Raw genomic sequence first — 52,045 nt, forward strand, 5'->3', positions numbered from 1 at the left:
GTGGGCTCAGACAGATTAATCAATTTGTGCGACGTCATATTAATGTCTGAATAAAAGATATTGGCGTAAGCCACTTTAGTGTCTACGTACCCTTTTGTCGCAGCATCTTTTAAACTGGTGGGATCAGTAACTTTGAGCAGTTTGTGGGATTTTAAATCCAAATTATGTGGGAATTTAAATCCATCGTGCTCGATCCGTCCGTTTTGATGCGCATGCTCGAGCTGACGTCGACGTAATTTTTTGTGGCGGCGTCATGAAGACTTGTCGGTTCAAATTGGGAATGAAAAACAGATATAGAATGCCAATTCTTTAAAACTGAAGAAAACGTTCCTGAAACTGAATTCTTAGACTCTTCCAAAATCAATTTAATGGTCTTTGATGATTTGTAATTGACCAAACAAAACAAGTGTGAAAAATATTACATACGAGGAAGACACTAACGTTGACTGCTTTTATCTCGCTCAAAACTATTTTATGCTCCCTAGACAAACCATCAGAGAAAATGCTAACTTTATTTGTCTCTTTCCTCAAGACTCTAAAAACGTCGATCACATTTACAGAGACCATGCTGCTGTAGATATGATTAAGGAAGAATTTAAAATAATCTGCAAGTACTGCTGGTCTCAACCTCATGGGTTTGCTGTCATTGATTTATCTTCTAAAAAGAACCAGGGAAAATGCCGAAGCGGGTTTAGCGATTTTTATTTTCCAAACGTATAAAAAACATGTCTGGATTTTATTCTATCGTTAAATCGAAAAAAGAAACTTCAACGGTGGTTAGCAGCGTCATCAGAACCTACTTTGAAGTACCTATCGATCTTGGCATTGACAAAAAATACGAAATGGCCTTAGTCGGGCTGGAGACTTATCGCAGCTACCCCAACATCTCCTCAAAAAATAGCTTTTTCAGATATAGCCCTAATTTAGGATCAACCAGTTACACCATTTACATCGAAGAAGGAGCTTACAAAATCAATGAAATCAACGATTACTTGCAAAAAGAAATTAAAAAACAAGTTGGAACTTTATACAGAGCAGACGGAGTCATTCTTGGAACAAGTGATACTACTTCAAGGTCTACTCTTACTTTTGGAAAACCTGGAACGAACACTCAATATTGGGTCGACTTTAACGATGATAACACCATAGCCTCACTTCTTGGATTTGATAAAAAAGAATACACTTACATTGAGAAAAAAGAAGATCCTGTTGACCCTGATAAAGTCACTAGAGTTATTGACTACTACGAATCTGAAAGCATAGTAAGAATTGAAGAACTTGCAGTCATTAGAGTCACCAACGACATTATCGGCTCTTCCTATTTAGATGGAAAAACGACAAACGATATTTACTCTTTTTACCCTGACGCTCCTCCTGGATACAAAATCAGTGAAAAACCTTTTCATCTTATCTACTTGTCCATTGTCGTAAACAAAATATCAAGAATGGAAACGCAACTTATGGATCAATATGGAGATTTAATCGACTTTAGAGGAGAAGACATCATTATTCGATTTCATGTCAGAGAACGAATATCTTCTGTATTGCAAGATCTATATACAAGCAGCGCTGTCGATCGATAAATTTTACATGTGAAATTTTTTTTCTTTTCTTTTAAAAAATTAGCAGTTATCAAAATATCAAAATTAACATCTCACAGGGTCAAGCTGATAAAATTAAAAAAGCCGTTCAAGATAAAACTGACGCTAGCATTAAACTCAGTCATCAAGGCTTAAATGGAGATCATGTTCTCGCAGTCACAACGTCTCAACTCAACGAAATTAAAAAAGCATACAGCATACACTTAAACTTAGCAAAAGACAAATTGCATACAACTCTAAAGTGGAAGGAGGAATTATCGGTGCATTACTCCCCTTATTAGGAATGATTGGAAGCACCATCGCCACAAGGGTCGTTCCAGCTCTTGCCACTGGTCTGCTTGCAGGTATTGGCTCTTCTACCGGTTCAACTATGGTTGACAAAATTGCAGGACGAGGAATTGTATACATGAGCAAAAATGGAAAAGGAGTAAAACTCGCTACTGCTGGTTTTGGTTTATACTTAAGACCTTAGACTAAAAACAAACCCATTTACGGAGATGGGCTCTTTATTAAAAAAAGAAAAGGATATGAACCTATTGGCTCTGGTTTGCTGCTTGGACCTAATTCACCCTTCTCAAGCATTCCATTCTTAGGAGCAATTTTATAAACTTCTTTTAAAACGTTTTTAATGTTTTTAAAGAAAATACACTTTTACTGCTCCAATTTTACCAGTAGACAAAAACATAAGCGGATTATCCTTCTCCACAAAAACATCCAACCCGCTCGAAAATAAAACAATCTTTGAAATTCGATACAACTGCTCTAAACGATACACGCTGTAAACTTTCATCTCATCTAACAAATCCTCTACTCCAAATTTAAAACTCTCTGAAAAAATATCTTGAGTGTCCATTGAAAAAATAAACAACCCTTTTTCCCTTGTAACGCTAAATTCAGAAATAGGCTTAATCATCCTGCTCATGTCGCTAAATCTCGAAACTGAAATTCTTCTTTTAGACTCTTCGTCATACGAAAAACAATCAAGAAAAAACACATTTTGAACAGCGGCTCTGTTAACACCTTAATGCTGTACTTCAAAATTTTCCAGTTTTATCTAGTTCAACTATCTCACCACTGCACAGTGGGCCAGAATTCACTTCTACTGGAAAAAATTCGTTACTGATTTAATATTAGAGCTATATTCACTAAAATTAAAATGAGTACTAATATGATTTCTGCGCTTTTTATGAAGGTAATATTTTTTATTTCGTTGCTATGGATACCATTATTTTGCTTAGCAATATAATGGTATCCATAGCCTATTTTTGTTATCCGCAGATATTTTAGAAGTGCTACATTCACTAAATTTGGCATGAGTACCAATATGAGATCACACTTCTTACAAAAGTGACAATTTTTTAAATTTAGTTGCTATGGATACTTTTATTGCTTATTTACCGGATACTTTTCCTTTGGTACAAAGTGGTAAATTGATATTTGAATACTTTATCGGATTTTTGACCCACCAATATTGAATAACAATTGAGTATTTAGGTAAATAATTTTTTAGGAATAATAAAAGCAAAAAATAGTGCAAGAAAACATTGCAACTTTTAAATTACATCAAAAAATTTTAAAACAAAAGTATCGTTTGAACCTTTCGATCAATCATTGTAAGTTCAGTAATACAATTCACTTTAATAGAAGATCCGCAAACCTCTAATAAAATCATACCCCAGCTTTATATCTCACTTTTAATGTACTTTTAATCTTCTTCAATCACAGATTTCTTGGATTCCATTTTGTATGCAAATTTTATGGGTCTACAATAGGCTGTGGAGGACGACTTTTGATTTCTCCAAATAGGCACCTTTTCGTTGCTGTTGTTAAATCTAGTCAAATCCAATGGGACTAGACAGGTAATAAATAATGATTCTTCACGTTTTAAATCTCTGTAAATGTCAGGTTCTGATAAAACTTGTTTATAAATGCTTTGGGCAATAGCACCTTCAAAACCAGCCTTACACGTTAGTGTCATTGTTTTTATTGCTTTGTTGTTTAATATCAAGTAGGGTTTCTCAAACGGGATCCCAGGATCCCGTTTTCCCGGGATCCCGGAGGTAAAAAACCAAATTTCAATTACCAAAATCAAAATGTTTTAAAAAATTACCGGGATTCCCTGGATTTCAATGAAATTTCCCGGGAATCCCGGTAATTTTTTAAAACATTTTGAACATTTAAAAAGATATTAAAAATATTATTACTCAAAATTTGAGTACAAATTACTTCCTTTTCCTTTCCTATAAAAATTTGGAAGATATATTATAGAGGGCAATTAAATCGATATTTTATCTATCTTAGGCACAAACCAAAACTGCAAAAAATCGGTGACTAATCTAATAAATAATCACAATTGCAAGAAATTACAATGAATAAAGGGGGGTCCCTGATATGTTAAATATAAAATAACTACGGACAAGTTACAAATACTTGTACGTGCAAAAAAAGAAATTAGTCACGCATAAAGTTGAAAGTTAGAAAGTAAAGTAATTAGTTACGTTAAGAAAGTAGTTTATGTAAAAAGTGAAATAAGTGAAAAACCAAGTAGGTGAAGTTTAAAATATATGTTTAGTAACTACAACTAATTTAAAATAATTTATCTACAATCAGCACACTATTTCGGGATTTTTATTGTAGGTAATATAGTTTTATATTTTAGTATACTTTTGTCTATTTAATTGATAAGATAATAAATATACAGTATCATGTCAAGTGGATCTAAGGCATGGGAAAATTTTACCAAAGAAAAAAACACAGAATCTGCCACTTGTAATATATGTAAAACAACAATAATGCGTAAAGGATTTTCAACAAGTGGTCTTCTTCGTCATTTAAAAAATCTTCACAAGGAAGTCGAAATTGAAGTAAAGAAAAAAAGGCCAAACGAAGAAACAAATTTTGAAGTTAGAAATGTTCAACCTAAAATTACGTCATATATAAAAAAGGAATCTATAGAAGAAGTTGTTTCAAAATTGGCGGCTGTAGATGGCTTTGCTATTAATGCTATTGCAAAATCTGAATTTATAAGAAAATTTTTATCTGATAAAGGAATGATATTGCTAAAAAACCCTTCACATGTAATGAACTTGGTAAAAAGTCAATACCATCTAGCAAAACAAGGAGTGCTTAAGGAAATCACTATGCAAATTCAAGGTGGCTCTAGATTCTCTATTTCGATGGACGAATACACATCTTTAAAAAATCGTCGCTATTTGAATTTAAATGTGCATTCATTTACTAGGCTTTGGAACTTGGGCATGATTCAAATAGTTGGGTCGCTTCCAGCTGAAAAAACTATTGATATGGTTGAAAATAAGTTATCCGAATTTAATTTATCTACAAAGAAGCATATAATTTCTAGTGTAACTGACGATGCATCAGTTATGAAAAAATATGGAAGATTAAGCGGGATGGAACATCAACTTTGTTATGCACATGGGCTACATTTAGCAGTTTGTGATGTTCTATACAAAAAATCAGCGATTTCAAATTCATCGGGCAGTGAGTGTAATGCATCAGACAGTCAAAATTCTGATGAAAATAATAGTGAAGATGACGAGTCTGAAGAAATCGATTTTACAACTTCAGTGGATTTACAGTCAAGCCAAAACAACGATTTATTAAATTTGCGAGACGTTGAGATCACTGACGAATTATTAGGCCACATAAGTATTGCACAAACAATTCAAAAGGTCCGGAGAATTGTAAGAATGTTTCGTAAATCACCACTTAAAAATGAAATTTTACAAAAATACATAAAAGTTACATACAATATAGAACTCAAGTTAATACTGGATGTAAAGACAAGGTGGAATAGCCTTCTTGCAATGTTGGAGCGATTTAGGGGAGATGGGGGCGCATTGATCGCCGGGGCAGTATGATCTTTTGGCTTTTACTCGTTCATTTTTGCCTTACTAGAAGTGAGGTTGCAATTTAATTAACCATTATGCTTCCCTAATTGATTATTCGTAATATTTTTTCATAAGATTATCAGCGTCAAAAAAAATAAAGAAAATATTGTTTTTCGTCATAAAAAGTGATTTTTTTAAATCGTACTATAATTCAAATATGTTTTTATTTAGATGTCTGTATGGGTTAACAACAATTTTATTTTAAATTTGTAAGTGTTAGGTGTATAATATAATATATAATTTTTATTTGGCTGCAATTTATACAGTAGATGTTGCTATCAATATGTTACCTATACCTATTGGGGTACATTGATCTTTGACTATGCGGGGCCCATTGATCGGAGGATCAAAGTGCCCCATAGAAGACGAAGTGCCCCATGTTTTTGTTTATAAGCAATACAGTTAAACGAATGGAATTGTATTTATAATTTAAAAAAAAACTATATATAAACAAACAATAGCTTTTAGCATTTCATTTTTTAAATCTACTTATGTTATAAGCTAGTAATAATAATACTATTATTTTATAATATCAAAAGAATAATATTTAACATAATAATTAAAAAATATTTAACATAATATTATTATGTTAAATATTAGCATTTATTAAAAACATATGTTTTTATTGATATATTTTTTTACAGATCTTAAAATGGTTAGAAATAGAATTAAAAAAACAAATAAAGTTGCTATACCAAGTGAAACAATGAAAGTAGCTGTTAATAAAGTTTTAGAAGGAACACAACTGAATGTTGTAGCACGTCAGTTTAACATAGATAGAATGACTTTAAAAAGATATTGTCGTAAAAAGAGGCTTAATCCAAATGAAGCTTTCAAGCCTAACTACAACAATAGACAAGTTTTTACAGCAGAAGATGAAAAAAGTTTATCAAGTTATTTACTAATTGCATCAAAAATGAACTATGGCCTTTCAACTAGGTCAACGCGATTATTGGCATATGAATTTGCTTTAAAAAACAATAAGATATGCCCATCATCATGGATCAAAAATAAAATTGCTGGCATTGATTGGTTGCAAGGTTTTATGAAAAGACAACCAGAGTTGTCTCTACGAACACCTGAAGCAACGAGCTTCGCTCGATCAACAGCTTTTAACAAACACACTGTAAGAGAGTTTTTTCAAAATCTTAAAACGGTAAGAAATCGATATAAATATAATCCTAACTGTATATATAATGTTGATGAAACTGGTTTAACAACCGTTCAAAAGCCGGTAAAGGTTTTAGCTGGTAGAGGAAGCAAACAAGTTGGAAGAATCACATCTGCAGAACGAGGAACATTGGTAACTGCATGTTGTGCCTCTAATGCTATTGGAAATTCCATTCCTCCATTATTTGTTTTTCCTACGGTAAAGTTTCATGATTACATGATTAAGGAAGGACCTCCTGGATGTGTGGGATTTGCAAATCCTTCTGGTTGGAAGAACTCAGAAATTTTCATAGAATGGATTAAACAGTTTGTTAAATATTCAAACTGTTCTCAGGAATCTCCAGTTTTGTTACTTCTCGACAGTCATGAAAGTCATATTTCTGTTAAAGGCTTGGAGCTTGCAATTCAACACGGAATTACAATGATAAGTTTTCCTCCCCATTGCAGCCATAAATTGCAGCCATTAGATAGAACTGTTTTTGGACCATTGAAAAGGTTTTACAATTCTGCATGTGATAATTGGATGGTTTCAAACCCAAGACCAATGACCATTTATGATATTGTTTCAATAGTTCGAGAACCGTATACAAAAGCTTTCTCACCATCTAATATACAGACAGGATTTAGAGTAGCTGGCATTGAGCCATTCAATTCTGAAATTTTCAAAGATGACGAATATTTACCATCATCAGTTACAGATAGAGCTGCTCCAGATACAGTTACTATCACTCCTGTCAACAACATGGAATCTGAAATGATACCAGCACATGTTAATCACATAGAGTCTGAAATAACTATAGTAAATATTGAAACAAGTATTTTAAACAAAGTGTCAACAAGTGTTGCTTCTATAATCTCACCTGAGGTTTTAAAACCTTACCCAAAAGCATCTGCCAGAAAAAAAAATGTTAAAAGTAGGCAGTTAAAAACAAGGATCTTGACTGATACTCCTGTCAGAAATGAAATTCGTTTGTCAAAAGAAAAGAAAATTTTGAAGCAAACCAAAAATCAACAGTCTCCACAAAAGATAAGAAAGAAACTAAGAATTACTTGCTTAGGAATAAAAAACAATGTAAACCAAAAGCTGCTTCACAACTTGACTTTCACAAATGATGAAATATTCTTAATCAAAATATTGTACTTTTAACAAGTTTTGTAAACTTAAAAGTTGTATTCTTATTTCAGTCTTTATATTTCAGTTCTTATAAATTTCAAGTTGTTGTAAAGTTTTAAACGTATATAAAGCGGGTAGCTTATAGCTGCTGTGATTTATACATTTTTTAATTAAAAATTAGACTAGTGGGTTTAACTGCTATATTTAAAAAATAATTAAAAAATTTAGATGTATTATATGTTATACAATATTACCCTTTGACTAAATTATTTACAAGATTTAGTTATAGAAGTGTTAAACGTTTAGATAATATTACGCATATAAGATCAATGTGTCCCAAGTCGGAGATCATAGTACCCCATAGTTTGGGGTACATTGATCTTTTGAGAGGGTTGTTTAAAAGTTAAAATTATTCATGTTTATAATTTTTTTAAATCAAAATATTTATATATTCCAAAAGCCAGATAGTTCTACATGTGTTTCGTAGTTAATAAGTTTTTACATCTCTTTCAGGTTCTGCGCAATTTTCAAAACACTGCTACGGCGATCAATGCGCCCCCATCTCCCCTATAGCATTAAAAAATGTATATTAAAAGCATTGATAGATTTTAAACACAACGATGTTAACAATATTTCGGAAGAAGAGTATTTAGTCGTGCAGACTGTAGTAACAGCGTTACAACCAATTAAATTGGGAATTGAAAGACTTGGCCGACGTAAAGCATCCCTACTTGATGCAGAGGGTGTATTTGTTTATATTAGATGTTTTGCGCAAAAATAAAGATTGTTTTTCGGCTAAAATGCTGCATCATGTGCAACAGAGAATTGTTGAAAGACGGAATAAAAATTTAGTTGGCTTGCTGAAATATTTAAATAATCCATCAAATTATAAACACAAATCGGACATAGATTCTGTATTATTAATACCTTCCAAATCAGTCCTTCACGCTACGGCTAAAAAATTATTTTCGAAGCTATTTGTTGAGGGTATTGATGGTGGTGGAAATTCCGTTGAAATTGAGGAATTAGAATGCAGTAACGATGGGACTGAAATGTCGTTTATGGCAGAACCAAATTTGAAGACAACATCTGAATTAACACTTCATCAAAAATTGGATGCTGCAATTACGAAGGTTAGTCGAATTGAGAATCCAGAAGATGTATTATGTGACGTTAAAAATATTACAAAAGAAATGGATATTTTTGATGCAACGAAAAAGCGTACAAATAATTTAGAAAAATTATATAATGCTCTATTAACTATCCCACCGACATCAATCGATTCAGAAAGAGCATTTTCGGTGGCAGGTCTCTTTGTTACGAAAATTCGATCATTTTTAAGTGATAGCGCTATTGACAATTTATGTTTTTTAAAAAATTATTTTAAAAATCAATCAATATAAAAAATGTAATGTTATTGAAGTTGATATTTATTTTGTTTTAAGAGTCTTAGTTTCTAAGAATTATTTTGTATTTATTTTCTTGTTAAAAGTAATAGTATTAAAAAGGCGTGTTTTTTTTGTATTTGTTTTAATTTACACATTTCCCCCACCTAATTGGATAAATTCTTGCTTTTTACCTAATCCCGGGATTTCCCGGCAAATCAATCATTTTTGTCCCGGAATCAATCATTTTTGTCCGGGAATTATATTTTTACGGGAATTGAGAAGCCCTAAACCAGATGGCTTAAGAATATAACTTTGTATTACACACTTAAACGCAGACAGAGGATCACGAGATCTTTCTTTGCCATAATCTTTTGTTGAAACGTATCCAACAGGTCAGTGCTTTTTACAAACAACGGTGTCTTTCTTATCTTGTATATTATCTCTTGGTATAACAACGAGCCAATTTCTTCTTCCTTCTGGTGTTCGAGGAACGCGAAAAGTTTTTTCTTTGGAACTTTTATCATATTTCTATTGCAACATGTGAAAGCATTTACAAACCCTGTTTATTATAAATGAATCGATGTATACAAAAACGTTCTAAGTCATAAAAACTATTTTTTCGGGGAACAAGAAAAACGTGTTAAATCTAAAATTATTACTTTAATAAATTCAAAAAAATCTGGGTACTTTTTGACATCTTTAAATATTAGATTTGTTAAAATATATATCAAAATTTGTGATATATATATATGTGTTATACATAGTTAAAGTTGTCTGACTTAGAACCTTTTTGTTTACATGTGTTAAAGATAATAACAAAAAGCTTGTCTTTTATATATTTATTCATTTTTTGTATAAAAAACTATTAAAAATCAAAGGTCAAACTATAACACATATTAAATCACACAATGTATAAAAGGACCGATCAAAAAGCCTTTGTCAGACACCTCACTGGATATCGTGTTCCTCTTCCTCGTCATTTGCCTCGTCGGTTATTGGCCAGCTCATGAGTTCATCATAAAAACCACTGAACTCATTCGGAACATATTGCGTTAGCTTCCTAATATCCTGCAGTTTCACTCTTTTTATCGGAACATAACTGGGTAGCACACATTGTGCGGAAACTCGACGATGCAATCGACTACTTGAGACATCTTGTAAGTTTTGACCATCAGCCCATCAATGAGTGGCCTACAGACAATTACACCTGAAGAATTCCCTTAAGTGAAGTGCATTAGAGAACTTATTCCAAAACTTATCTTATCCTTAGCAGGAATTTTCTTTCCCCGTGTTTCTTACGAAATGCAAGATTTTTTGTAGAATGTTGGCCACCACTTTTGAAAATCTAGAATATCTTCTGTTGCGACTTCTTCAACAGTAAACTTACCAGTTAGGGTATATCATACTTTTGCATATTTTAATTTTCATTCAGTATGTCACTTTTCCTATGTATTCATAAACCCTGAGTTGAATGGTATAATTTATTTTGGTGAAAAAACAAGTCTAGCTACCGGGAAAACGTTTTTAATTTTCAAAAATATTGTGTTTTTTTACTAAATGATGACTGTTTATGTTATAAATGTACATAATAATTATTTAAAATATTGTTTAACCTTATGCTTAATTTTTATAATATGCTATGAGTTTTTAACAATATTATTTTGTGTATAAGTATCAGTTAATATTCAAATATACTTTGAAAATATTATAACTACCATTTTAGATTTTATTTCAAATTAATTGCTATACTTGCTGTATTATATTTTCCAGATTCATAATATATTAAAAAAAGAAAAATGGCTTATTTCCAACACAGAATTTAATGAACCCATAGTTTGTGGAACTAAAGCAATAGCACTAAGAATTAATAGAAGTTGGTCTGCATTCTCTAAGATAGCTCGACACAAATCTCAAAAGCCAAACAAAAAATGCTGGGAACCTAAACTTGATAAACTTTTAGACATTGCTTTTTGCAAATGCAGAATCGTTTACTGCAGTGATAATGATGCCCCTTGCAACGAATCTTGTGATGACGGTGCTCGTTGCTTTTGCAAATGTGACTTAAATTTAAGAATTCCTAAAAAAGAACTTATTTGGATAAAAACCCAGCGAGAAAAACAAGGCAGTGTTTCATGTATGCAAGAATTTGGTCTTGATCTTAAAGAGACTGCCAAACTTAGGCTAAAATGCTTACGCAAGTCAACTGAACAAGCAAGACTCACGCGACAACGTGAAGAAGCTTCAAAGTATAAGTTAGAATCATCAGTCTCTATTTATCCAACCGATGTTAGATTTGATGATGAAAGTACGGGTGTTACAATAGAAAATAATAATAATTCCAATGATGTGATAGTCAGTGATAGCGATAAAGTCAGTGATAGCGAAGAGGACTCGACAATTGAAAATCAAGAGAGTTATGTTAAACGAAACTACCTTAATATTAGTAATGCTGCCGTTGCCTCTATCAGATTTGGTGTATCATCGACTGCTACTGCTGCTATCATTAATGGTCTACTGAAAGATATTATAAAGGCAGGAAAACTTGTTGAAGATAAAAAAAATCTCATATGTGATAGTATGAAAGTTTTTCGTGCCAAAGAGTATGCTATGAAGTATTCCAGAGTAGAAGAAAATTTCGACTGTGAAAGAAATATAATTACTGGAATTTTTGTTGATGGTAGAAAAGATAAAACTTTAGTTCTTATCCATGATAAAACCACAGGCACCTTCAGAAAACAAGTTATCAAAGAAAATCATATAACTGTGACAGAAGAGCCTAGAGGTCGCTACCTTACTCATTATACACCAAAACCAAAGTCAGAAATATTTAAACCAGCTAAGCAATGTGCTATTGGATTATTCGACTGGTTAATGGAAAGAGGTAAAGATCTTAATCTCCAACTAATTGGCAGTGATACTACAAATGAAATGTCTGGATGGAAAGGTGGAATGCTTCATTTTGTGGAAGAACTTCTCAATCGAAAACTTTTTAGATCTTCTTGCTGGCTTCACATTAATGAGCTTCCATTCCGTCATATTATGGAAAAACTTGATGGACCAACTTCTTCAGATAAAGGATGGAGTGGAGCAGTAGGTAAACTGCTTTCCAAAGTAGAAAATCTTGAAAGAATTACTAAATTTATGCCAATTCCGCTTCTGGAGCCTCTTGTTACTATAAGTGAAGATTTCTTAAAGCAAAAGAGCACTGACAGTCTAGTCGCATGGAAGTATTTAAATGCAATATTGAAAGGAAAGCTCGATCCTGAAGTAGCAGCTCTTAAATGTGGTAGATTGTCTCACAGTCGATGGCTTACTTGTGGCATGAGATGCCTGCTTCTCTATATGAGTAATCATGATCTTGAACCTGATAATGCAGAGATCTTAAGACTGCTTGCAACTTGGGTGATTCAGGTTTATTTTCGAATGTTCTTTGAGATTAAAGTTAAGCATGACATTTAATTAAGCATGTTAAGTTAAGCATGAAATTAAATATGGTTCTTGTCATCTTTTAAAACTGTTTCAACTTTGGCAGAAGCAAGATGATAGGATTAAAGAAGCATCTAAACTTTATCTCAAAAGTGAATCTTGGTGGGCTCATCCTGAGAATATACTTGTCTCACTTCTCTGTTCTGATAACTCAGAACAAAGGTTATTTGCCGTCGACATAATATTGGCAGTTAGGGCCGGAAGTGAACTTGGCTCAACAGATGTTTGACCATTTAAAGTTCCGCAAACAATAAACCTTGATGCTTGTGACATCAAAGAACTTATCGACTGGGAAAAAGAGGTCATCACTGAACCAATTTTCACTGCAAATATGTCGTTAGTCCAACTCAATGCATTGATAGTTTCTCCCCTGCAGCTACCTCTATACTCATTACATACCCAAAGTTGCGAGAGAGCAGTCAAATTAGTCACAGAAGCAGCTCAGTCAGTCTGTGGTTGGGATAAAATAGATGGTTTTATAAGAACTCAATTGCGAAATCGTGAACTAATGCTTTTGTTTAAATCAAGAAAAGACTTTAAGTAATTTATGTAATTACTAATTTAGTATTTTTGATTTTTATTTATACTTTGTTGTGCATAACATTAAATGTTAAATAAATACTTGGTTTTAATGTTGATTTTATAAGTATTTTGGGGAGCTAAAACAAAAATTAAGGCAGCCAGATTTATAATTTGAATTAATATTTTGAATAAGTGTAAGGGGAGGGGGCTTTTGCAACTAAGCCCCTTGCTCCTACTCTACCTACTCTATCTCCTACCAGTGCGTGTATAAATATATATATACTAATTGTAATATATCTTGATCTTATAATCATAATAAAACTAATATTGATAGAAGGGAGCGGGGGGGGGGGGGGGGGGGCGGAAGCCCTAGCCGTGCATTCTGGCTCAAGAATCCTGGAAGCTAAATGATAATTTTGTGTTTTATAACAAATGGTTTATTTTTTACCTAATATTATTTTAATTTTTATTATTAATTGGCTAAAAACATTTAAAAATTAAGCTTTAGTTATAAAAGACTATTTTTTTTTAAAAAAAGCTATATCAATATTTTGCAAAAACTATTTTTTTTTAAAAAAAGCTATATCAATATTTTGCAAAAATATTATTATATTTGAATTCCCCGTACCGAAATACATAGGAATCCAAGCGTGCTAGTCAAAATTCTGAAAAATTAATTTTTGGCTCAAGTATGATATACCCTATTACCAGTAGTACTAGAAGTAATGATAAGTTCAGTTATCTGGTAAACAGTGTACACTCTGTCATACCTTTTCAGTTTTCTCTTTATTACCGCGAAGTCCCTTCGCGGTTATAAAGAGAATAAAGAGAAAAATTGTAGCTACGAGTGAACTCCTATCGGGTAGTACTGCTCAATTCGATGAAATTGGCCATTATCTGTGAGAGCCAAAAAGACTCTGTTTAGTGCATGGTTTTTATTTTTTCCTCCATAATTATCTGAGTAGACATGGACTTCAGTAAACTGTGGAGGAGCAGAAATTAGGTAATTGTACACAAAAGAGCACACCTTATCAGGGCTTTTTCTGGCTGTGCCTTCATGGTACACTTAAGCATGACCATTATTGCATTTCACATCGTGAATAGAGAAGAGGTTAACAGAGAGCTGCCTGAGGTAAAAGGTTTCCTGGACTGGTATCATCGGTAAAGGGATATTCTACATGTAGTCAAATGCGATCGCTAAGACATGCGGTTCATTTTGTTTTGTTTCCGCGTTGCTTTTATTTTAGAGTTTGTTGTAAAACTTTTTCGATCGACGTTTGTGCAGCATCAGTTCAGCAGCAGCATTTTTCTTTGCTGCATCACTGAGATGAGGGCTTTGCAATTTTAAATTAAGCTCCTCACAGGTGCAACAAGAGTCTATCAGGGGACGGCCAAATCTTAACGTAAAGTTGTCCTTAAGTAGTCTAGAAAAAATTTATAGCTACATTTTGCTTCAGGATATTTTTCTTTAAACATTCAGTACAAAATTTTGACATTTAGCCTAGCATCTAGAAAATTGATAGTTTTACCAGCATATTTGCTCTGTTTCACCGGATAACTTTCGATAAGTTCTCTTATCAGAAGTCTTACATTGCCTCTGATTGCATTTGTTCCTATTTTTTTCCCTCGAAGGCCCGTTGGTGATTTTCCTAATACCAACAGGGAGCGCAATCGTCGAATACGACTAATTTTAATACAATAAAGGCTTTTAAAGGCATCCACACATACCTTTTCTTTGGCATCCCCCACCAAAACCTCGTATGTGAATGAAAAGTCATGACCTACTCTTTCTACAGCAACTTCCTTTCTGGGTCGGTGAGTTTTCACTTTCATGCTTGTAATCAACAGTTGTAGAAACACATCTTGCTCGTTCTTTGTCTTTAACGATCTCATGCGTGCGAAGATCTCGTCGCTCTGGTTTTTTAAACGTTTCGTACATTTCTTTGAGCATCTGAAAGCAAAATATCTTATTAGATTTTGTTGATATAAATGTTCGAGGTAGGCCTAAATGCCGTAGCCAAACTCTAAAAAATGATATTTAAGAAATTCGGCTATAACATTTGGCTACTGTTTAAGGTCAATTCACTAGCCTAAATGGAACGATTTGGAAAGTGTTGCATTAGTTTTGTCTGAGGCGTTTTTATGAAAACATGTTGCATGATATGCTATGATAGGCCTAAACAAATTATTAAAAGGCTAATTGGGTATCGAAATTGCAATAAAAGTCTCACCTGCAATCAGTTCCAACAGTAATAGCAGGTACAGTTCTTCCTTTTTAGTCAATGTACTCTTTACCTTTCTCTCTAGCTTCTTTAATAACATTCCTTTTCCACAGAGCCTCATTTTCAACCTTTCTTCCACTGCTAGTACTAGGTTCTTTATCCATTATAAGTCTTTTTCATTAAAACAACGAGATGAATAATAAAATAAGACCAAATAATCTCAAACTTGTAACCAAAACAAAACAAAAATTGGATTAAAAGCATCTGATTGCTACCAGCAGAACACAGCTGGTTTTCTCAGTACTGCCAACAAAAACCTTCTAAGTCACTGACCTAGAACCTTTTAGTTTATAGACAATATTTCAGCTCTCTATTCAAAGTGTACGGAGAAGTCTGACTTAGAATGTTTTACTATACAATGATGGAACTGTCTTCAAAGAACAAATTTTCATCAAAAAGTCAAATATTAAGAAAAAATGGCTTGAAACGTTTTTGTATACATTGATTCAAATATTGTTGAATACTTAAATATTGACTAAATAATATAGCGAGATCTTTAAGGCTTCACAAGTATCAGAATTTTGAAATACAATATGTTCGCCTCCAGTTTTTGACATCATTCGCACGGTGAGTAAACCTGTTATAAAGTTCGCCATGGGTAAATTGCATCTCCTAAATGGAAAATATTTCCAGATTGAGTGTTAATGACAATTCAGTGATACCTTTTGTTGAATTGGCGTGTTACAGAAAAATCTTTTAAGTTAACAGCTGCAATTTCTAAGCTTAGGGCAGATTTGATTAATTTACAATATAAATTGGTATCTTTCGGCAAATATCATAAAAGGTTCATAAAAATAATAAAAAAGTCCCTGGAAGTAGGTATAAAACTTAACCTTATTTTGTGAGATTGGTCAAGCTAATGGTGAAGAAATATGTCGATAAGAGATGTTAACCTTGGTTGCAAGAAACGACCAGTTTTTCAACCAGAGAGAAATATTTGGGCTAACTTAATGTCAAACAAAGTGGATGTGCAAGCGATAAAAAGATTCGCTGTAGTCAATTCTGCACCATTTAGCTCACATAACATCTCAATGTTCAACTTATAACTGAAGCTGCAGGGCTATTAAATAGCCAGATATTAAGAGGCTAGAAAAAATAGAATGAAGAAATAAAAAAAATATTAAAAAAAAAAAGAACACTAATATAAGGGACACTTAAGACCAAGATGAAAGTTATAAAGAAAGAATGAATGGACAAGAACTTTTTATTTTGAAAAGATAAGTTAGGAAATGGATTTTGAATGGGCTTGTTCGCAATTTGCCAAACAATACAACGAATCACTCGAATTATAAGCTACCTCATCTGTACCAACATCAGTTTAATATGGATTTCAGAATTCTAATGATAACGTAAAAGCTTTACTTTTGTTTTGCAGAAACCTGGGTTTCTGCAAAACAAAAGTAAAACTTTTACGTTGGCTTCAGAAGATTTATAGTGGCAAAGCTTTAGCCGTCGACCAAATGCCAAGACTTTTTTTGTAAATTGAGAATATTCAAGATTCTCCAGACACTGAAGTCACTAAAATCAAAAATACAGGCACTGGTGCTCAAAGCTTCAAATCATGTCGTTAGTGGAAGTAAAAAAGTTGACATGTGCTTGACCCTCAGACAGGGGAATTTGAGCAAGTTCAAAAGAAGAAGTTTTCAATCCTGTCTGAACTTTCCCGAAAAAGGTTATGCATGTCTGCAGCATTGATATCCTCGGAGAGAGCGTTTCTGCATCAGGCAATTTTATTGTCAACTGTGAACACTTGACGTTGAAACAAGGTGCATTGCCAGCATAATTATGCCAAAATCATTGCAAAGATTAATAGATTGAACGTAATAATAATGATTCTTTTTCTGTTAAATAGTACAATAAAATTAAATTTAACTTTATTTAAATTTTTTGAGGCACTTTGTTGACCGATGTTAGTCACAAAAATAACTGGATTAACGTTACCACACTGACAAAGTCATTTCCGAGTCGAATTCCACTGACGAAATTTTTTCACCATTCTCCATATTAATGTGGTGTGCAGATACAGCTAATAAAATATAATTTAAAAGTTAGATTTGTATATTAAACAGAAAGTTGTTAAGGGCGAGGGGGATAGAAACTTTATTACGAACTTTTAGAGGGGGTCGGTAAGAAATGTATGACTTACAATACGAAGGAGGGGAGGAGATTATAAATGGTCAAAGATTGCTTGAGGTGTAATATAGACAATCTCCTAACTTTAAAAGCTTTATTTTGATTGAGATTATGGAGTTTCTAATTACTTCCGATGTTTTGCTGCGAATTTAATAACGAAAAAGCTTCGGTAACCATATTTGGTTTTTGTATCATTTTTGTGCTTAGTTTCACAGTTATTAATATTATTTAAGTTATGATTATGACTAGTTGAGGTGAGTAATTGATTGCATAAAGCCTTCAGATGCCTTGTCAAAGAATACGGAATGTAAGGGAAGTAACTTATTTTGTGCGGTGATAACTTAAACTGTGGGGAGTGTGTTTGGCAACGTTAGGGTGTTTAACAGTGGTTAAAATGCACAAAAAAATGTGCCGAAACTCCAAGAAACTCAAATTTTGTATTGCTTTTAAACTGATATAAATTTATTCATTATAGTTTGAAAATTCAATAAAAACTTTTCTTTTAAAAAAAATGTCCGAAGAATTTTGTTAAACAATGCTACGAAAATGTTTAGCTTCAAGATTGCTATCAGAGCTCACAAAATGACTAAAACTCACAAAATATTAGCAATCATATAATTCAAAAAACCAAAAAATTTACAATGAAAACTGCTCATGTAAATTTAAAGGATAAAGTAAAATGGGGTCAAATGAAATGTTAAGGAGTTATGATTAATTTCTTTTGTTCAGGAAAAAAGTTTTTATTTTATTTTATTTTTTTTTATGCTGTAGAAAACTTTGAGCTTTATTTAAATATATTTAAATCAAATGAAAAAGCGTTAAGAAACTTTAATTCAAAAATAAAGTTATTTCATACTACCATCGCAGTCGGGGAGAATGAAATACGCAAAATTATGTGTAACTAAAACAGCACTTAAATAAAAAAAACAACAAAAAAATCCTAATAAAAGCCAATCAGAAAATAACCAAATAAAAAAAACTTTTTATTCTTGCGACTATTTTGAATCGTTGAGGGTTACTAGAGGCTAAGTAGAGTTTTCACTTAGGGGGCACATTTTAGTGCAATAAAACTCAGCACCTTTTACATATCGCTTTGGTATGCATGTTTTACACAGCCAAACCTTGCATTTTGAATTTTCACACTGGTACCGTTCCATACTTTGACTTGTTGAAGCTTCGTCTAACGTCAATTTAATTGTTGTGGATGGAAACAAGCCAGTATTCTGACATCCATTGACAATTTGGGTGGGTGTAAAAACTTCATCAAAGCTGTAAGGTTTTGCTTGCAGTTGACTAAAACACTCTTATGATTAGTTGCTGAATTTTGTCTCTGCGTAAAACTGTTGTAGTAACTTGCGCCAAACTCTTTTGACATGGCAATAAACACCCAAATCTAGAGGCTGAAGAATGTGTAACGAATGAGCTGGTACGCAAATTAACAAGCTACCGTTTTCGATACAAATAAGCACAACCCGATAAGTAACATGTGTCAGATATCCATCTTCGACTGAAATATGAATGCCTACTACTATAACTTCATTTATATAATTAAACAATTAATTCATTAAAGTACAACTTTAACTAATTATCTGGAACTTTCTTAATAGCGGGAACATACACGCCAGTGAGCCACATCATAGTTTGCTATCTTCCATCCATCAGGATGAAGATATGGCGTATACGTCATCGTCTGGACTACTTAAGCACCAATCGCCTTCATAAAGATTTTTAAAATTAAAAATGAGATATGGAGCAAGACGATTACAAGCAGCATTGACGCAATTTCCAACTTTATAACGTTTTTTATTCATAGTTGCCAAATAATTTAAACGGTCGTTTCGCATCATGCCGGTGTCACGAAATAATTATTTCCCATTATAAAACTTCCCGTGATATACTTTCCGGGGGAAAATTTATTTCGAATTAATATTTCCCCCCTGGTATAATTTTTTCCCCCATCTGCAAAATAAAATTTCCTCCGTAACATTAGTTCCCCCGAAATATTTTCTTAAATATACAAACTGATATGATTGCGCAAAAAAATGTTAAAGAATGATCTAATCAAATGCTAAATCTGATTAAAAAACAACGTTTCAATTGAATCAAACGCATCATTAAAGAAAAAACTGAATGTCAGATAAGTTTAAATTCGGATTCTCTAAACATATTTTTAACAAAAATTATGCTTGATTATTAACAAAGTAACTTCGGGCAAGTTTAGAACGTTTTTGAATGTTTTAAAAGCAAAAGCTCGTTAGATTTCGATTTTTCTTGACTAATTATGAACTACTAAATCAAATCTGTATGAGTAATTTGTTATGTTTAGTAAAAAAAATTAATAAAATTGCGGATCATTTTTATGAAATAACTTACAATTTTTACTTGTTATAGTTATTTGCTTTCAGTGAAGAACAAGAATATTTTCGAACGTTTATTATTCAACTAGTTACATAAAAGTATAAAACTTGCAAATATAAGTTGTTTTTGTTTTATTTAACTGTTTGAAACAAGAATATGAAAAAAGAAGAAAGCGAGATTCTGGTTATATATCTCGGGAAAAAGAAATATCCATCGAAGTATAAGAAAGACGATAAGAGGTAACTTCGAAAGAAAGTAGAATGCTTCCAGTTAGTAAATGGAGAATTATTTCATATCGGAAATGAAAAACGATTTGCTGTTAGTTGTAATTGGAGAAGAAGAGCGAAACCGTATAATACGAACTCTCTATAGCAACATAGTTAAAGGATGTCACTTTGGGCAAAACGCCATGCTCAAAAAAGCAACTGAGAGATATTGGTGGAAGTCGATTTCAAAAGACATACGCGAATTTGTTGGATCCTGCCCTGAATGTCGACGTGCGAATCCTAACAACAAACCATTAATTGCGAGCCCCATCCAATCCTAGTTCATGACATTCTTCACTGTTGGGGAATAGATCGAATTGGTCCGTTGAAAGAAACTAAGAACGGAAAGAAGTATATTTTAGTAGCAACAAAATACCTGACTAGATGAGCTGAAGTTGATTCCATTACGGACAAGGATGCGGATTCTATTCATCGTTTCATTCTTCGTCTGGTATTCAGATTTGGGGCTTCCCACATTCTTCTTCACGACCAAGGACGCAAGTTTTGTAACAGGCTCGTGGAAGATCTTTTATTGAAATTAGACATAGAATCCGCAAAATCGTCTGATAGTATCCCCAGACTAATAGACTGACAGAAAGATGATAAATGGTTATGCTCTTTTTTATTTTTGTATAGTTTTTATAAGAACTTTTAAATTTGTTTTTTGTATAAAAAAGGGGCATTATTTAATAGTTTTAAATACAACAGTTACTAACTATAACTTATTCATTTATTTTGCACAACAGGTTCAACCAAACATTGATTACACATATAATGAAGCTTGTCAACAACGAAGCAAACGACTGGGATGAACTTCTGGGCCCGGTGGCGAATAAATAAACAAGTTTCTACAAAATACTCTCCGTTTGAGATTATGTATGGAGTTAAAGCTCAGATTCTAATCAATTAGGAAAACCGGGCAAGAGAGATTTTTTCTGTGGGATACTAAAATTGAAGAAGCCAAACAAGGATTACGAATGGCTGAGTTCGCCGAAGAAAAAAAAACAACCAAAAAGAGCATCTCATTTGTACAAAATAAACAGAAGAAACGTTACAATATTAAAGATTTAGCTCAATCATTTGCTGTTGGCTGCCTTTGCATTTAAGTTGGCATTTTATGGCAAAGATGGTATGGCGCAAATATTTGAAAACAAAATGATGCGCTCTCATCTCATTTTCTTTTTGGAAACATCAATCATCACACCTTTTCCAAAAACTGTCTCGCATAAACATGAATGCAAGAAGGCGATGCAAATTATCAACATTTAGAACATGTTATTTAGTATTTTTAAACGGTATTTTAACTGCTAAAATACGTTTTTATCTTATTTTGATCTTTTTTTTTAAAAAATAAAACACTGGGGGCCATGTGAAAATTCTGCATCAAGGTCCGCCATGCATATTAACGTTTCTTGGTATCGGTCATAATTAACGTTCAGGCATGTCATTAAAAAAATAAATAGCGTAACAATAGCTACTAATGGTATATCAAAAAAACAAAAGTTTTAGTAAAAATTTTATCGGGGGAATACTTATTACGGGTGGGGAAGAAATAATGCATCACCCCGGAATGTTTATACTAGAATATACTTTAAAGGGAAAAAGTTTGTCCCGGTACATACTTCCCGGGAGGACAAAAATTTAGGGGGGACATTTGTCACGCAACACCGGCAATCTATGTGTTGCTTGTCTTGATCAATAAAGAAGCCAATTTCAACAATTCCAAAATTACGTGAAGTATTTTTGTTGATACCTGTTTCGTTTTATTCACTTTGCTGTGTGTTGGAATATTTTACTACTATTTCTTTCGTACAAGAAGCGGCTCTGAGTGTTTAAATATTCCCTATTGCTCTGAGGCTCAACTTATGACTCCACCGGTTTATGAAAAGCTTATACCAATCTCTCCCTGGTGTACCGTAAGGATATAAATTAAGTTGACTTCGGTGTTGTAAACAGTCATTAACTTGTATGATGACGTCATTGCATGTTTTACCAAAGTCGTAATCGGAAAATTTGACGAGCGGATATACCAGAATTATTTTAAGTTGTTGCGGTTGATGAAGCCTGTTTGGCTTCCCGATAATAAACTACCGGTTTTATAATAATTCCCATAATACATTACATGCTAGCCATGCTTTCTTTCGTCTATTAATTTGATCTAATGCTTAGCTATGTACTTGTAACCAATCAAGTTGTTTTAGCGATCTCGTACTTAAAACCACTTCCAATTGTTTCTACTATATCGTGGACAGGCTTGTTAAGGGTTGCAACTGTTATGCTGAATTGTTGAGCAGTTTTGTTAAGTGATACTACACCACCTAGTAATTTCGCCACTGGAAGCGCAACTTGCTCTTTGGGTGGGTGTGGTTTTTCTTTTTTCTTTGAGAGCAAGCTATTTCAACTCATATTTTATATGAGAATAGATTTGAAAATAATCGATTAAAAGTTTATACAAAAACTTTTCAGAGATTAATTGATCACTAAGGATTTAATAAGTAAATGTTGCATTTATCTGCTGAGCTATTAGCTCACTTTTAAAACAGATCCTGGAGCGGCAAAAAATTTCTTACCACTGTACTTATTAAGTTAATAATATCAAATTATATATATATATATATATATATATATATATATATATATATATATATATATATATATATATATATATATATATATATATATAATACCTTACGCATCGGAAGGGCAAAAAATAAAATACATAAATGTAAAATCTGTTTATACCCATTAACTACAAAACAGATATAAAGTATAAAATTAGATGATGATGATGGTGATGATGATTATGATGATGATGATGATGATGATGATGATGATGATGATGATGATGATGATGATGATGATGATGATGATGATGATTTATGATGATATTAAGAGGACGATGATTATTACAGAAAGAATTTTTTCTAAATGAAAATATTAAATAAACTACAATAATTACAATAATTGACTTACAATAATTCAAATAGTTTTAATTCTATACTTGCCCTATCCTCAATTTTTTTTATTTAACGTCAAACAAAGTTGTTGTAGGTTTTCATTTAATTTACACTGTTGGAGATGGCGGGATTAAAATATAACTAATTTAACGTTTTAAAACGGCTGCATTTACAATTAGAAAAACAAAAGGTTTGTGCAATAGTTAATACTATAAATTAATATTATAAAATTCTTTCATGATGTGAAAACTTTTAACATAGCGCAAAAATCTACACAGTTTGGGCTTGTAGTGGTAAAAGACTTGGATAATCAAGTGTCAATTCTTCGTCAGGTGTTATTTCTTTTGCAGTGTAGACACTTTTGTCAATCAGATAGCAGGTTGGATTGGCATTCGAGCGAAGGTAATGGGACTCAGACTTCACATCGTTAAAAAAGGTAGCCACTAAAGAGTCCTTTTCTATACTCTGTAAAGCCACCAATCCCTTTTGTGATGGTTCAAAACGTTTAATGTAGCATTTTGATGAGAACCATTTTGTTTTAAGACTATCGATTTGATCTTTAACATAATCGGTGCAGTACTTATAAAATATGGCTTGCCATTCCGGTTTCCTATATTGTTCGAATGACAATATACCGCGGCAGTTAATTGAACCGCACTTGCAGTTCAAGCCGTTGTATAAGCTTGCCTCGGTGTCCAGAAATTGATAATCAAAGGTTAACTCTTCACCAGCTGATATATCTTTCAGCTAGACATAACAAGAATTTCCTTTGAAACCGCAGTTTGGTTCACAGCTATGGTTAAAAAAAGCGCAAGTACAAAGTAACTTTAGCTCTTTCCATTTCTTCGGCAACGTGTAAGTATCATGATCAATCATACACTGATATCTAAGTATAAATTCTTTGCATTCTGGATATTCATCGCAACATTTAAAGAAATCAACTTTGGTCTTTAGCGTGTCTCTATTTTCACCAAAAATATAGTCACAGTTGGACGGATCGCACATGAAGAAGATATCACCCTGTTGAATATTTTGTGAAGCAAACACTCCCCGATTACCAGAACCATACTTTCCACCTGCATTACTAACTACAACTTTAGAGACAAATTTGTTTGTTTCTTCGAGATTAGGAGCCATCTATTTCAAGTTCGAAAACTGTAATGCAATAAGCTAAACTCAATCGTAGTAAATATGCAAGAAAACTATTCTTCAAGTATTTTATGAAACTGGGAGTTTGTGGACTAAGTTGTTATCGTTTCTAATATGGAATCGAAAAAGGCACCAACTTAATCAACAACTTAACTTCACGGACTTTGTGAAATCACTGATACTACAGTTGTAAAAGTTGATAAAATCATTTGTCTAAAAACATATATTTACATGTTTGAAAATGTTTTTCCCCATTAAAAATATTGACGGATGTCAGAAATAAAACTTTATCTCAGTATAAGTTTTTATATGTGTATATAAATACATATAGAAACATCAAAATAAACTAATACGGAAAATTTTGAATTAAATTTCGTAAATATAGTTAAAAATTAAAAAAAAAGTAATAAAAAAACAACAAGAATAACAACAACTAATAATTCAAAAAGATGAAACAAAAGTTATTATCAGCAAGGCGTAAGAGTTAAATTCCAAATGATATCAAAAGTGCCACAAATAAAGTTTGAAATAATAACTGCGGCTTTAAATAGCATTTTTACAAATAACATCGTTGATAGCCATTCCAGACGATTTTTTTATAATTCAAATAAACATATATAATTTATATAATTGTATAGAGCTTTACTTGACTTAAAAAATGAGGGGTCATTCTGCCGTTGAAGTTAAACGGATCTAAAGTTATTGAGTTTTTTGTAGTGCAAAAATTGATGATTTTTTGACGAAAGGTATAGGGCTTAAGTATAGAAAATTTGCATTGTTATGGCACCGAAAAAGAGAGTATTTTGGATCATATTGACTTTTGAATAACTTTTGAACCGTTATAACATTTGACTTGATGTTTTCCATATTGATTCAACAACTATAAAACAACAAAATACCAAAAAAAAAAAATTTAATTCTGAAGGGATTGCCCAGAATCGCCTATTTTACAGACTGTGGGTTTTAACTTATTTACTTAGTTTTGGTGTCATATTGACTCTTGAATAACTCTTGAAGCGTAATTACATTTGACTTGAAATTTTCCATATTGATTTACCAACAATAAAAAAATAAATTGCCAAAATATCTTTATTCAATTCTGTCTGGATTGTCCAGAATCGTCTATTTTACAGACTGAGGATTTTTACATATTTACTTAGTTTTGGAAAATAAAATTTAGGGTTATATTACAATTACACCATGCAAATATGCATAATCAAATCATGGAATCCAAATAATACATCATTTTGAAATTATTGTTTAATTTACAGACTGGTCAGTAAATTACTGCAAAAAGGCTGCACAAACCAATTGGCATATCGACTGTTAATGTATTTGATATTTTTGAACTGTTGTTACATTACACTTGAAATTTTCCATAATGATCCAATTTTTTTTAAATTGGAAGGGATTGACCAGAATCTTCTATTTTACATGCTGAGGGTTTTTACTTATTCACTTGGTTTTGGATATTAAAATTTGGGGTTAAGTTATAATTACACTATGCAAATATGCATAATCAATTCATGGAATCCAAATAATACATTTTAAAACTATTGCTTAATTTACCGACTGATCAGTAACTTCTTGTGTAAGGAAATTTCTTGTGCATTGAAACAGAAACTTCTTGTGCATTGAAAACTGTCAAAATTACTCAGAACGGCCTATTTAACAGACAGAAGGTTCTTTAATAAAGTTAAAATTTAATTTTTAATGAAAGAAACTTACTTTTTGAAAGTTGGAGTTCTTACAACAGCAATAAGCAGGTATAACAGCAGAAATGTAAAAATATTATTATTAAATGTAAAAATATCAATATTAAAAATGTAAAAATATTATTATTAGAAACACAGATAAACAATAACGTGTTAAAAATATTTTAATTCATTTTAAAAATGTATAAATTAAAAACATTTGAAACCAAAATAATTACAAAATAAGAAACTTACTCTTTAAGATTGTTTATGTGAACTTATGAAAATGCCTAAGATAAAAAAAAATGAAAATGACATAAAAAAATGTTTTTATTCTAAAACTTATTTCTTGGCTTTTAGTGAATGATTAGAGGTAGCAAGTTTCAGTAACGAAACAACCTAATAATCATTTTTAACAATAGACACCACGAGAAGGTAAGCCAAGTTGTCTATCAATACAAAACATCACAACAATAACATCACAATACAAGACTATGTGGCACGGAACGCTCCTAATTCACACTAGTGTAACTAAGTAATGGGTTAACTTTTAGCCAAAACTATTGATCATCCTGAAAAGCTTTAAGGTGGCTCTATTTGCAGATAAAATAAAAAACACATGGATTTCAACCATCTTGTCTTAGAGCTGACTTGCTAATTGTTGTTTCAGAACAGTACTACATAGCATTAGATAGAAGTGGTTAAGCAAATTCTACTTCTCTGGATATCAAAGGCTTTCGATAAAGTCTGGCATGACGAAATTACCCATCTTTTTGCAATCTTTTAAGTCGTCTGTTAATTGTTATATAGCTATATAAACTTTGCCTTGGCTCTTCCATTAACTTCCAACTCTAAAAGTGGTTGCTTGCAGTGGTTGCCTTGTTAAAATAAAGATGTTTAAAAAATATATATGTAGATTTAACAGAACACAAACATACATATAATGACTTACAGGTACATAAAAAGAAACTTACATATATTGACCAGTATTATCACATGAAACTCCGGCCACAGTTCCAACAGAAGTCAAGTGTATATATATAATGACTCACAGGTACATAAACACAACAATTTGCAGGACTTACCTGTACCTAAATAGTGCTCCAGAGGTCCAAAAGAACACAAGCATACACATAATGACTGACAGGCACATAAACACAAACATACATATAGTGACTTATGGGTGGGTACACACAAACATACAAATAATTACTTACCGGTAAATCAACGTTGCTGCAGAGGTGAACAGAAGACAGGTATTCATATCATGACTTGTGGGTGCACCTACACAACTCTAGATGATCAAACAGATTACAAACATAAAGACATTAAATTGAATAATAATAATAATAACAAACAGAAATAAAATAAATTGAAGTTGAATTGACATTGCGTCAAAAACAATATTAACAACATTTATGCTTTTTTCGAACTTCACCCTCCACATAACCATCAGCCTTTCCCTCTATCACAACACATTTCATCCTCCACTCTTTGACTAACTCAATATTGTATTTATCCTCAAATCCGTCATATAGTATCTCAAACTCGCATTCCTCATTAAATTCATTGTCATCTAAAACACTTACTACAAACCCTGAATACCATACATGCTTGCCACCTTTATCTACCATTTTATGTTTAATTCTTTTTCCTAAAAACTTTGGAACCCTTCCCTTTGATGTGCCTGCTCTTTTTTTTTTTTCCAGTTTCCATTAATAATCTAGCCTCACCTTCTAACATGACCTTTTGTTTTAATGTTAACAACATTTCTTGTCTTTCATTATTTTGTCTGATTACTGAACATTTTATTGTTTTTGCTTGTTGTTCTGGAGCATTTTTTAAAAATTCAAAAATTGATAGTAGGTTTGTTTTTAATGCCACTATACCAAATTTTTTGTAATTTTCACCTTTTCCATTTTCTCCTAACTGTAACCACTTTTCTGGAAATTTTTGCTGAAGTACTTTTTTTTCGAAATTTAATTTGTCTTTGCAACTTCATTAGAATTTCATTTTCAGTGCCTAGGATTTGCTCCAAATCCTCTTTACACAAAATTAAACCACCATCCTTTCCAATTTCTGTTGTCAAAAACTCTTTTTCTTTGCTTGTCTTTTGTTCCTTTATTTCCTTTTCTAAGTTGCGCTTGTCCATCTCATTGATTTTGTACTGCAATATATTTGCTTTTTTTTCTCTGTACTTTCTGATATATCCTTTTCTATTTCGCCTTGCTAGTAAAACTAGCCTTGCAATTTCTTCCTGTGATTTCCCATTTAGCCAATCAGCTGTTTTGTTATTGTTAAACATGATGACACCAGCTGCAGCTACTGTTGTCATGTTAGGTTTCATTTTTAACCTGCGGTCATAAGAAGCAAAGTCATGTTCAGACACAACGTTAGTACGTGGGCAGTTTTGAGTTTCCTCAAGAACATCAGCATCTGGATTGTGATATTTTCCTCCAGGCAATTGGTCTCTTAACTGACTCTGGATCATAACCGAACACAAACAACATATAACTTCAAGACATTCTTGTGTTAAGGCATCCAAAAGTGGGTCATTACAATAAGAAAATAAACAATCAAACACTTCATCCTTGGTGAGATATTTGACATCAAAGAATGTAGAACCACTTAACATTATTGATGCATCAGAAGAACAACAAACAAAATAATTAAACATTTGCGACCAAACAGTATTCAAAGAAAAAATATGATCCTCCTCTTCAATAATACGAAAAAGAGGTCCTGATATCAGTTTATTAAAAATTCCCAGAGCTCTGGTTGAAGCATGAAAAATTATGTTGTCAATATCATACCTAATTGATTCATGAAGGAAATTTGAACCATTAAGATTAAAAACAAATTCTTTAAGATGATCTTTGTGAAAATACGTTGCTCCACCAAGTAAAAATATAATGTTAAATCAATGATGCAGAAATGAAACCATAAAATTTTTTGAAAATTTTTTATGCAAAAATGCTTTCCATTCATCAGCTTTCCCATTCCGTTGATTGCCATGTCTATAACTTGTAAGTTTTGAAAGTTCATATAAAATATCAAAGGTACGTGAGTTTTGAGAATTTTTAAAACCACCATGAATACTACCTTCCTGCTCAACCACTTTTTCCCATTCCATGATTGCTTATTCTGCATATATTCCTAAATTATGGAAAACGTGTAAGCCACAAAAAACATGATGCATTTGAGAAATTTTTAATTTTTCATTTAAAGGAAGCCGATCATAGTTTTCAACAACAAAAGGCAAAATTGCTTCTCTCCAATGTTTAAATTGGCTAAAAAAACTTGAATTAACTATACTGCGATCTGTCATCAAAGATTTGAATGAAAAAATAAGCTTTCGAAGATCATCCTCATAGTTTTCCTTTTCAGGAGAAAATATCTGAGACATATCAGTGAGTAAATTTTTTAGCTCTCCAAAATAAGATTGTGCCTCGCCTGAAAACATATCATCTATCCCAAATGTGTAGCTTCCAGATGATGTTGTGACTTGAAAACTACCAACCTCTCTAAAATTATACTTTGTGCCATCTGTATGAAGAACATTGTGTGTGCTATTCAACATAGCCTCTCTAACTTGAGCTTTTGATAAAAGGTTCATTTCACTAAAAAATTCAGCAGCCAAAGACTTTTTTGGAAGTGCGCCACATGAAATACCAGCCATTTTTTGTAGTACAGTTCTGATAACAGATTCAACATTATTAACTGAAGCATTTTTACTTAAAAGGTCATAATATACAGAGCGAATTTTATCATTATATCTACCTCCTTCAAAAACATCAACTCTTTCCTTCAGTTCTTCTGAAAGATTTTCAAAGTAATTTAAACTCTCCATTAAGATTGAATAATTCATTTCATCAGATGTTTTCAAAACAGTGTTTTCAATTTTTTTCTTTAAATACCATGCCTTTTGTCAATCTGATTGTGAACGCTTTCTAGCCAAATCAATTTCTTTTTCCAATTCAAAATTTTTCTGCAACAATTGGTTAATCCTACAATCCTTTCTAACTTCTCTTTTGTTGACATTTCTGACATATTTTGACAAGATTGCTTGATATTTTCTTTTATATTCATTACATCTCCTATTAATTTGTCTATTTTTTAATTTGAGATGATTAATTCTCCGTTTGTATTTTTTTATTTGATAGGTCAAATCACCAGATAATATAGGTAGTGTTTTATCTAAATTGGAAACTGAGAGATTCTCTTCATTAACTTGCGTTTTAAAAAAAAATTTTTCAGAGCCATTTCCTAAAGGAGTGTATACAATAGAATTCGGGGTAACAGAGCACGAAAAATCATCATTAGCAATTTGCAGGTTTAAGTCAGAAGATACAAAAACAGTAGCATGATTTGGTACAATTTCACTATTGTAGATAGAAGTAGAACAAGCATCAGAAGGTGACAAACCAACAACATCAGAAAAAGCATTATTAAAAGATAAAACAGAGCTTAAAAAAGCTTTTGTTAAGTCCAAACTTTTTTCTCTATTTAATTTTGCAACATAATCTTTAAACTTTTTCAAGTACTTTATTAGCATCACTCTAGAGTATTATATTTACAGTAGGTTGTAAAAAATAATGAAAGATTTTGCCAAGCCAAGTTATATTTTCCTTTTTCTTTGCAAATTTTTAAAAAGTGGTTATTAGTTAATAAAAAATCAGGATATTTGACAGAAATAATGCCATCATTTATATTTAGAAAATCCAAAATGATCTTGTAGGTTGGTGTTACTGACAACAATTTGGTAGCTAAAATTAATATTAAACTTAATTTAAGCAATTATAACAAAAGGGAATTTAAATTATCACTAGAGTTTATAGGTTCTTTTACTAAACCAATATAAAAAATAGAAAAATAACTGAAAAAAAAACTGATAACTTTCTTACACATTTCCATTTTGTGAACGTCAGTTAATTACTATTTCCGGGTTTTGTTTTGAAAAAAAACAGTTTAAAGAATCTGTAGTACAGACTTGAGTAAAAATTGTAAGAATCAAGCTTGTAGTTGAACAATCCAGACAAAATACCTTAATAAATTCATTTTTATTGCCTTGAAAACTGGAGTCTTAAATCAAGAAGTATACTTTCAGTTTCAATTTTATTTGAAGTTAAAATTTCGGAAATGCAAAATCAAAACAAAAAACGTCATAAAATATGCGAAGGAATATAGATACATATATATACATAGTTTCTATCTACAAATCCTTAGAACCGATTCTTCAAGAAAACATAAATAAATACTTAATATAAAAAGAGGAAAGACTAAACTTGCATTTTCCACCTGGACACTTTTAAAAAAACTTTTTTTTTCTATAAAAATTAACTTTGAAGTTTTGAAACGCTAAGAACTAAAAATTTATGTATAAAAGTTAAAAAGTGTCCACATTGCATTAGATTCCTCATCCCTTTTTTAATATATACGGAAAGTTTTGTAAAAATTGGATGTGTTTTGGTACTAAGGAATCCTTACCTCCAAAAGCTTCGTTTTAAAAAAACGTTCCCGCTTCAAGCTTTTTTCTTCAAAGTGGTCTTAAGATATGGGTAAAATTTAAATAAACCATATTACTTTCTATATATGGTTTATTTAAATTTTACCCATATCTTAATATAAAAGTGGTCTTAAGATATGGGTAAAAGTCGAATAAACCATATTACTTTCTATATATGGCTGAAAAGAGGTTGAGTATCACTAATTGATGCAAAAAACCTCAAGGTGTTTGCTTAAGCATACAAAAAGATATAAGAGAGTAAAGTTCATGAAAATTACGTGTTTTTTGTCAAACGTCAAATGTTTTTCGTTGAGCATTGGAATCGCTGTCGTTGAGCAATAACAATACATGATGTTGAACTATGGAACTCATGCCACACCCAATTATAGCATGCGTAAATATTATCAAGTAAAAACGAGTTTGGTGAGAAAAACTTTGTAAAACTTTCATATTGCAAAGTAAAATAAACAATAAATAAACTTCTCAAATCGGAGAAACTGTGAAAGATCTTTTTAAATTGTAGAAAAAACTGTTTCTTCATATTTTACTTTTCTAATTTAACTAATTTAACGTTTTAAAACGGCTGCATTTACAATTAGAAAAACAAAAGATTTTTGCAATAGTTAATATTATAAATTAATATTATAAAATTCTTTCATGATGTGAAAAATTTTAATATAACGTAAAAATCTACACAGTTTGGGCTTGTAGAGGTAAAAGGCTTGGATAATCAAGTGTCAATTCTTCGTCAAGAGTTATTTCTTTTGCAGTGTAGACACTTTTGTCAATCAGATAGCAGGTTGGATTGGCATTCGAGCGAAGGTAATGCGACTCAGGCTTCACGTCGTTAAAAAAGGTAGCCACTAAAGAGTCCTTTTCTATACTCTGTAAAGCGACCAATCCCTTATGTGATGGTTCAAAACGTTTAACGTAGCATTTTGATGAGAACCATTTTGTTTTAAGACTATCGATTTGATCTTTTACATAATCGGTGCAGTACTTATAAAATATGGCTTGCCATTCCGGTTTTCTGTAGTGTTCGAATGACAATATACCGCGGCAGTTAATTGAACCGCACTTGCAGTTCAAACCGTTGTATAAGCTTGCCTCGGTGTCAAGAGTTTGATAATCATAAGTTAACTCTTCACCAGCTGATATATCTTTCAGTGAGACAAAAGAGAAATTTCCTATCAAGCCGCAGTTTGGTTCACAGCTATGGTTAAAAAGACCGCAGATACTCAGTAACTTTAGCTCTTTCCATTTCTTCGGCAACGAGTAAGTATCATGATCAACCATATACTGATATCTAAGTATAAATTCTTTGCATTCTGGATATTCATCGCAACATTTAAAGAAATCAACTTTTGTCTTTAGCGAGTCTGTATTTTCACCAAAAATATAGTCACAGTTGGACGGATCGCACTTAAAGATGACTTCACCTTGTTGAATATTTTGTGAAGCAAACACTCCTTGATTACCAAAACCATACTTTCCATCTGCATTATTAACTGCAACTTTAGAAAAAGTTTTGTTTGTTTCTTCGAGATTAGGAGCCATGTGTTTTAAGCTGGAGAACTGTAATGCAATAAGCAAAACTCAATCGAAATAAATAAGCAAGAAAACTATTCTTTAAGTATTTTATGAAAAAGAGAAACTGGGAGTTTGTTGACTAAGTTGTTATCGCTTCTAATATGCAATCAAAAACAGTACCAACTTAATCAACAACTTAACTTAACCGACATAGTGAAACCATAGATACTGCAGTTGTAAAAGTTAATAAAATCATTTGTGTAAGAATATGTATTTGCATATTTTTTGAAAACGATTTTTCCCATGAAATTGATTGATAAATATCAGAAATAAAACTTTTCTTAGTATTAATTTTTATTTGTGTATGCAAATGCATATATGTAAACATTATAATAAAACAATACGGAAAATTTTGAACTAAATTCAGTAAATATAGGGCGCTACTGCAGTTTCTCCCCCCCCCCCTTTTTTTTTTTTATGATTGATTCTGATAGAGAATTTTATGCTAATTCAGAAAAATATAAAAACATAGACCTGAATAAGTATTCGTTAAAAATGAAAGCCTTTTGAAAAAAAATTGCGAATATTTGGGTTTTTAGTGGGACTTTTTAAAACTTTGACTTCGAAATAGAGCATTTTCCGTTGATTTTCAGGTCTGTTTTTATATTTTTCTGAATCAGTATAAAATTCTCTATCAGAATCAATCATAAAAAAAAAAAAGGGGGGGGGGGGGGGGGAGAAACTGCAGTAGCGCCTAAATATAGTTAAAAACTAAAAAAAAGACAAAAGAAAAAACAACAACCAATATTTCAAAAAGATGATACAAAAATTATTACCAGCAAGGCAAGAGAATTAAATTCCAAATGTTAAAAAAAGAGCCACGAGTAAAATTTGAAAATATAACTGCGACTTTAAATAGCATTTTTACAAACAACATCGTTAAGCAATAACAAGTCATGAAGTTGAACTTTGGAATCCAAACCACACCCAATTATTACATACGCAAATATTAGCAAGTAAAAACGAGTTTGGTGGATAAAATTTTTATGTCGGAAGGTAAAATTAACTATAAATTAATTTCGTATATCAGAGATCAGGTAAAAGATCATTTTAAATTGCAGAAAAAAGTGTTTCTTCATATTTTACTTTTTGATAAATATTTTTAACTAAAATTTCGTAAAATTTTAAGCTGTAGCATGGCATTAAGTGTTTACGCTTATTGATTTTATCTGCATATAAAAGGTCTTAAACAAAGGTCTTTGTACGAACTTATTCTCTTAAACAAGGATTGTTTTTTTCTTTAGTCGTCTATTTTGTTCACATCGTGTTCTTCGGTAGAGAAATATATCTTAAATGTTTAATAAATATTTCAGAAATGTTTATGAGTGTGAAAAAGAACTCAGCAATCTAGAAAACATTTCAGCGATTACGGAAAACATCTCAGAAATAAGAAAATCCACTAAGCAATAGTAAGAGCATCTCAACAATATAAATGTGACTTGTTACAACACACGTTGCAAAGTTTCTGTTATTGACTTTGGATTTAAAAAACGGTCAATAGATTACAAGCACATAGGGAAATACATCATCAAATCTAATCTTTATAACTCATAACCAAAAAATACGCGAAAAAATTTATTACCAACTTGTTGTCGCCGCAGCTTGATATATTAATGTTTACAATAATCCTTTATCTCATTTTCAGATTTCATGACAACCGTGTGCATAGAGCCTAAATCTAGAGATTTTGCTTCAGGAATTGAACCAAGTACGAACAACTAAGTACGTTTTTTTCTAAAGAAAAACGCCTTAAGTAGTTTCTAAAGAAAAAAGTCATAAATTGTGTGTTTATAATAAAATGTTAGTGTGTTTAAAAGTGCGTGAAATGTCGCCAGAATAAATCCAATGAGAATTTTAGTTTTTCACTGATGTTATTTACACTTTACTAAAAAGAAGACGGATTGAGTTTATTTTTACACGAGCAACGGTGCTATTAAAGATTTATATTTAAATGTGAGCCGACGAAATGTTCCTTTAACAAATTTTTTCAAAATTCATTCCCGGAAGACCTTTGATTTTTTTGTGTAAAAAAATTTTCAATTCTTCAGATTTGGATGTAATAAGATGTGTTTTCTGAATAAAAGAGATATTGTGTTATATAATAAGGTAAGTATGGGTATTAAGGCCCACCTTTGTCGAATGCGCGGTAAAGAAATGCTGATTTCTTTTTGCTGCCAGTGATAAAACCAGATAACTCTAATATTTTAATGTCGAAAAAAAGTTTCACAATTTATTTTTTCCCTAACTTTGGATTAGTGGGCCTTATTACCCGCCGGGCCTTAATACCCATACTTACCTTATATTTTGAATGCAGGGTTTTGAAATAGGGGTGCTCAGTTTCGGCTATTTTAACGTTCAGATAATATTGATGGTTTTTATATCTCTGTCTTATTTCAACAAGTTTTAAATATAGAAAAAAGAGTGCCACGTAAAAAAATAATGGCTACAAAATTTTAAAAGTATTAAATAATGTACGATTCTAGACAGCTATGTTAAAAGTTATAATGTATCAATAACCAATGCTTATTTAAAAGCATTTTTTTGTGGAAAAGTCTTTAAATCCAACTTTTTAATTCAACGTGCGAATACAGATTTATTTTTTTTAATTCTCATTTCTCAGAAAATTCCACAATTTTTTATATGAAAGTAGTAAGGCAACTCAGGAGGCAGTTCTTAACCGTAATGGCCACACCAACCACTCTCACTTCAAATGATGTTGAAAAAGTTCTTAATGCAACGATTCAATTAAGAAGCTGAAACAAATTCAAAACGTCCAGGAAACAGGGAGCTTATTCACCAAACCATCATTTTGCACAAGTTTGGCGTAATTTAGGTATAAGTTTAGCGTAAGTTTGGTGTAAGTTTGGCGCAAGTTTGGCATAAGTTCGGCGCAAGTTTGGCGCAAGTTTGGCGCAAGTTTGGCGCAAGTTTGGCGCAAGTTTGGCGCAAGTTTGGCGCAAGTTTGGCGCAAGTTTGGCGCAAGTTTGGCGTAAGTTCAAAACTCTGAAAGCCGTATTCACGAAACTTACGCAGTTGCGTTTCAAAATAACTTTCATATGTTTTTTGCGTAAGTTCAACCCTAAACTATCGGTGTTCAACAAACTGAAATGGTATTGATCCAACGTTTTAGAAAGTTACTCAGCTCAAATTAAGCAAGAAAAGTTACATTTGCTGTGAGCTGCCCTATCTTCAGCGTAAGTTTAGAATCACTATATAATAAGAATGGCGTTATATTATCATGATGCATATGTAGTTCTATTGTTAGATTGATATTTTATCAAGAATCTTAAAATATATAAATTATGTTATAAAAAGGGTTAAAAATAATCATAGATATCAAAAAATACCTGAATCATAACAATATAACATCTTACAAAGATATAATATTATTACTAAATATATCTTCTTTTTCACAACTTTTTGTAAAAAGATACTTATTTTATTAAGTATCACCATCATAGTTCATACCATTGTTTTTTTTTTTTGATTAGGGAAACTTGTTTTGTTAAAAAAAAATTAACTGGATTGTTTTTTTGCATAAGTTTTTGAATGAGTTCAGCGCAACTCATGTGCAACCCTAACTTCACGGAAATGCTATGAAGTATTGGTGAATACCAAATAGTTACATAAACGTAAGTTGTAAGAAAATGCCGGTTCTAGCGCATTAGTACTTTTTCCATACTTAAGCGTGCTAAGTTTTTGATTCGTGCGAATTTTTGATAATCGTGTCACCTTTTAGAGAGTTGCCAGTTCTGACGCATTGATGTACATTTCCGTCTTATTTTACGGCAATGACTAAATTTTTCAATAATTAGAAAGTGGGTGTAAAAGTCCATCCAAGTTTTTGAAATAGGCGAGAGCAAATTTCATCATGCAGCTTTTTTTTATCAATCGTTTTTAGAAAACAAAAGTTTTAAATTTGCATGGATGATTTCTGTTTCTTAAAGTTGATACAAAATATACTGCGCGTTAATGAAGCTTTTTCTTTTAATTTCATTCGACTTGTCTCTTAAGTAATAAGTGTCATAGAGGGAAGAGAATTCTATATTGTCCTTGATGAGCTGTTCTTCCAAGTATTCAATGTCATCTATTCTTTTTCCGGTCAGTACGAAATAAATGTAGTTAGCATTTTCATAGCGATTGGTAAACCCGAGTTGCTTTAAGAAGATGAGTATATGTTCTTTGGTAATTTTGGAATATTTGATGCTTTTTTCATTGGAGTTGACGAAAAGGTTTAAAGCTAGAAATTAGCTTTTTAGTTTTTCAAAGATTTTCTTTTGAATTTTGCATTTTTGTTTTCCGTTATATTGTTTGATGCATTCTTGGAAGTGGATAATTCTTGACAAGCTTGTTTTGTTTGTGTTGAAGTGATAGTGGCCTATTTTAATGTCTAGAGTTTCTTGTTGGCAAGAACATTTTATCCAAAATTTTTACCGCACTCATCCATTACAAACTTGTTGAGGTCTTCATTTGAGCAGTATTTGCATTTGTACAAGTAGATTGGTTTTTGCTCAATTTTAATGAGTCCACTTTTTAGAGTCAACAAGTTTTGACGCTGTTTGAAAGTATTTTTTTTGAATGTATTCTTTTTCGACAGTAAATTTTTTAATTTCTTCAAAGGGAAGTTTTGTTTGTTAAATGTCTTCATACCTTTGAACAAGATGAATGGTTTTTGCGATAAAGAAAGCTTTTTCAGTTTTTACTTTTTTAAAGTTTTCCGTGTCTTTTGCAGCTTCAATGTCAAACTGCTTTAAAATTTTTTCGTTTAGTGAAGTGATATTCATGTTTATTATTTGCTTTACAATGATCATAAGCTACAATATAAAAAGTCTACAGATCAGATGAATCCTTGTCACCGAAAAACTTGTTGATCAAGTTAAATTTGTTTTTATAATGTCCTATAGCCAGAGTGTGAATTCCATCTTCCAAAATTTTTCAACTTTTCAAGAGTGCAACTTTGTTAATTTCTTCCATTTAAATATCATGCTTATGAGATCGGATAATGTTCATTTTTGCAAAGATTTCTTTTCTATTCATTAAGCAGTCTTTGTAGTCTTGATGCTTTATATTTTTATCAACAACGCTTTTCTTTTTCTTCAAGAATCTTGTAAGAGTAGAGCTTAGGTCGAAGTCTAACTAACTCTTCAATTTGCTTTCCTCCGGTTTCGTCTTTGAACATTCCGATGACTTTTTTGTTAGCACCAACTTTGAAACCGACGTTTTTAATGGCGGGATAGTTCTTGTCAAATTCGCTCGTGTCAAATCTTTGTAGTATGTCATCGGCAATATCTTTATAAAAATCTTCAGTTTCGATTTCGTAAATGAGCGAGTCCGTGTCAGTCATAAGCAGCTTTGCGAGGTCATTATATTTTGGTTTGATATAGTCGTAATGGTGTTCGAACATTAGAGTTTTGCTTAAATACAAGATGCACATTCCTAAATAAATGGGTTTGTTGTAAACAAGTTTTGTTTTCCTCATGTGCACGGCAATCAGGTTTTCATCAAACATGGTTCGACTTTCTAAATTAGGCTTTTTAGACAATTTATTAGCTTCTTCTTCTTTAGTGACCAGTCTAACGTCTAAATGATTTTCAATATTCTCCATTGTTTTTCCAAAGACGGAGTTATTCATGAGCTTAAAAAAAATCTTTTTCAAAGTCGCTGGCGGATTTTGATTTTAAATTGATGTTATGATCAATGTATTTTTTCATCCAAGGACTTCTTCAAATTTGATACCTCTGTGTATTTTTGTTATAACCATTCCTAATCGTTCATACAGTTTTAAGTTTACATGATGTATGACGTAATTCTTTTTATTGTTTAAATTCGGAACAAGCTTGTCGACTTTGTTAAGAGTCATTCTTTCAGGAACTAAAGGGTAATCGTTGTAATCGTCGTGAAGATGTTCAGGGTAATCTAAATCGACTTCAAGAACGCATGGCATGGATTTCCAATTTAAAAGTTCGTCTTCAGTCATCCATTCAAATCCGTGAGTGAGAAGATTTTTGCTCATCGCCCATCCGTATAAATTGTTAGCGTCTAAATATTGGATGAATTTAGATGGTTTGCTAGGATCATACGAATTGCCCATGTATTTATTATTTGAAGTTCCAAGCCGGTTTAAAATCATGCTGATTTCGCCGCGTATTCCTTTTTGAAACATGCGCAGCATGTCAGGATTGCTTAGAAGCTCCAATTTTACTTCAGTCATTTTATGACAAGCGTCTATGGCTAGTCCTGGAGAAGTGTAATACCAAGCGGGGTCGAGATTGTAGTGTTTTATACACACGTCTCTGAAATTTTCAAAGACATCAGCTAGTATTAAGACGTCAGACACATTGATAATCTTTTAACGTCTTACATCCAAACTCAGTCCAAACGGTTTGAGCATGCGCATAGTCTTCGTCTTCTATTTCTTTATCGTTGAGTTTGGAGAGACACTCTTTTTTTGGAGGCAATTGCGTTTCAGAAAACTTTTTAATCGAGTCCACCCAATTGTAATGTATTATTATAAAACTGTTTTCCAGAATAATACTTAGCCACGTTTTTGCATTGATCGTTGGTTAGATTTTTAGCTAAACTGTCCAAACTGGAGCCCATGAACCTGAAGCTATCAATGAACCTTCATTCTCGCTGTACGTATAGCGTTTTTCCTTCTTTAACAAATTTATCGACTTTGATTTCTTTTGAAAAGCTAATGTATTTTTCTTCGTTGTTGGGGATACATTTTAGTTTTCCAGATAATTTTTTAACAAACAAGTGGCTGTCGTAACCAGGCAAATTATAAAAGACGACCGGGATGAATTTGGGAATTTGATAATCCAAGTTGCATTTTTTATGAGCAGCTCCACGGTACTTTCCAGTTAAATGACAGTGGTCTAAGACTTTATCGCCATCGAGATCTTTTTCGCAAATGTGACATTGGGTTGCAGCTTTAAAATGATTCTTATTTTCATAAGTCATGACAGGCTTTCTTTTAAACTTATATTTATTGTAAATATTTTGGGTGTCTCTATTGAGCCAGTCTATAAATTTTTGAGCCACGTCGTCATCATCGCTTTCTGCTGTGTATGTAACAGTCTTTTCTTTGTAACCTTAAGGACCTTTGATGTAATAACAGAAGGAGCTTAGTGTGTATTTTTGGTATTGCCTCGTGTAAGACTCGTCGTCAGGATATTTATTCTTATCGTCAATGGGTTTGATGAAACTTTCAAAGTCAGCATACACCTTAAACGGAACTCTCATGAGCCTGTTTTTGTTTTGAAACTGAATTGTGGTTCCTTTTTCAGGGAGTTTAATTCTTACCGAACTATGAGCAATGCAGTAGTCCCAATGTTTAAGAAGCGATTCTTCAGAGTTGAAACCTTGCAAGCAATTTCTGCAAAAATATTTTTTGTGTTGACGTGGTGACACTGAAGAGGAGGCTAATCGACTTCGACTTTTAATGAGACAATAATGGTTTGTTTCATCGTTTGAAATGAGTAACAAATCAATAGTATGTTTTCGATCAAAATTTTGAGATATTCGTAAAGGGTAAGGTTTTTTGTTTTCATATCCAAAAACGTTGATGCTAATTTTTTTATTATTATCCTCAAACTTGTCGATTTTATTGAGCTTGGTTGGAAAATCAATTCCTTCCCATTTCAATTATTCTGACTTTAGAATCAAGTCTTCGTCAATTCTTTCGTTGTCTCTATTCTTTAGATTCAACGCCCTAACGACAGACCATTTAAAGCATTGATTGTCTTTTTTTTTCATATTGATAATGGCTTTTTTGTTTTTCAAGTCATCAGGAAGTTCAACCCATGACGAGGCGGTAAGAGGAGTAGAGTTAATCATGTTGACATCTATTTTTAAAATTTTGGACACTTTCCAATTGGATCCCTCCTTGCTGTGATTGACCACGTTTTCAAGAACTCTTTCTTCCCATGTTTTAAAGCTTTCTCTTTTATCTGTCGATTCAAGAACAACTTCGTATTTAGACGGGAAGGACACAGTGCGAAGAGTTTCTTGTCCAGTGGCAATGTTCACACGCGTCATTTCGCATGTTAAAACAAGGTTCGTTTTTGTGTTTACTTCTATGACTTTGAGTACAGCATCTTTTACCATGTTTAAAAAGGCTGCAGGGTCTTGATAATTTCCAGAAGGGCTGTAAGAAAATTGTTTGGTGGTATAATTTAGCGCATGACCAGTCAATTTAAACTTTATTTCGACAGGATGCGGTTCTCCTAATACAATCGAATTGAGAGAGTTTATTCTTTTTTCGACTCCATTTCTTACATCACTTACGGTTTTCTTTACCACCTCTGGGACGTACGGATCAATGGACGTAAGCACGCGGTTAAAACCATGAGTAACTACATTTCTGACAGCCGTTGTAAACCTTGAAAACAAACCAGGAGTAATAAAAGGTGTTGAATCGGCGACAGGTGTGTCAAGGATGTGATTCGAAGTGATGACAGGTCTTTGAACGGTAGGATTTTGCAAATGAGCTGGTTTTGGAGGAAGAGGAGGCTTTAGCACGTCAGACCTCATAACAACAGATGTTGGTGGAATAATGGATGGTTTCGGAGAAATGGCAGGGTTAGGTCCGACAACAAACCTTACAGAAAACCTTGGTGGTTTCACAGACGCCACACGACGAGGAGCAGGACCAAACCCAATGATGGGTTTTGTATTTTTTATAGCTTCAATAAGCTCATCTTTTCGCATTTTTGAGTAACCTTTGATAGCACGGTCTTTAGCGGATTCCCGCAATTCTCTAACGTTCATTTTATTCATTTTAATAAAGGAAAATACTTTTTTTAACTCAAATTCAATTTTTTTCAATTTTCATAAAAGAATAGAAAAATGTTTAAGCAGTAACAGCATCCAAACTAATAAAACGATGAGTGCTTTATTTATCAATAAAATAAAAGGCATTTAAATAAACACTGAAATAAATAAAACGTTGATGACCAGATTCCTCAATAAAATACAGACGATCTAATTCTTTATTCCAATTTAAAACGCCGATCATAATCCTTCAAATACTGATTGCTCGATTTATCAATCATAAAACATCGATTTTCATATTCATCAAGAAAATAATAAAGACCTAATACTTCATCATATTCCATCAAATACCGATTGTTAATTTCATTAATCATGTAATTTATCATCTTTTTAAATATGAATTAATTTATTTAACTCAAGTTCAATTTTCTTTATTAGGGCGTCCTAGAAGTCTTTCTTCCATCACGTCTTTCATCCATTCGCTTTTGTCAATCAGATTGTTCTCCACCGCCAGCATCAACAAAGACATTTTGCTTTTCGACGTTTGAGTAATTCCGTTATCTCTCAGCAGCTTTTTCAAATCCTTTTTTGTATACCTCATTTTTTTAACGCGTAAATATTATTTATCAATAAACAACACTCATCTTTTTACCGTCGGATTTATATCCGAGCATTTTGTCAGAGATCACGACGGCAAAGGCTTGAGTGCCTGCAGGAACGTTTGCATTAAAGGTGGCCTTGATTTGAACGTCGAGCACTGTTGATTTTAGCCTCTCCGCCTGCTTGCTCACATCAAAAACAAAAAGCAGGCAAATTTATCTGTAATTTAAGCCGGTCATATTAGGCTGAGCCACAATGTCGTCAATTCCGTAAAGCCTATTGTCAAACTTGCTCGCATCTCTGTAAGCCCTCTAGAATTTGTTGTTTTTAAAGTCTAAGTTGTAATCCACAGCAGGGTACCTTTCGCTGTTTAAGGTGACGTACATGTTTTTAATGTCGCAGTGATCAAAGACGGATGGATTTCGGTCTTGAATTCCGTCTCTGTTGGTCTGGAATCCAACCACGACGTACCTCGGTCTTTGTTTGGATTGGTCATCAGCTCCCAAAGACCTCTTGTTCCTTCATACTTTTTGCCACCTACTATCATGTCAACTCCTTCAAACAAAACACCCATTTTTCCAATCGTATATTGACCATCGTTTCTACTCAACTTGTTCTTAAAATTTCTCTTTCCTTTGTTGGCCTTATTCTGAAGACTCAAATACGTAACCGACATATTGCCTAAAAGATTCTCCTCAAACGTAGACACGATCACTGGTTCAGATTTAACCTCAGATTTAATCTCAGACTGAGTACTATTAATCACTTTTTTGTTGCTCTCGATGATCGGTTTAAACAGTTTGCTCACATCTGTCTGAAAATTAGCATCCATCATGTTTTCATCCACACTGTCTTGATAAATTTTGTTTCTTCTCAACATCGCCTCTCTCACAATTTCATCCCGTTTATTCGGGTCTTGTATTATATAAAAGGTCATTTTTTAAAATACGTAGAAAAAAATTTTTAAGATTTTTTAAATAGGTTGTTAAACGCTTGAATCGCGTCTTCTCTTCCTTTTTGGATCAGAGACTATTTAGTCAATTCATCTATTTCGCTTTTAGCTTTTGATCTTATCTCCGCCGTCATGACTTTAAACTTTTGAAGCTCTTCCAAAACCAATTTAAACTCAGAATCGCTAATTTTTCCATCTACCAACGCTTTCGAAATGTGGTCACTGATCGTGTTCAATTTAGACTCTGCCAAAACTTTTATCTTTTCATGCTTCTCCGCTTTTAACGTTAGCTTTTTATTCACTTGACCTCCAACAATAGATAAAAAACCCATTCCAATAGCCACGCCTTCACACGCAATCGCTGCAGGACTGGCAACAATCGTGCTCAAAAGACTAATTCCAACCGTTCCTAAAACAATGCACAACACTTGCAACAAATTGTCTACATTGGATATGATTCTAAAAACGCGATGGTACTTTTTGCTCAGATGAATTCTTTTTTTCATTTCGTTGTCCATCTCTTTCTGAATCTCGCTTTTTTTCTGAAGTCGGTAAGCGTGACCTTCTTCTTCAATTGGAGCCGTGGGAAGATTCGGATACAAAGATTTATATTCCATTTTTATTAAGACAAAAAAATAAATTTTTTTAAACTTATTTTTTAAAGAAAATTCACCAAGCACAAACTTTCGCCTTTTTTAACAATAATGTCCTAGTCGCTTTTGTTGTAAACATCCATAAAGATCTGATCTACCGGCTCTTAAATCATCATACTGTGATTAAAATAATTCAGCTTTAAATTAATCTCATGTCACAAATTCACCAACGCTATCCCTCTTTCAATCCCAAACATAAAAACAATCTTCTGTTTAGACAGTCGAATCGAATGAATATCTTTTTGAGCAAATATTTCATATCTATTACCTACTTCTAACGGAGGATGCTTTAAATACTTGTCAAAAATAATAACGCATTTTTTCCACTCTTTCTTTCGATCGTAATCAACCCTTCTCACACACTGCATCTTTTTGTTTAAAAAAATTTTTTCAATCGAATTCATAGATTTTACCTGTGAAATTTATGCATAATAATACGCTTCTCCGAGAAGAAGGTAAAAGCTTCCTGATTGACTGACTTGCGCGTCGCTAGAGTTGAGCGTGACGACAGTCTTCTGCCAGATGCGACGCATGGCATGGAGTCCGCCTCTGCAAAATTTTTGTAAAAGGAAATAGTGGTGGTGGATCCGATGGAGGCGGTGGATTGGTACAGCAGTCCTGAAGATTTGTTGTTAAACGAGGTTAAGTTTGATCCATTCCACGAAGACAAGTAAAAATCTTCCAGTCCAGATGAGGAAAAGATGCATTTGCTGTCGCCGTCGTACCCATGGAAAGTGTTGTAATTGTTTTTACTGTAAGAGATCCAAGGACTGAGGACAGTGCCGTTGCCAGGAGGTAAATTTCCATCGTACATTCTGACTCTAGACTCCCACCAGTTTCCAGAAGAGCTAATGACGTCCATTCTAATTTATTTCAGAAAAACACCATTTCCTTTTCCATTGGTGTTTAGCAAAACATATTTGTTTCCGTAAGTGGTATTTAGATATCTGAACGTCCTCGCGTACAATTTAACGGAGGAAAGAAGAGGAGGGATGGAGGTGAATGTGGAAACGAAGGGTTGAATCCAGTAAGTGATTGCCGCAGCATTATTATTGACCAATTGGATGGTCAAGCTTGTTTTAAACGGTAAGTCGACGGTAAAATATCCTCCCAAGGAAGTGGAGCTGTAAACGTTGCATCCTTGCAAAGAGTTGACGTAAAACGGTCCTCCGAGAGTGGAAAAGAGAAAAGCGCAAGCAAGGGCAGTGGCGTCCACTCCTAATCCTTCAGTGGTTGTTGAATTATTCCCAACTCTAATTTTTCCGTCTGCCAATATCCGAATGAAGACTTGTCCAGGAACGCCTGTTCCGGTTCCATTAAGAGCCAGCCATAACCTTCTCAGAACTCCAGGACCGTCTACGTAGCTAAAGACTGGTGCGGTGGTCGATCCTGCCACAGTTTGCGGCTTTAACCCCGAGGATGAAAAACTTGAATTGGGAACAAGTCCTAAAAAGTTGGATTTTTGTTCTGAAGCATCCATATAACTTTTCGTCGCAGCGTCTTGCGCGTTTGATGGATCAAGCACATTGATCAATTTATGGGAATTTAAATTCAAGTCTGCAGTTCCCACTGAAGTTAAAACATGCGCGTCCACATAATTTTTTGTGGCTGAATCTGAGACTGAAGTGGGCTCAGACAGATTAATCAATTTGTGCGACGTCATATTAATGTCTGAATAAAAGATATTGGCGTAAGCCACTTTAGTGTCTACGTACCCTTTTGTCGCAGCATCTTTTAAACTGGTGGGATCAGTAACTTTGAGCAGTTTGTGGGATTTTAAATCCAAATTATGTGGGAATTTAAATCCATCGTGCTCGATCCGTCCGTTTTGATGCGCATGCTCGAGCTGACGTCGACGTAATTTTTTGTGGCGGCGTCATGAAGACTTGTCGGTTCAAATTGGGAATGAAAAACAGATATAGAATGCCAATTCTTTAAAACTGAAGAAAACGTTCCTGAAACTGAATTCTTAGACTCTTCCAAAATCAATTTAATGGTCTTTGATGATTTGTAATTGACCAAACAAAACAAGTGTGAAAAATATTACATACGAGGAAGACACTAACGTTGACTGCTTTTATCTCGCTCAAAACTATTTTATGCTCCCTAGACAAACCATCAGAGAAAATGCTAACTTTATTTGTCTCTTTCCTCAAGACTCTAAAAACGTCGATCACATTTACAGAGACCATGCTGCTGTAGATATGATTAAGGAAGAATTTAAAATAATCTGCAAGTACTGCTGGTCTCAACCTCATGGGTTTGCTGTCATTGATTTATCTTCTAAAAAGAACCAGGGAAAATGCCGAAGCGGGTTTAGCGATTTTTATTTTCCAAACGTATAAAAAACATGTCTGGATTTTATTCTATCGTTAAATCGAAAAAAGAAACTTCAACGGTGGTTAGCAGCGTCATCAGAACCTACTTTGAAGTACCTATCGATCTTGGCATTGACAAAAAATACGAAATGGCCTTAGTCGGGCTGGAGACTTATCGCAGCTACCCCAACATCTCCTCAAAAAATAGCTTTTTCAGATATAGCCCTAATTTAGGATCAACCAGTTACACCATTTACATCGAAGAAGGAGCTTACAAAATCAATGAAATCAACGATTACTTGCAAAAAGAAATTAAAAAACAAGTTGGAACTTTATACAGAGCAGACGGAGTCATTCTTGGAACAAGTGATACTACTTCAAGGTCTACTCTTACTTTTGGAAAACCTGGAACGAACACTCAATATTGGGTCGACTTTAACGATGATAACACCATAGCCTCACTTCTTGGATTTGATAAAAAAGAATACACTTACATTGAGAAAAAAGAAGATCCTGTTGACCCTGATAAAGTCACTAGAGTTATTGACTACTACGAATCTGAAAGCATAGTAAGAATTGAAGAACTTGCAGTCATTAGAGTCACCAACGACATTATCGGCTCTTCCTATTTAGATGGAAAAACGACAAACGATATTTACTCTTTTTACCCTGACGCTCCTCCTGGATACAAAATCAGTGAAAAACCTTTTCATCTTATCTACTTGTCCATTGTCGTAAACAAAATATCAAGAATGGAAACGCAACTTATGGATCAATATGGAGATTTAATCGACTTTAGAGGAGAAGACATCATTATTCGATTTCATGTCAGAGAACGAATATCTTCTGTATTGCAAGATCTATATACAAGCAGCGCTGTCGATCGATAAATTTTACATGTGAAATTTTTTTTCTTTTCTTTTAAAAAATTAGCAGTTATCAAAATATCAAAATTAACATCTCACAGGGTCAAGCTGATAAAATTAAAAAAGCCGTTCAAGATAAAACTGACGCTAGCATTAAACTCAGTCATCAAGGCTTAAATGGAGATCATGTTCTCGCAGTCACAACGTCTCAACTCAACGAAATTAAAAAAGCATACAGCATACACTTAAACTTAGCAAAAGACAAATTGCATACAACTCTAAAGTGGAAGGAGGAATTATCGGTGCATTACTCCCCTTATTAGGAATGATTGGAAGCACCATCGCCACAAGGGTCGTTCCAGCTCTTGCCACTGGTCTGCTTGCAGGTATTGGCTCTTCTACCGGTTCAACTATGGTTGACAAAATTGCAGGACGAGGAATTGTATACATGAGCAAAAATGGAAAAGGAGTAAAACTCGCTACTGCTGGTTTTGGTTTATACTTAAGACCTTAGACTAAAAACAAACCCATTTACGGAGATGGGCTCTTTATTAAAAAAAGAAAAGGATATGAACCTATTGGCTCTGGTTTGCTGCTTGGACCTAATTCACCCTTCTCAAGCATTCCATTCTTAGGAGCAATTTTATAAACTTCTTTTAAAACGTTTTTAATGTTTTTAAAGAAAATACACTTTTACTGCTCCAATTTTACCAGTAGACAAAAACATAAGCGGATTATCCTTCTCCACAAAAACATCCAACCCGCTCGAAAATAAAACAATCTTTGAAATTCGATACAACTGCTCTAAACGATACACGCTGTAAACTTTCATCTCATCTAACAAATCCTCTACTCCAAATTTAAAACTCTCTGAAAAAATATCTTGAGTGTCCATTGAAAAAATAAACAACCCTTTTTCCCTTGTAACGCTAAATTCAGAAATAGGCTTAATCATCCTGCTCATGTCGCTAAATCTCGAAACTGAAATTCTTCTTTTAGACTCTTCGTCATACGAAAAACAATCAAGAAAAAACACATTTTGAACAGCGGCTCTGTTAACACCTTAATGCTGTACTTCAAAATTTTCCAGTTTTATCTAGTTCAACTATCTCACCACTGCACAGTGGGCCAGAATTCACTTCTACTGGAAAAAATTCGTTACTGATTTAATATTAGAGCTATATTCACTAAAATTAAAATGAGTACTAATATGATTTCTGCGCTTTTTATGAAGGTAATATTTTTTATTTCGTTGCTATGGATACCATTATTTTGCTTAGCAATATAATGGTATCCATAGCCTATTTTTGTTATCCGCAGATATTTTAGAAGTGCTACATTCACTAAATTTGGCATGAGTACCAATATGAGATCACACTTCTTACAAAAGTGACAATTTTTTAAATTTAGTTGCTATGGATACTTTTATTGCTTATTTACCGGATACTTTTCCTTTGGTACAAAGTGGTAAATTGATATTTGAATACTTTATCGGATTTTTGACCCACCAATATTGAATAACAATTGAGTATTTAGGTAAATAATTTTTTAGGAATAATAAAAGCAAAAAATAGTGCAAGAAAACATTGCAACTTTTAAATTACATCAAAAAATTTTAAAACAAAAGTATCGTTTGAACCTTTCGATCAATCATTGTAAGTTCAGTAATACAATTCACTTTAATAGAAGATCCGCAAACCTCTAATAAAATCATACCCCAGCTTTATATCTCACTTTTAATGTACTTTTAATCTTCTTCAATCACAGATTTCTTGGATTCCATTTTGTATGCAAATTTTATGGGTCTACAATAGGCTGTGGAGGACGACTTTTGATTTCTCCAAATAGGCACCTTTTCGTTGCTGTTGTTAAATCTAGTCAAATCCAATGGGACTAGACAGGTAATAAATAATGATTCTTCACGTTTTAAATCTCTGTAAATGTCAGGTTCTGATAAAACTTGTTTATAAATGCTTTGGGCAATAGCACCTTCAAAACCAGCCTTACACGTTAGTGTCATTGTTTTTATTGCTTTGTTGTTTAATATCAAGTAGGGTTTCTCAAACGGGATCCCAGGATCCCGTTTTCCCGGGATCCCGGAGGTAAAAAACCAAATTTCAATTACCAAAATCAAAATGTTTTAAAAAATTACCGGGATTCCCTGGATTTCAATGAAATTTCCCGGGAATCCCGGTAATTTTTTAAAACATTTTGAACATTTAAAAAGATATTAAAAATATTATTACTCAAAATTTGAGTACAAATTACTTCCTTTTCCTTTCCTATAAAAATTTGGAAGATATATTATAGAGGGCAATTAAATCGATATTTTATCTATCTTAGGCACAAACCAAAACTGCAAAAAATCGGTGACTAATCTAATAAATAATCACAATTGCAAGAAATTACAATGAATAAAGGGGGGTCCCTGATATGTTAAATATAAAATAACTACGGACAAGTTACAAATACTTGTACGTGCAAAAAAAGAAATTAGTCACGCATAAAGTTGAAAGTTAGAAAGTAAAGTAATTAGTTACGTTAAGAAAGTAGTTTATGTAAAAAGTGAAATAAGTGAAAAACCAAGTAGGTGAAGTTTAAAATATATGTTTAGTAACTACAACTAATTTAAAATAATTTATCTACAATCAGCACACTATTTCGGGATTTTTATTGTAGGTAATATAGTTTTATATTTTAGTATACTTTTGTCTATTTAATTGATAAGATAATAAATATACAGTATCATGTCAAGTGGATCTAAGGCATGGGAAAATTTTACCAAAGAAAAAAACACAGAATCTGCCACTTGTAATATATGTAAAACAACAATAATGCGTAAAGGATTTTCAACAAGTGGTCTTCTTCGTCATTTAAAAAATCTTCACAAGGAAGTCGAAATTGAAGTAAAGAAAAAAAGGCCAAACGAAGAAACAAATTTTGAAGTTAGAAATGTTCAACCTAAAATTACGTCATATATAAAAAAGGAATCTATAGAAGAAGTTGTTTCAAAATTGGCGGCTGTAGATGGCTTTGCTATTAATGCTATTGCAAAATCTGAATTTATAAGAAAATTTTTATCTGATAAAGGAATGATATTGCTAAAAAACCCTTCACATGTAATGAACTTGGTAAAAAGTCAATACCATCTAGCAAAACAAGGAGTGCTTAAGGAAATCACTATGCAAATTCAAGGTGGCTCTAGATTCTCTATTTCGATGGACGAATACACATCTTTAAAAAATCGTCGCTATTTGAATTTAAATGTGCATTCATTTACTAGGCTTTGGAACTTGGGCATGATTCAAATAGTTGGGTCGCTTCCAGCTGAAAAAACTATTGATATGGTTGAAAATAAGTTATCCGAATTTAATTTATCTACAAAGAAGCATATAATTTCTAGTGTAACTGACGATGCATCAGTTATGAAAAAATATGGAAGATTAAGCGGGATGGAACATCAACTTTGTTATGCACATGGGCTACATTTAGCAGTTTGTGATGTTCTATACAAAAAATCAGCGATTTCAAATTCATCGGGCAGTGAGTGTAATGCATCAGACAGTCAAAATTCTGATGAAAATAATAGTGAAGATGACGAGTCTGAAGAAATCGATTTTACAACTTCAGTGGATTTACAGTCAAGCCAAAACAACGATTTATTAAATTTGCGAGACGTTGAGATCACTGACGAATTATTAGGCCACATAAGTATTGCACAAACAATTCAAAAGGTCCGGAGAATTGTAAGAATGTTTCGTAAATCACCACTTAAAAATGAAATTTTACAAAAATACATAAAAGTTACATACAATATAGAACTCAAGTTAATACTGGATGTAAAGACAAGGTGGAATAGCCTTCTTGCAATGTTGGAGCGATTTAGGGGAGATGGGGGCGCATTGATCGCCGGGGCAGTATGATCTTTTGGCTTTTACTCGTTCATTTTTGCCTTACTAGAAGTGAGGTTGCAATTTAATTAACCATTATGCTTCCCTAATTGATTATTCGTAATATTTTTTCATAAGATTATCAGCGTCAAAAAAAATAAAGAAAATATTGTTTTTCGTCATAAAAAGTGATTTTTTTAAATCGTACTATAATTCAAATATGTTTTTATTTAGATGTCTGTATGGGTTAACAACAATTTTATTTTAAATTTGTAAGTGTTAGGTGTATAATATAATATATAATTTTTATTTGGCTGCAATTTATACAGTAGATGTTGCTATCAATATGTTACCTATACCTATTGGGGTACATTGATCTTTGACTATGCGGGGCCCATTGATCGGAGGATCAAAGTGCCCCATAGAAGACGAAGTGCCCCATGTTTTTGTTTATAAGCAATACAGTTAAACGAATGGAATTGTATTTATAATTTAAAAAAAAACTATATATAAACAAACAATAGCTTTTAGCATTTCATTTTTTAAATCTACTTATGTTATAAGCTAGTAATAATAATACTATTATTTTATAATATCAAAAGAATAATATTTAACATAATAATTAAAAAATATTTAACATAATATTATTATGTTAAATATTAGCATTTATTAAAAACATATGTTTTTATTGATATATTTTTTTACAGATCTTAAAATGGTTAGAAATAGAATTAAAAAAACAAATAAAGTTGCTATACCAAGTGAAACAATGAAAGTAGCTGTTAATAAAGTTTTAGAAGGAACACAACTGAATGTTGTAGCACGTCAGTTTAACATAGATAGAATGACTTTAAAAAGATATTG

General features: G+C 32.6%; 2 protein-coding genes, 1 long non-coding RNA gene and 2 pseudogenes across 3 annotated transcripts; 1 reads left to right on the forward strand and 4 right to left on the reverse strand.

The window, feature by feature from the left end:
• Positions 1 to 10,132: 10,132 nt before the first annotated feature.
• LOC149881317 (uncharacterized) lies at positions 10,133 to 15,578 on the reverse strand (annotated as a pseudogene).
• A 7,373-nt stretch (positions 15,579 to 22,951) lies between these two features.
• On the reverse strand, positions 22,952 to 24,855 carry LOC149881318 (uncharacterized). Its single transcript, XM_090068752.1, has one exon. The coding sequence runs from the start codon at positions 24,323 to 24,325 to the stop codon at positions 23,936 to 23,938; it is 390 nt and encodes a 129-aa protein (XP_089924878.1). The 5' UTR covers positions 24,326 to 24,855; the 3' UTR covers positions 22,952 to 23,935.
• A 63-nt stretch (positions 24,856 to 24,918) lies between these two features.
• Positions 24,919 to 30,313, forward strand: LOC149881319 (uncharacterized). The gene is made up of 3 exons (XR_016445631.1): positions 24,919 to 26,103; positions 26,392 to 26,466; positions 30,195 to 30,313. It is a non-coding gene; the product is annotated as an uncharacterized LOC149881319 (long non-coding RNA).
• LOC149881320 (uncharacterized) lies at positions 26,518 to 31,971 on the reverse strand (annotated as a pseudogene).
• Positions 31,972 to 32,101: 130 nt separating this feature from the next.
• Positions 32,102 to 34,050, reverse strand: LOC149881321 (uncharacterized). Its single transcript, XM_090068751.1, has 2 exons — positions 33,904 to 34,050; positions 32,102 to 33,112 (listed from the first exon to the last, which is right to left on the reverse strand). The coding sequence occupies exon 2, from the start codon at positions 33,092 to 33,094 to the stop codon at positions 32,228 to 32,230; it is 867 nt and encodes a 288-aa protein (XP_089924877.1). The 5' UTR covers positions 33,095 to 33,112; positions 33,904 to 34,050; the 3' UTR covers positions 32,102 to 32,227.
• Between the last annotated feature and the right edge of the window lie 17,995 nt (positions 34,051 to 52,045).

This window comes from Hydra viridissima, unplaced genomic scaffold (genome assembly GCF_058129835.1).
Source record: "Hydra viridissima isolate aposymbiotic clone 2 unplaced genomic scaffold, HvirCarnegie_v1 scaffold_12, whole genome shotgun sequence".
Taxonomy (NCBI): Eukaryota; Metazoa; Cnidaria; class Hydrozoa; order Anthoathecata; family Hydridae; genus Hydra; species Hydra viridissima.

Bases quoted from the DNA above. Each gene is read 5' to 3' on its own strand.
- LOC149881318 (XM_090068752.1), bottom strand. From the start codon at position 24,325: ATGGCTCCTAATCTCGAAGAAACAAACAAATTTGTCTCTAAAGTTGTA.
- LOC149881321 (XM_090068751.1), bottom strand. From the start codon at position 33,094: ATGGCTCCTAATCTCGAAGAAACAAACAAAACTTTTTCTAAAGTTGCA.